Genomic DNA, 72089 nt, shown 5'->3' with positions numbered 1-72089 from the left:
AATCAAACGTACCCTTAGTTTTTACTTTTTAAAAGAAATTTAGAAAGCCATCGTCTAAGCTATTTTGGTTGGCTAAAGAAAATTAATATTTTCATTTATTTCTAAATTTTAAAATAAAAAATATTCCATTATTTTAAAATTTCATATTTATGTTAGAAAATTTTGAAATAATAACAAAACACTTTTCTAAAGAAACTATACAAATGTTAGAAAACTAATACATATGTGGTTCACGTGACTACATTATTGGACTACCACCTCCTTGAGATGCTCCCTTGGACTTTAACAACCTTGTTTTTCTCTATAGTATGACATAATAAAGTCAATCACAACCCTCCCCACCCCAAAAAAACAATAAACCCTAAAATATTTGCATGTGCTTTGTCAAGGTATTATAAACCCTAAATTGTATAGTTTTGTAGATCTACTTAGATCCGGGTTTATCAAGAATCCACCATTTGTTTAAGGGGAAAAAAAGTTTCGTGCTTTTTGTTTTTGTGTTGGGTGCAAAGCTGTCAAATATGGACACATGGCTGTTTAATAGCCCCTAGTTATGGAGAGGATCCACTTGCCCATGACGAGGCGTTGTCGACGCCGTTGGATCTCCTCGACACATACGTGTCAAAAGATAGCTATGGACAAAAACATACAAAAATGAATCTTAAAAGCAAGCATTATCATTTTAGAACTCGAAATGATTATAAAACACGAAAACCTGGAACTAAAACTACAAATGAAGTAATGCTCTTCCTCGAATTCAACCTATTACAAATTCGTAGGTTGTGTTTGGTTTGTTTTGTGCTTATCATGTAATTATTGTAAGCCCAGGATTCAAAGATAACTGCATGCGAAAATCTCAAAATAAAAACAACTACAGATGAAGTAATGCTCATTTTTATATTCATCATTGAGATCGACCTATTGCAAATTCATAGAACGTTTTTCATATGGATTGTTTTGTACCAATTGTCCATAATTATTGGGAACCCAGTGACATCCGAAGAAGTAGAAGAAGACATACTGTACCCGATCAACCCCACGTGCCACCTGTCAAGACAAATGTGATGACATCTCCACAATTACAGGGCAAAAGTCAAGCCAAATTCACGAGAACAATGATTGAATTTTTCTTTTGGGTTTGAAAAGAAAAGTGTGATTAACAAGGAAAGAAAGATAAAAAAGGGAAGCCTGGTTTAAACAAGTATTGTACAACTGTATGAAAGAAAAAATACATAAAAAGTCATACAATAATGTAGAAAAAAGCTTTTGTGAAAGGCAATTCTAAAGGCACTTTTATAATCTACAAACTGTACAGAGAAAGGTAGCTGAAAGTCACGCCTGCCATGAAAACCAGCTGCAGAGAATCAAAGCAAGAGGGGTTTCAGATGCAATTTCAGAGAGAGAGAGAGGAGGAGGAGGAGGAGAAGGGATTGAAACCATGAACTCATCCTGTGATGGATTGATGCTTTTTTCTTTTTTAAATTTCTAACAAAATTACAAGGTTTATAATGAGTCACCTTTCATCATGTCATTCATCAATCTCTACTTTATGACTCACCACTATTTCATCAATTTGTGAAATTCATGCCCTAACTGCACAAGCAAGAACACAAATGTTCAAAACAAAAGGCCAGCTTCAGCAACTTGTTGAGGCCTAAAACAAAACCAACAAAGCATAATTATTTGGCTGCACATGATGAGTCCAATTCCAAACAAATTAAAACAGCAATGAAAAAATAAACACTATAACTCTGTATGAACTAGATATATATCCAAAATAGGTATTGTGTATATCCATATGTAACTATCTGTAAAAAACAAGCCTTTTTTTTTCTAGGTTATTGAGCAGACTTGAAGGACTCCAACATGATGAGATCAGCTTAAGTTTAACCTTAAGCTTTGGTTAAGCTTAAGTTTTTTCATAAAATATCAGTAAAAAGAAAACCACATGGGATTTATAACACACCAATCCCATTCTACTGTGTCAGCATTTTTCCTGCAAGCAGGATCCACTTGCACCAGAATGTGGGTCCATGCAGGTCCAACATGCAGAAAAAAGGCTAGATGCTGTGCAATGAGAACTGCATGACAGTTTTTCTCCATGGCCCAAGCTAGAGCATTCCTCCGTTGAAGGCTCTGCTTTGGAAGGTGAAAGAAGAAGAAATAGGTGACCTATCATTTTATCTTCTTACCCTTTTGAAATAAAACCAACAGCATGCAAGCTAAAAATGCCACCACTTACTTGGGATGTTATAGGATTGGAAAAATTAAGCATTTAAACCTATTAAGACGAGACAAGGAAATTCCCATAGATTGTACTTGGTGAAATTGAGACACTGAATTTGGACAAAATTTCATATAAGATTGTATGGAATTATGCCCAAATTCACCCAATGTCAAGTTCATAGTTGCAAATTTGCTTTCTCAATCACTACAATAATGAATTTTCCAACATACCTCAGTTGCAAGTGAATACAAATGCATTTCTCATGAGATAGTGACGAAGGACCGCTTTTGCCCATTTTAAACTGTTCTGTAAGAGCCTACATTAGGTAGGCTTGAGACAGTTATCACAGGGATTAGAACCATGTTTGCAAGCTTTTTGATCAAAGGACTCTCCAAAGTGTTCAAGTAAGGTCTGTCTCCGACATTTAGCCTGAAGAATTTGCAGAAAATTGGACAATCATGCAAGAATACACTGGACAGGAGTTGGTTCTGCAATAGGACGGCCAGAATTTCTCTTTTATAGTAAATCTGAGAACAGCCAACCAGTGGACGGGAATCAAATTACCTTGAGTTCACAATACTGTTGCATTTTCCGAGCTTGATTCATGGCTGTTTTAAAACTCTCGCTTTTACATCCCTGCCCATTCCGCAACATACATACAACCCGGCTGAAATCCTTCTTCAGATATAGAGCAATGCATACCGCTGGAAGATTATCTCTTCCTGCCCTTCCAGATTCTTGATAATAGCTTTCAATTGACTTGGACAATGTGTTGTGGATAACAAAACGCTGAACACAATATGAAAGGATAATTCTTTTCTAACTCCCAGAAAAAGGGGCAATTGGAAAAGAAAAAGAAAGACGATAACTACAGTTGCAAACATTGAGCACAAAAAATATCTAATGCAGGGCCCTATGGATAAAAATGGAACAAAGACATCCTGTTTCTGTGAATAAGGATTTGATAAATCACCATCCTCTCAACATCCTTATCCCATTGCATAAGTAATCAACAACTTATATGTAATTTTGTCTGTAAGAAACATATATAAGTGAGTTATACTATTACTGTGTAAACACACTACAATTTTATTTCAATGTAAATACGTAAAACTAACATTTTTCAAGAATAAAATATTCTACAAAAATGATGAACATTTCAAGCACTGGAATGGCCAGTTTGACTTAGGTCGTGATTAGGATTCTATTTTTTGAGCTTGGATTTGGATTCATGTGAATTGGATGCAACTCCAAATAATATTAGACTGCATTTTGTTCAAAATTTTCAAATCCAAATCCTGATCTCCATTCTCTCAAAGACATTGTTATATGATAGCAAATTTTGTAATTAACATGGTAACTAACAATTTGCCTGCTGTTGGTATCTAACAATTTGCCTGCAGTTGTGACCATAAGCTTGTTATCTCATCAATCATTAGATAACACATCATTATAATGACAATGTAGAAACAAGCATCATTAAGGAAACTGCAGAAGTTATCTGAACTCACAACATCTGGTTTGTCTATGCCCATCCCAAAAGCAATAGTGGCACACACGACATGGACCTCTCCAGAATACCATTTCTTTTGAACCACAACTCTTTGGCGAGCTGGTAAACCAGCATGGTAATAAACTGTCTTGATCTTACATTTCTCATTTAAAAATTTTGAAACCTCCACACATTCACTTTTAGAAAGGCAGTATACGATCCCACAAGAATTCTTGAACCGATCATCTATTAATTGTCCAAGCTGCTTCAAAGGCTCCCTCGTCTTACTGATCACTTCATACTTTAAATTTGGCCTATCAAAGCTTGCTTCAAGCACGAGAGCATGGGGAATTCTTAAAGCATTTAATATGTCCTGCAGAAGATCTACTCAGATGCTGCTGACACCATTGGTTACACCATAACTGAAAAGAATTGCAAATCTTACTACCTGGCGAACTGACTGGGTTGCTGTCGCAGTCAATGCCATCACTGGGACATCTGGGAAATTCTGCTTGAGGCATCCCAATCCCCTATAATCTGGACGAAAGTCATGTCCCCATTGGCTGGAAAGCATAAACACATTAATTCAAAACAAATCATAGTGGAATTTTCTGACTAGAAATGGTATGACATATACTAAGGAGAAGATGTACCTCACACAGTGTGCTTCATCCACCACAAAACCAGCTAGTTGTCCCTGTGATTTACGAAATTAACCTTCTCTTAATCAGCACTAATTACTACTGAGAATGAAAATTTCAAAACCTTGTCACAGTAAAAGTAATTTTCATTATGATCAGTTAATAACTTCAAATTTTCACCTTCCAATGCAAGCACTTTAAGACATCCAGAAATGATAGGCTTCCACCAATTCTTTCAGGAGTTACATACAACAGTTTGCATGATGGTTTCTCTCTCCTACAAACAAGTATAAAAAATATCAATTGGTGAACCAATAAGGTAGTGAAATAAGTTGAAATGGAGATTTAATATTTCTTTTGAGGCATAAAAGACAACTATCTCGACAATTCGTAGGAAAACAGAACAAATAATAATCCAAAAGCCAAACCTATACAAATAAATAAACAACCCCCAAATAAACAAATGTAAAATAAGTTCTTATAAATCTGTTGCCAAGCAGAAACTCTTGTCGAGAAACCGAAAATAATGAAAACATCTCCAAATATACAGAATAGACCTTGCCTTAGCTCTTGGAGAACAGCAGTTGCTTGAGAAGCAGTTTGTTGAGAATTTAGAAAGGTCGCTGGAATTCCAAATTTAAGGTTCAATGTGATTATCTGATCCTGAATGAGCGAAAGCAGAGGGGATACAACAACTGTCACACCTGGTTGCAGAGTTGCTGGAAGCTGTATAAAGCACGATGCATGAAGCAGTTTTTTTAATAAGCAAGTTATAACAACAAAATAATAAAAAAAACAAATGAAAGAAAACAAAAAATAAAAAAATTGATAGCTCCAAGCATTTGACTTCTTACATAAAGCCAATAATCATTCCCAGTGCCAACCTTGAAAGTCCATTGATTACTGATTCTCAAAAATAAAAGCCTTAAACACATTATTTTACAAGGTTTCACTAGGCCATCTTAGTTGGATTATGAACAACTCAACAAATCTTTAGCCAACTACGAAAGGTTAGGTTTTAACTCAACCATCAACACATTTATAGTTAAAATGTCCAATGAGAAATAAAAATGTCCAATGACAAATAAAAACCATGCATCAGCCTCAATGCAGAACTACTAAATTTTGTATTCGTCCTCCAGCATCACTTACACATGCAAGAATAAGAACCTTAATGGTTATTGAAATCTAAAAGTGTCCCCTTCCCACAAGCCAAAAAGAAAAGAAAAGAAAAGAAAAAAGACAAGTCAAAAAAAAAACCCACACCCTAAGTACATAAGGTACCTAACCTAAAATTGAGTACAGTAAAAGTGATAAATTTATAGCTGAATAGAAAGGAATTGTACTCATCATGCAAAAAAAGTTTATGAAGTTTTTATGCAATCAGTTGATGACCTACTAGTATAGCACTACAAACATGTTTCTTTTAGAGCCAAATTATTTATGTTAATTGCCTAACGACAGCGTATAAAACCTGTAAATTTTGATTTCAAGTTTCTAAGTCGTATTAAAGGTTATTTTTTATAACATTTCTGATCATCCTACCTATTACAATCAAACTCGAAAAACATGCAACTGCAAAGCAGATAAACAAACCGAACAAAAAAATAACACAAAAGTGACAAAATAAACACCAGTATTTATGTGGTTTGTCTTTGAAGCTACATCTATGGGCAAGAGAGGTATGGTGAATATCACAATCCCACAACACTCAAATCCTAACCCTCACACAGATGAAAAAAACCTCCAAACCCTATAAATATTACAAATATATGCAGCCCACAAATACAAGGCAGATGGTCAAGCCAGGACAAGTTTGTAAGGCAGAGGCCTGAGGCATAAAACTACTATATTTAGTGTTGTGCATTCCTCTTTATTTATCACTTCATCACACTAGCCCCAAATGGCATTAGAACATTTTTTCATTTATTTCTATTCGTTTATTTTGCTTTTGCTGTTGGCTGGTTCCAATCAGCTTCAAGCAAGACAGTTGCATATTCACAGATCGAAGGACCATATTCCTAAAAATAATTCCCTTCATGCTTCTTGAGACTGCATAATTTTGAAGAAAGATAGTGGCTTCATTGTCCATTGTATAGTGTTAGTACAATAATGTAATATTGTATGAATGTTTATTATATAAGGCCTCATAAACCCTGTTCGACGAAAACTTCTATTCATTTCAAGTTTCATACAACCCTTTAGCATGTAAAGCTCAGCATTAAACACAGTTTTTCTGGCTGAAAAAAAAAAAAAAAGAAGCCTTGGCTGAGTTGCCAAATGATGGCACACCATGAAAAGGGGATTGCCACCTTCTAGTCCTAAAAGTATTATCAAAACTCAAAAAAAAGAAGGTAAAATGGAGAAATAATTTTCCAGCAAATATTGTTAACTTTAATCGAAATTTACTACATTGAGAAGAAAATGTTGACATCAAATTCTTGCAGCATCAAACACGAGTTTTAGGTTTTCCAAGTCTGCTTGGTACTCATGCTAGCAGAACATTAGATAGATAACAATCAAGTTTAAAAGTAGATTCCATATCACATCAGATGGATAACAAGCAAGTTTAAAAGTGGATTCCATATCATGGGCCATCCAATCACACATGCTTCTAATAAAGCTCATATATCCTTAAGGCATCCTCAATATATACATCTTTAATGGAAAGAGGCATAACCTGGTAACAGAGGCTTTTACCACCACCTGTTGGCATTAGAATAAAGCAATCTTGTTTTGCCATGGATGCTTTACAAGCCTGATGCTGCAATGGTCTAAATGTCTTGTTACCAAAAATGACAACATTGGCCAATTCAATATCATCCATGGCCTGTAAATCTTCATAGCTGAGAGTACCATGTGCATCTTCTGATGTCCATGAGTGTGCCTTCTGATTAGGAATTGATGAAACTGAAGGTTGAACAACACTGCTCTTACAATCCTTCATTAAAAACAAATATCTTTAGTGCATATAATCACATATCATATTAGGCTTGAAGTAGAACCAAGAAAAGTTAAAAAATCTTCTGCTCAGATTCATAAGACTAAATCCTAGTACAGATGCATACATGAGTGCCCTAAAATGAGTCTGAACTAAATATCCCTTCTATTTTGATAAATTTCTACAAGTGATTAATGTTAAGATGTTATTCAAGCTACCAAAATAAAACTGCATGAAACTTGGTCGTGACTGGTGTAAGAGGCACAAGACATAATAGCTTCATGCAAAGAAGATGCACAAACAACAATTTTATAAATGCTTGCAATAAGAATTCTTACTACAGATTTTGAAGGATATTTACTCAGACTTCGAGTAATGGCATGGGTGCTTCTACTTGGACAAGAAGATGGGGTGGATCTGGCATCCTTCTTGTTTACAATTCTGAAGTCTATGTCTTCACTATCACTAGAAGAATCCAACTGCATCCAATTTTGATGTTTTTGAGGTTCTGGTGAATCTTCTATGACATGAATATAGCTTCCTGTGTTGCCATCATTTTCTGCTTCATAATTATTCAGAGCATCATTGTCAAACATGATATTCAGTGTTCCACAAGCTTCAGTTTCCATGGCTTGTAAATCTTCCCAGTCTTCACTATTTTGCATAGATTCAGCCAGTGCAGCAAGAAAATCATCACCACAGTGCTCCACACTGATAAAATCTTGGCCATCTTCACCTACAAAAAAAAAATAGAAAAAGGAAAAAAATAATAATAACTATCATGATACTGACAATGGTAAGTGGGATTTAGACAGCCAAGTAGCCAACTTGATTCATCATAGAAACTGCAATTCATAATTTGGCCACACCACTAACCACAATAAAATAAAATAAAAAGGAAAAGGAAAAAACATTATGTAATTATTGTAGGACTTGACATAGCAGTGCACAAAAGGCACAAGTATGGATATCCATCCATAAATCCAAGGAGAAGAAATTTAAAATAATTGTGGCTACTTAGAAAAAAACCTCACAGTGAAGCCAGAAATATCATATAATGGATCTCACCAGTGAAATATATATATTTATGACATGGTTACCACATGTCTTAGTTCGAAAATGTAGCGGACAATAATTCAACACAACAGTTCTAAAATGATCAGAAATAGTCAAATCACTCATAAATTTTCACATTCTAACTCTTCAACAAGCTCTGGAACCAACCTCAAACCTGTTGATTGCAATTCTACATCAAAGGCAATTTCATTCTGACACAGGTTAAAAGTTTCAAACTGTTATTTCTATCTTCCTTCACTCTGACCAGAAACCCAAAAAGGATACACTTTCTGTTTATTCATTTTAGATAGTATAGGTTTCAGTAAACCACTGAACATCTCGCATAAGTTGGGGTTTTGTCTTTTCTGTTTTTCTTACTCACAGTATAGAAAATAAAAAGAAAAATATACAATTATATTTTGTTAAAATAGTATTTGAGAAGATTGGATGTTGTGCAATATTTATCCCTACTTTGGCACTTAATTCATTTTTTATAACCAAAATAACATAAAATATATGTAAATATTGAATCTTGATTACAAGATTTCACGAAAAGTCCATGAATCTCAATGTTCTGTATTTTTCCCTACTTTTGCACTATTACATATTTCCAACCAAAAACACAAAATATATGTTAAATTGAAAATTCTACAATTTTGATTACAAGATGTCATGAAAATTTCATGAAGCTCAAACACTAAAAGGCAATCACAACAATTCTTCTCCCTACCAACAAAGTCATAAACCGAGACCCTATTACTCTCTGTTTCATATTCTACCACCAGCTCAATAACAGAGAGAATTACAGTACGGAGGAACCTCAGAAAAAGAGGACAATGATGAAGGCCATGCTAAGAACCCATTGAATATTAACACTAATGAAGAGAAAGAGAACAAGTAAGGGGTTGGGTGATGGTCTGATTCCTGTGGTGATGACGAGGCTGAGAATGAGGGTGGTGGCTATGCATGCTTCTGATACGGACACTAACAATTGAATTCCCTCTTGATTTGTTACAATTTAAGGCAGCATGATAACATATTAGTGTGACAGATGACCTCATTTGGTACTGATAAAAAATCAATGATCTTTTGGAGAGAGACAGTGTATCAAGTTAATTTATTGTCAAAGCATTTGTTTCTTGTCTAACTTTGCAATTGTTTTGCATATGACATATATTGGATGCCAAGTAATATCAGGACCCAACAATATGGAGACCATTAATCTATGTAGCACATACCCTTCTATAGAGGAGACACGTCAGTTTTGACATGTTGGACTATTTCTTGATAGCAATGTTTTAAAAGGCGAAGGAGTAAAGGAGGCATTTTAACCCTTGAGAGATGAGGCATAGCCTTTTATGAATTTATTTCTATGTAAACATATGTAAATATAAAGAAAAATAAAATCATAAATAAAATATTTTTTAAAAATCACATGTTTTGTAAACTTCTTGTTGGCCATTCAACTAAAAATACTAACTTAAGTCCATAGGTTGAGGTTCAAGAGTTTTAGAGATTCAATCATGTAATGAAATTACTTTCATAAATACATGCAGTTAAAATTTTCTGGCCAATTCTAACTTTGACTTACACACTCAAAATGCCTAAGCCTCAAGTGAAAAGCCACAAAAGGTGTGCCTGGTGCACAAATGTGTAAGCTTCAATGTGTAATGCATTGAACTTTTAGGAATTAGGTATTTTTGAATGAGCCTCGAGGTGTTTTAGACATGAGTCGTCTTGAGGCAAGCCTCAATCAAGCCTTTTAAAGAATTGTTTGATATAAAAAAATAAACATGTTGGACTGTAGATACCAACATTCTGACACTCCACTGAGTCTCTAACACTTCTCCATGCTTCCTTAATACACATTTAATATTATAATGAACTTGGGTATTTTAAAAATGACGTATAAAGATTTAAGAATTTCTGTGTTTATACCATCATACATAGTGCATTATTTATGACTATGTCAATATAATAGGGTTCTTGCCATGCCATGCCCTACAATTTTAAAATTTGTTGCGTCCCCATATTTGGGTTGTGTCATACTCGTGTTCCCATGTCTATGTCCATGCTTCATAGCCAACAACACCACATAAAATATGAACAGGAAACTACTGATTCTGCCAAAGAATTACTTGAATGCAAACCATCACATGACCACCAAACTCTTAACTCTTAAATCTTCAAATGTAAAGGCAAATATCTTCTGCCTGCATTCTAGAAAATTCTAATGCTGAGTGACTACACTTTGATTCATACACAGATGCACATGCATAAATGCCCTATTTTGGGCATGAATCACCACATGGGAACACAAAAATAGGAAATTCCTATTTGTCAATATGAAATCAAAAGACTACCCAAATTGCATCATTATCATCAAATAAACAAATGCAATTGTGCATATACCTCCAAGTTAAATGCGAACGACCATTTTTGAAAAACCAAGGCAATGTTGTTTAGGCTCTAGAAATTACTCTTCTTGGTTTAAGAAGCTAAGGTTACTGTAGTTTTTTTCCTTCTAAAGCAACGTTACAAATCCGGAAAAAGTTAACCAAACAATGCATTGGCTAGGGACATGGAATCTAATTAGAGTACCAAGAAGACCCTATAAAAATCTATATGGAGAGTAGCAATTTATTTAACCAAAAAAATGGAAACAGACAAGGCTGCAAGGAGCCAGGAGCTAAACAACAAGAAAAAACCACAAAAATAAAAGCATCTAGGCATTATAAAGAATGATTATCTAGAAATCCCCCATCTAGCACATAACAGCCTATTTTCTGTAGAATTTTTTATATAATTCATAAAAGAGATCCTGCAGATAATAGTGGAGTCAAAATCCTAATGACCAATCATTCTTCTAACAAAGAAAACATCCAAAAACCTCTTTCAGAGCCTCTGAGAAACAAAAATCCCAGACTAAATGATTTCTGCTTTTACAGGCAGCATAGCAAAGAGGACAAAAACAGCTGCCTTAGAACCCCAATTGAGCATTTTCCCTTCAGGCAATTTAATGGCGAACCACTCAAAAAAGGGAAAGAACAGGAAAACTCCTGAGTCCTGTTTAGAGCAAAAAGTCAAATAATTTCTCAATTACAGATAATAACAACCGGGAAAAAAAAAAGGTACCAGGCAATGTTGTCAAAATTAAATCAAAATTCGGAGACAAAATTATGTTCAAGAAACGCCGGACTTACGGAAAAATTCAAGTCAATTTGGATCATTTCTTGTCAAAATTTGAAAAGAGAAAAATTTCAGGGTTTCAAAATTCTAGAATTCGAAGTAACTGCAACACTTCAAATCTGGGCAAAGCATTCATTACAGCTCGTGCCACAAAATCGCGACTCACTCACTTCCTCATTTCACTTCAATAACACATTTCAATGGCATTCGCCCCAAAACAACACAAAACACAATAGAGAGAGAGGGAGAGAACATAAACAAATTTCTCAAAGGGGTATTGAGTCAATCTAACTGGGGCAGAAAAAGGAGGGTTTAGCCTCTGGGTTGTCGAGAGTGTAAGTCGAAATGGGGAATTTACCGTAGAGCTGGAGAAGACGATCCAAGCACTTCCTAGATGAGTGTTCGTCGAATCCGAAGTCGAGGGCCAAGCTCAGGAGACGAGCCTTCTCCAACTCCAGATCGTAGCCCTCCATTGCGATGAACCAGTGGCTGAATAAATGGATCGATGGACGAATAGCTGAATGAATGAAGATGACGATAACTCCCGCGCTTAATCTTTCAAAACCTCAACTCATGAGAACAACCAGGAGCCGAAGATTAGGGCTGGGAAGTTAGCGGTAACCCGATTTGAATAGATTGAATTCGGGTCGAGTTTTAGCGGAGTTGAAGTTTTCAAAAAGTATTGAATCCAAACGAGTCGAGTGTAATTTTATAATATTATTAATAAATTTAATGAATTAATTGGTCTTATATTTGATGTTATATATTTTAGATAATTTGCCCATATATTTAAATTTTTTTATTTTTATATATTATATAATTTAATATTATTTTATAATCAAATTAAAATTATTCAAGTCGATCATAAATTTAAGAATTTGCAATTAAATCAAATTCCAGTTTGTGTTCAACAATTTTGAGATCAATCGAGTATAAATCGAGTTTCAAGTTCAAAATTCCCGACTCGATTGAAATTTAAATGGCTCACTCTATTGATTTAAATTAATTTTCTTGTCAACATGACTAAATGATGTCGTGATGTTTTATGTAAATTTAACCTAGTTTTTATCTCTAATTGTTTTATTAAAATTTCTAATTTGAAATCATTTTATGACAAACAATATTAATATCATTTAATTAAATTTTTAGATGCTAACTTTTTTAACATTTAAAAGATGAAAGAAAAATCTTTAACTTTCAAATTTGGGACCTTCCTTGTGTCGCAACCACTCATAGAAGCGAATCCCGCACCTAAATGTGAGTTGTTGGGACAAACCAGAGATCCAAAGCTCGAAAAGTCTACTACCTGTCTTAAAAATATCTAACGCATAAGAAAAATGAGTTAATCCAATAATTATAAATCTGGTAAATCATATTCTACAATGTTGTGTTTTTAGATTTATAAAGAGATTTTTGCTTTTGTAAGACATAATCTCTTCAAATGTGTATCAAAAAGACAAACATTTTTTAAGGTCTTAAAAGTTATTTTCACAAACTTCCTTGACTATAAGATTTTAAGGTCACATACACAGCTTTTATCATTAAACGCGCATTTAATTGGTTCATTCTTCTTATTCTTGCACTCAAATTCTTTTAACTATATGTTCGTCACGAGCCGAACTTGTTCAGGGCATTATGCTTGCCTATGACTGCTTGTCTCGTGCGTTTGGGATGAATTTCCATCATGTAAATACTAGTGTAGGTTTATTTTCTAGTAGTAGTTTCTCCTTATGCCAAGTAAGGCAATATGATTTCTCGGTCACTTTGATGTTTTCTAGTGTCGGAGTGAGAATTGCATAGAAAGCTCTTTAGGGGAGGATGAATGTTTATCAACTTGTAAAACTTATTAGATATTGTCAACGTGTTTTATTATCTACTTGCCTCCCTCCTTAGACACACAATGTTATTGGAAATTGTTGTTAATGAATTGTGTTGTTTCACTTCAACATTTACTGCTTGCTTGCCACTACTTTCATATATAATTGCTTACTGTTTTTGCTGATATTTGATTAAATGATAATGAAAGTGTTTCGTTGATGAATTGTGGCAAACAATAGGTTGACTAGTTAAACAAGAGTGTTTTAGTTAGCACCATACGGTCCTTTTACAAAAGGTGTGAAATTGTCGGCCCGTGACCCCTTGTATTGGTACGATTTTAAATATTCGGCCCCTCTGAATATTGATATGATTTCAAATGTTTGGCATATGTATTATGAACATAAAACTATTTCTTCCTTTTAAGATAAAAGTGAAGAAAGCGAGAACCATGACATTCCAAAAAATAATAATAATAATAATAATAATAATAATAATAATAATAATAATAATAATAATTATATTCCTCCTTATAAGGCCAAAGATATAAAATAACAAACAATTAATATATATATATATATATATATATATATATATATTTGACGACTTCGTGCGTAGTACGGACTAAAAGATGTGGTACGATTAAATGATTCTAAAATCAAATACTAAAAAAATCATTCTGTGAAAATTTTAAAACATCAAGAAGGTCTGTAACAACTCTGCATTTAACTTCTTTTCTTTTTTTCATTTCATTACATACTTGACAGCGAACCAGTAAAAAATATATATGAGCTTATTCTTAATGAATTGAGTTTTGCTTAACACATAGAATGAAATCTTGAACAAGATACCTAAAATTTTTAAGGAGTCATGAATGTAAACACTAATTAATGTTGTGATTTTTTGGGAAAAAACAAAAAATTCTTGCCCAAGTAAACCCGTAATAATTAAAATCAAGAATTGAGAGATCATTAAAAAATAACATACGTAGAGGACAATTAAAAAAAAAAAATTGGAGTATGTATACATCTCATAAACATTTAACAATTAAACCTTTTGATCAGTCTCCGGCCTGAAAGCCAATAATCAAACCTACCAATCATTCTCCTTCGTCTTCTACATGCACGTGCATGCATGCATGCCCTGAATTCTCCTCTCTCTCTCTCTCTCTCTCTCTCTCACCAGAGAGCTTTGTTTCTCTGCGGCCCTCTGTGAACAATTCTAGAGCAGGTGCTCTTGATCCACCGCAGCCCCTTCTTGAAGGACTCCTTCACCTTCCCCTCCACCGCGTAGAACTTGTACTTCGCCACCCTCTTCCTCCTCTTCATCTCCGGGTCGTTGAAGATCGACCACCGCCGCTGCCGCCGCACCGCCAGCGCGTAGCTTCTCTTGACACCACCACCCTGCACCTTCCTCACCCTCGGCGGGAGGTGTGCCGCCAGCGTCGACACCGGGATGTAAGCCTGGCGCATGGAGACCTCCTGGACCACGTACTTCTCCCCATTCACAAGTTGGTATTTCTGGTTGCCGCCACGATTCAACCGAGGCGGCAACTGGTCCTTCATCCCTCTCTCCCTCTCTCTCTCAAATTTTTTGTTGCAATTGAGAGAGAGAGAGAGAGAGAGAGACAGAAGGGGTTGATTGAGAGGACCTAATTTTGCAAACAATTTATTTTCACGGCCTCGTTAGCAGGCCAATTTTTAAAATTTTCTTCCTTCAAAATAATTCATTAATAGCTTATTTATGTGGCGACAAAAATATCCTCCTTAACAAAAAAGGAATTTTTAATAATAGTTAGGCATGTTTTTTGGATGCGACGAACGAGGAAATGAGATAGAGGTGTGAGTTGGTTTTGAGTTGTCCTTGTCCTAACAATTTTCAAATCTAGATTTCATGTTAGTTATGATAATTAGACAACCTAACTTAATAATTTTTATTTTATTTTATTTCGATTCAGGACAAATCTTCAGAGAGAAGATTGAGATCTACATGCATTAGGGGTGGGTTTTTTTTTTTTTTCTTTTGACGGGTAGAAATAGAAATTTTATTTTTTTGGTTTAAACATAAATGTTGTTAAGCTATTTATATATAAGCTTTATAAGGCTCATCACTTATTGAAATGAACCTTTAAGAGATTATATGCATGTAAATGATGATGAAATGAAAATAATAATTATTAGGTTAGAGTGAGTTTGACCCGACTTTCTTTTAAAAGTAAAAGTTGGATATGACGTGTTTGGTAAATAGTTTTTTTAACTTTTAAAAGTTAACTTTTAATTTTTTTTAACGAGCTTTTAAAGTTACAGATTTGAATGTTTTAAAAGCTAAAATCTAACTTTTTTCTAATAAATTATTCAATTGCATTGTTATCCTTAATTTTTTTCAATTATTACAAGACTATCAATATATTAATTAGATTTTCTAAAAATAAGTATTTTATTTTAGTGATTATAAATACTTTTAGATACCTTACAACTTTTTTACGAGATATCCAAAGTTAACTTTTTCTTTCTAACAACATTTTTAAAGTAATATTAAAATGTTTCTTTTCATTAACTCCTTTTTAAAAAGGTCTTTTCAAAAAGTTATGCGAGGGAGTTTTGGTTTTAGATAATAAAATAAATCGTTGAATCTTAGATAGTTTTCAACTCGTAGTTATTTGTTTGAGTCAAATTTTCAATTTAACAACTTAATCGAACTGTGATTAGGGATTTTGCCATGCAACCAATAGGGTTGAGTCCCAAATAGGTCATCATGCATGTCTGGACCCTAATAGTTCTCTACAGATCTAGACTAATTTAAGTTATTCCGTCTTAAGAAATTCTTTTTCCAAATAAACGCGTCCGAATCCAAGATTGCAAATCAGTCAAGTCGTTCATGAATAATTAATAATGGTCTATTTAAAATAATTTACCACGATGATAATCAAGTCATCTAACTCATGACCTACTCATTTGTTTAGCTAATTCATAAGACCAGAAATGCTACACTTATCTTCTAGATATCACCATTTTATTTACCCACTGCTTTGTGAGTATTGTACTATATATATAGTACAATAATTTAAAGCAATGGGTAAGAAAAAATATGATGTTTGGTATGTAAGTGTAGCTTTACGCACAATTCATTTATAAGTGTCGGGTTATGGTGGCATTAAGTTGTCTTTTTCTTTAGTTAGATTTGGAAGATAATTCATTTATTAGCACAAAAATAAACTTATTAAGCTCAGGCATGTTTGGTATCATTTCTGTTTTTTTATTTCTGTTTCTATTTCTCCGCAATGAAGAAACAAATAATGAAAACACAATTGTTAACGTTGTCAGTTTTCTATTTCTATTGTCGGTTTTCAATTGTTTGCTAAAAATTGAAAATTCAATTTTATGGTTTTCAATTGTTTTAGAAACCTATTGCCGAAAATTTTAATATTCTAAAATAAATTTTTTAGATTAAATTAATCATTTTATACACTTTTAAATGAAAATCAAAATTAAATGATTATATGAATTTAAATATAATTAAGAGAAAATTATACATATATTTCAAAAATAATAGTAATAAAACTGATTACAACAATATTTTTACTATTTTCAATTGTTATGTCCGATAAAATTTTTATTATAAGGTAAATTTTGAAAGTAAAACAATTAAGTAAAATAATTATAATAATTTTTATTCTTACTATAGTAATATTTTTATTGTGTATTATTTATAATTTTATTATTTTAATCATATTTTATAATACTATTTGATTTAAAATTAAAAATAAGCATTTTTTAATTAAGTTTTTAATTTATGAGTTTTATAAATATTAACCAAATAGGTCGATAGTTTCAATTTTTTACTCTAATTTTTGAAAGCGATGCCCAACAATTACCGCGGCATTAAATTGATGAACATGTCCTGAAATTTGCCTCTTCAATGGTCCATAGAGATTTATAAACCAAGCTTATGTACGCTCATTTACTAAATAACGAAGCCAAAATATGTTAGGCCTAATCGCAATCCAACCCTCTCCCAACTCAAAACAAACTTCCCTTGCTACTTTCATTTTACATATAAAAATTACATTGTTACCACCTGAATTATATGTGTTACTTCTGAGAGGCAATTCTCATATCTCCTCAATAGTGCACTAGCAAGAAAAAATTAAGGGAAATAAAATCCCTTGAATAGCATTGTCTACAATAACTAGAACAAATTTTGGCACAAAAAAATCACTGTGATTTTAGAATAAAGTGGATCCAAAATGTACAAATAGTGCTGGCTGAAAAGCTTAAGATTGTGCATTTGATAACATGAATTTCAGATCTTAAATAGAACATGTGTAACTTTTGACAAAACTCAAAATAATTTTGCGCTGAATTTAGTTTGAATATTTACAAATCCAAATATAATACCCAAATTCCATACTCCGAAACGCATGGCAAAGAGTATTTGTTTTAGGTGTAAGGTTTCCCTGTGAAAGCCAAGAGGTTCTGACATTTTGTGCTCAGGACCTGAATTAAAATGACCAAGATAAAGATTTTACATTTAGCAGCCAAAAGCACATATAATTCAGAGCAGAATAAAATGCAGTTATATTAGATAATCTAGGGCATTCCATTTTCCAGTGAAGAATTTTTTCCCATAAACAAATTGAAACTCTACAGCAGCAAGTCTACTTCAGCAGCATCTGCATTGGTTGAGCATAAATATTTACTGATGAGAAGGGTAAGGTATAAACTAGCTCAATTGTGAATCCTTGTTAAGTCCACCTTCAGACTTGTCTTTACTTGTAATCTGCTTCTTTGTCATTTTTTGGTTATCCATGCGGGAAACCTGCATATTGTCCAGAAGGGCAAAACTACTTTAGATTAAACAAATAACATGCAATAAAGATTAGATTGTTTTTGAGAGTGTGAATTTTGAAACTAGATTTGAATATTGATTTTGGACCAGACTTGATATGTTCGTATTCCTCAAATCCACAAAACTCCAAGTTCCAAAAAATGCAGTATCAATCCAACTCCAAAGCCAGTACAAGTGTTAAGTATTTTTCCCTACATATCCATAGAACTAAAAGGGAGGGGAGCATAGGTGCAATAGCAAAGTTGTTGCCATGTGACCAATCATGGGCTCGAGGCGTGAAAATAGCTTCTTGCAAAAGTTCAAGGTCTACGTACTATATACCCATTGTCGTCCATCCCTTCCTTAGACCACGCACATGCAGGAGCTTTGTGCACTGTGCTGCCCATATCTATAGAACTAAAAGGGCATACCAGGGCGACAAGGTTCCCCACTTTGCAGGGGTAAGAATAGGGTTGTCGTAATATTTAAGTCTTACCCTGACGGCTAAACTTTTTTATATAGACAACAAACCTAATTTTTATGGCATAACAATATTTCATATCTCCTTTGTAACTATATACAACACCTCCCATGCTATATAAAATTATAAGCATTAAAAATACACACAAAATTTTATACTTCAACAACAATTTCCTATTTTAATAGTACTAAGAAACCATTCTCGTATGCAAGAATTATTAAATGCACTTCACAAAAAAAGGATGAAGGTCATAGGTTATGACCATAGCCGGATCAGCAACCCCCATACCACCCCTACCAATTAGAACCTGCCCTTGTGACATAGTATTTTTGCAATACTCGTATATATAATTTCTTTCATGTTTTTCTCATTTATCTGAACCATATTTTCCTTTAAACGTTCAAGACTTCCTATCAATATGTGTGCATGTATGCATAGGTTTTGCATGAATATAGGATATTGTCTTGATTGATGAAACTGGGTAAAGTAGAATTTAAGTAAGAATTATGTAAATACGCTTTACAATCTAGAAGTTTTGGAATAAATAGAAATAAGATAGAATATATCAAATGTAATTTCGTTCAAAGTAGGGCAAACATAGGAAAGAAGGCTAAACTTGATAGGTCACACCAGTAAATTTTCATATCTTGGATCTATCATGCAAGAAACTGAAGAGGAAGTGATATATGGAACTAAAGCAGACTAATAAAGAAGTGTTTTGGACGTGTCGTATGATAGTAGAATACCCTTGAAACTAAAAGGAAAGTTCTATAATATGGTTGTAAGGTTAGCTACATCATATGGGTTATCTTAAGACAATTAAGAAACAACCTATCCAAAAAGTAAAAGTTGTTGAAATGAGAATGCTAAGGTGGATGAGTGGTATATCGTAACAAGTTAGGCATAGCACGCTAAGATAAGGGAGTGGCTGCAAAGATGATTTGACCACCTACAACGTAAGTCCAATAGTGCACCAGAAAGAGTGATCTAGCTATTGTTGTAGCAACACTAGACAGGGCAGGGATCATCCCAAATAATTTGGAATGAGATAGTAAGGATTTAACAACCCTCAAATTATTGGAAAAAATAATCCAAGATTCTGGACGTTGGCAGAAAAGGAGTCATAATTAATCCCACTTGTAGGACTTAAGGTTTGGTTTTTTGTTGTTGTTGTATATAATAAACTTGTCAAAACTTACAATGGAAAAAAGCAACATGTTTACACTTATCGTAAATTAAAAAAGAAATAAAAAAATGCATTAAGTGTTTTTATATTGAATTTTTTTTAAATATAATATTACATAAATATTAAAAAAATTTCAATCGAAAAAACTTAAAATAATAAATATTGACAACTTAGTATTTTATATGTACTATACTTGAATAATATATTAATTAGCATGTCAATCCCATGTCGTATCCTACATGCCTACGAATTGTTGTATCCCTATATTTGTTTCAAGCCGCACCATGTCCCTAGTCCCGGCTTCATGCTTATCTGTCCTTGGAGAGGAGGAAGTGGCAGGAATATGAATAGAACAGATGCACCCAGAAGAGGAGAAAGAGGAACAGGTTTGTCCACGGAGCAAATTCAATCAAGGAAATTTGAAACTGAAATCAGAACACCAATGGTGCCCTTAAACCGAAACCAAATGGTTTTTTAAATCAAAAACCAAACTACAACAAAAAGCATAAAGCACAGCCGATTACAACAGGATAACATTTTTTTTTTTTTTAAAAAAAACAGTACCATTAACCCAAGGCTTTACTTTGATTTACAAACAACATGAAGGGATGGTATACATATTTTCAGAATTTTGTAATTTTATTTTCAGGTTCAACTTCATGTGGGGAGGCATAAAATTGATCAATTTTAATTTTATACCACCAAAACCATCCTTATTTAGTTTCTGTGAAAACTGCTTGTTTGATTTTGGGCTCAAGGAAATGTGTAGGTATCCATCACCCTTGACTTCCACAGGAAGGGAGAGAGAAAGAGAGGGAGGGGGGGGGGGGGGGAGTCAATTTGCAGAAAAATGAAAAATAAAAAGGAATTATTTACAGTTTTTGTCCATACTTACAATGTGAGACTTCCACTCAATTTTGGCATGGCCTTCTGATAGACTAGCAGGCTGAGAATGACCACGAACATGACGGAATATGTGAACAAGTACAGCAGCATCAAGAGCAGCATATTCTAGCTGCAAACAGTATCTTAAGTCTATAAATTCCCAACCTCAAAATATATAAAGAAAACAAAGAATAAGCCTATTTTAGCATAGAAGTTCTTGCTTTGTCGCACAAATTGCAAATAACAGAAGTGATAAACAAAGCTAATCCCCATTCTCTGCTTCAATAAACTTAGTCAAGCATCTGAACACTTCTATTTCGAGCAGATGCTATAACTATTCAAGTGCAGGAATGAACCTAAATCAAGATAAACAAAGTGGCAGGAGGCCAAGCCAGATGTTGATAAGAGACCACCCACTGGCATACTATGAACACAGAAAGACTAAGCTCAATTGCTGCTTGGGAAATATAGATAGCCAAGCCGTGTAAATAAATGCAAGTAAGCAAAGTACCCTGAATATCCGAATGGGATGGTAACTGAAAGTATACTAACTAAAGAATACCAACCCCCACCCCCCCCCCCCCCCCCAAAGCACCCCTCCAAGGACAAGAAAATAAGTTTTAACTGCAACAAATAAATTTCACAATACAAAATAAAATTACTGCATATTTTTTTAAATCCAAAATTTAGTTCTCGTATTTTTTTTTTCCAGGAAAACCAGATTATTTTAACTTTTCAAGGGTTCATGTAAACACCCTTTAAAAAAAAATGCAAGCATCATAATAGGCATCACAAATATACATTCCCTTCATAATCCAACAAACATGTTTCCTCACATCTCAGAAATTTAGTAAAGCAGCCTGAATTAAACTTGATGACAAGAAATTAATAGAGCTGGTAGCTTTCAATACCTAGGATCTATTATGCAAACTGAGAGAAATTGAAGAATATGTAATACATAAGAGTTAAAGTAGGTTGGCTAAAATGGAGAAGTGCTTCGAGCATGCTGTCTAATCATAGAATGCCCATAAAAAAGGAAATGGGATGGCTATTAGACCGGTTGTGATATATAGTTGAGAATATTGGGCAAGTAAGGAACAACATATCAAAAAAGTAAAAGTTGCCAAAATGACAATGCTTGGATGAGTGATATAACTCTATAAGATAAATAAAGGAATGAACATATTCGTGGAAAGCTACGTACAGCACCTGTAGAAGATAAGACAAGGAAAGTGCAGTTAAGATGGTTTGGCATGTGTGCTGGTGGGCAACATGGGTTGAGCTAGCTAATGTTAGTCGTAGTAGGAAGAGGAAGGGTAAACTTGGAATAACTTCAAGTGAGATGGTAGGTAAGTATTTGTCACCCCACCATTTACCAAGAGGGCATTATCTTGGATCGTGCAGAATGGCAGAAGAGGATTCATGCAGCCAACCCTACCTAATAGGACTTGAGGCTCGTTTGTTGTTGTTGAAGTAGTAAATGAAAAGCTCATATTTTTCCTCCGCCTACAATTACAACCTATAAAGGGTAATAATAGAATATTTTTCAATTTAACAGGTCAATTGCGTTGATACTTGATGCTATGATCTGGTTTAACCAATATATCCATTTATAAATGCAACAAAAGCATAGGTTGCAAAAAACGTCCTAAATGACAATTTGTTTAAATGATGAAATTTTTATAGACCCATTAAAGAATTTAATAATATCAAAACTGCAAAGAAGAAATTAGTGATTATTTATTTTACGTGGGAATTAAATAGCATTTCAAAAATTCACAGGTTTGAAACTTATGGAATAATCTAGAACTTGGATTCAAAGAAGTCGGTGAATGGGGCAGGCAACATTCATAAAGTAGGCAATTTAAAAAGCCATACCCATATTTGACTTACATAACATAAGCATAAGTGCATAACCATCAATATTGTACAGGGGGAAATATAGAACAAGAAAAAGTGAGAGGTTGGAAACCCAAATCCTGCTTCTATATAAGGTGTACAGACATCAGCAAAACATCCAAGGTTCACAAAGCCACTGCAAATTTGCATGCACGCATATTTATATGCACATGATTAAAAGATTGTGATGGAGAATACTTTCGAGATTTTTTTTTTTTTTTTTCGATAATCAAAGAAGGCACATAAAATTCTTAATGTTACTCCCATAGCACTCTCATAAGTTTTTTTTTTTTTTTTTTATATAACAAAAGATATATAGAAAGAAGAGAAGGTACAGTATGTGGGGACAAAGTCACCATATAAAAAGACACCTACCCAAGGGAAATAGTAAAAACACAAGCACTCTCAAAAGTTTTTAATTGTGGAAACATTTTTTTTTTTGGATAGAAATCATGGAAACATCTTAATGAAACAATAGATAACAACACACCTGATTTTGGCTCAAAGGTCGTTGCTCCCAGTTGCTGTTCCGTCTTGTCTTGTTCAAACCAGCACCCAGTATTTTCTGAGTAATAATGGTTTCAGGAAAGTTGTCTAGCGATTATTTGAGTATAACAAGCAGCAGTCCACGCATAATGGATTCATATTGAGATATAGAAGTTGACATATAGAAGTGGGAAATGAGAGGATAGCAGTGAAGGTAATGTTTAAATTACCATTGCAAGCCCAGAGAGACCACCTCGAGGTTCTCTGAACACATTCTGAATGTCCAGTAGCATTTCATAGTGCTTAAAACACTCCAACTCACCATATGAATAAGCTAGTTGCTGTGCATCGCATTGAAAATTATAGCCTACAAGGCACAACCAACAAGGCAAACATCAAATTAAAGTATCGGTAACACGACCTATCATCTGGGTGACACCCAGATTGACCTACTTGGAAAGAAACAAGGACATATATATAGTGGATGATTACAAATCTGTATTGATGACAACCAATCAAGAGTTAAGTTCTATCTATGAGAGGCTAGAGATTGCCAGTGATTGTTGCCTTCCCAGTAACCCAAAAAAAAGTAAACCACAGGCAGGAAAAGGATTTACCTCTACCTAGGAAGTACAGATTACCTTCAAAGCTAACATGACACTATGGTGATATTTGAGGAAGTCTATCCAAGCTAATGGATTCAGATTTCTCATACCTAGTTTCAGAATTCGGGGGGAATGCAAAATGCGTACGAGGCAATTGTCTAAAATCTCAGGCACATCTTCAAACAACTTTATCATGTCAAAGACAAAAACCTTCCTTTCAGAAGCAATTTGCATGATAGACACCTATAACATCAAACGATGAACTTTGTTAATACAATGAACAATTATGCTAAAAAATCATATCAAGCATTAGCAAATAAATTATCATATCATTAATGCCAAGGGATTATACGATGATGATGATGATAAAAAAGAAAAAGAAGAAGCCCTTCCAGAAGATTAATAACTAATCCATCATTTTGACAACATCACCAACTATACTGCATCAGAATAGAAGTGCAATGGAGCATCTCCTAGAACAACAAAGAAATTTAAAATGCTCTCTCCATGCACAAGCTTGAGGATGGACACACAATAGAGATCTGGGGATAATGGACTTATTTTTTTATTATAGAAAATATAATGTCATTTTCCCCCTCACTTGTTATTTTTCCACCATAGGCACATTTCATACTTGAAAGAATGGTTAATGCTTGTCTTAATAAACAACGTAAGAATTAGACAATCTTAACCACTTAAGCTAAGAATGTTCTATCCTTCTTTCATCTTCTTACTCTCGTAAAGATTATACCAAACATATTTCTCATCACTGCTTTAAATTCTTAATCACATGAAGCCATTTTGGGTGGCACTTGCAAGTTGCAACATTGGCCAACTACAGTAAGATGATTGAGTTAGCTGATGTTAGAAGTAGTAGGAGGAATAAGGGTAGACTTAAAATAACTAGGACCAAGGTATAATATATATATATATATATATATATATATTTAAAATACAAAAAAAAAAATAAGAGAGAGAGAGAGAGAGAGAGAGAAACTTGACAACAATCCAACTTCATGAGGTTATTGTCCAAAATCATGCACAATGGTGGAAAATGATTCAGTAGACAGCCCAACCAAGTAGAACTTGAGATTTGGTTGTTGTTATAAAGCCATTTTAGATGCAAGGTTGATGTAGGACGGTTCTAAGTAGCCCTAGTCCTACGGTTGCCCCTCTTTGTAGCACACACACAATACCACAATATTTGGGAAGAATTGAATTAACCAAGCATGAACATCACAAACATATTCTAATGATCACAAGTTGTTGAGATTTTGAAAATATGTATGATTTGGTTTAAAAGCCCTTAGTTGGTTATTTCATTCAAGTAATCAAGTTCACTTTAAAAGATGTTATATTAGAAGTTTTAGATCACAAGTCCTAGCATACAAATCAAATATCCCTAAGCATGGTACTAGCAAGGATGTTCATGTTGAAAATCTAGGAAGATTCAAAGAGAATGAACAATGTTTTTCAATCAAGAATTCGAGTAGAGTTTCAAGGCATACAAGGTACCTTTAGGGGTTGTTTTACATTGTCACAAACAAGGAATTGAAACGAGCTTACCAAAAGGTTTGAAATGACAAACACCAAGACACACGAGTACTCGATCGCACCACGAACAAGCTTGTTGATCCTTAGGAATCTTGTGAGAAGAATGAAGTTTGAAGAAGGTTGTGGTTGTGAGCTATGAAAGAGGAGTGGGCGTGTAGTGTTGATGATGACGTTGATGTTGTCGTGGTCTCTCACCACCCAATCTCCGGGGAGACAGAACGTAGCCTCACACTACTCACTCATAAGGAGAGGAACAAAATTCACAAGTTTAAGCAAAGGCTTCCTTTTTAATTGATTATGCAAAGATCCCTTTTACAATATAAGTGATGGCATATTATAGCCTTACATGAGCATGCACATGACTTGCACATGACTTTTTAAGATATTAAAGAAAATAAAAAAGTAAAATAAAACATTTAAAACATAGGTAATGAGGTTCCCAGGAAATAGTTTGTCACGGGAAATAGGTGCCTAGGAACTAGAATAATTATGATATTGGAGTCTAGGAACTTAAAATGAAATAAATGCTTCTTGAAAAAACAAGACTCTTTGACTTGCAAGTTGTCATGCTTCTTGAAAAACCAAGACTCATTGACTTGCAAGTTGTCATCCACTTTCCAAGCTAGCTTCCAAGAGAAGCTTCAATTGCTGCAAATAAAGTTCACATCCAATGGTGAACTTCAGGTGGTCGTCCACGTAGCACAATATCCACGAAAGATACTCGAGGTGCATGTTGATCCCCATCAAAGGTCTCCCAGATACAAGAATACAATTCCATTTTCACAAAAGAGACTATAATAAAAAAATTCCATGGATTCCATACCATCCTTTTAAAACACATGATTTTATATTCATTTATTTATTTGATTAAAAAAGAAGATGTATTAGATAGAGAAAAAAGATAATGCAACCTAAGCGAGGACAGGAAGTCCTCCAAAAATTAAAAAATCAAAATCAAATAAAAAGATAGAAAACAAAAACAACGAAATAAAAGCTAACAAAATTGATAAAAAAAAATTCCCTCTTAAATCCCTTTCCATTGTAGTTTACCAAGCACTCTGAATTAGCTAGCTCTCCCTAACCTTTCTTTTCTTTACTTTTACCACAAATGCATGAAATAAAAGCTAACAAAATTGACCAAAAAAAACTCCCTCTTAAATCCCTTTCCATTGTAGTTCACCAAGCACTTTGAATTAGCTAGCTCTCTCTAACCTTACTTTTCTTTACTTTTACCACAAATGCACGTCGTTTCCTCCAAGATCAAGCAGCTTTAAACCCATTTTATCCATTAATTGCTGAGATTCTAAATACTTACCAAAAGTCTCTTCCACAGAAGTAGGCAAAATTGTTGAGCTTCTAACCAATCCATCATCCTCAAAAATAGAAACCTCCCCAAACCTTCGACAAAGATGGGCAAACATAAGATAACCCCCCTCCCCAAAAAAGTAAGTTAGTAGAGTCAAAACCATATCCAAATTGTTCCCAAATCTCATCCAAAAGCAACCACCCATCACAATCAAACTCACTACAGTCCACACTATCATTATCCAAGAGGTACCCCCCATTTCTTATTCTCCTCAACTTTGCTAGCCCTTTCACTAGTTACACCCTTCTCAGCATATGCATCATCCACAATACTTAACTCTCCTTTCTTGTCTCTCCTTAATTCACCATAATGCTCTCTCTTCTCTTCAGATCTTTTCCTCATCTCTACAACAATTTGAACCACTTTCCAACGAGCATAAACCCTTCGACCCCTAAAATTATCAGAATTGGTTCCCAAATCAAAAGGTTTCCCCTCTAAGCTGTTCTATTAATCTTGTCCACACCAGCTTCTAAATCCTTTGAATACCCATTTTTCAAGAGTCATCACCAGGGATTCACTTGAAATCCTGTCCTCTGCACAAGATTGCTCTCCCACTAAGGCGCAATAACATAGACCAACCTCCTGGAATTAACAGATTTATGACTAACTTTCACCATCTCTTGTCCTCCAAGGCTGTTTGGACTGAATTCTCTTTCCACAAGGGAGAAGGTAGATGCCTTCTTTTTCTCCATCAGCGAAGCAGACAATGGGACATTGGCCTGCTTTGGAGAATGAACAGAATCCATAGGCTGCCCTTTTAAAATGTATCTTGAACTTTGAGCCTGAATGCTACTGGGTCCAACTCGCTGAGTCTGAGATGAACAATGGGCCTGCTTAAGAGGATCCTTTTTAAGATGAGGTGAAGAACCTAAAAACAGTTCAGATAATTGATCTTGAAATGGAAGCCCATTAACTCCAAATTACCTAGCACATTGGACCTCTATAACTCCTTACTGGGCTGATATTTGAGCCCCATCCAGGCCTAACCTAAAGAAGCCATATTTACCAACAATAACACAATAGAGATATACAGAGTTCCAACCACTTCACCTTCAACCCCTAGGCAACCTCCTGTGACACTCTAGCTGCCTATGTAGAAGGCAAGAAGCCAGCCTCTTATGCTATTCATTCCAACTGTCATACATCAGCTCTGTATGAATTTTGCTGCAGATTCACACCAACTTTACACAAAGATGCTCTTTCCACTGAGAAACAACTTCAAGGATCAAGGCTACAGAGGACCGGTACTGACATGAGACATGGATACGACATGATATTAACACAGCGATACCACAAATTTGAAAAAATAAAATACGACACAATAAGGATATATTTAATATAAAAATTACATGTAGTTAGGCATGTTTCTCCTTTTAAATATGACAAGTATTTGGAAACTTTCATTTAAAATGAAACATAAGCACCATTCATGCAAAAGTATCAATTAACACATTGTACAAACATACACATTTTACAAACTACACATAGACTATCATCAACTACATTGATATTGTAGAATATTGGTCAAATAAACAACTCAAGGACATATCTGATGGTGGACAATGAGCATCGCTCACCAAGAAATTTTTTTTTTTTTTTTTTTAAATTAATAGTGGCAAAATGGCAGTGACTTTACAGAGAGGGGTAATTTGGGGGAGGGCTAGTGTAGTGGCACTAGGGCTCCAAAGCCCCACCACACCAGTGTCAATGGACGCTGACTCTCAATCTCTTGACCTATCCATAATTTTTTTTTTAAAAATTTCGGGCCTTGTTAACAAAACTAAAGGGGCAACAGTAAAGCATTGTTTCAAAGAAAGTGTCATATAGATGTTCTTTCCATCTCAAGATGTGTCAGGAAGTGTCTCAGCCATGTCCAAAAGTAAAAATAAATTAATTACTAATTGGATATTGTTGGGAAGCGTAGGGCAGCTGTCAGCATCTGACACATATCAAATACTGACACTTCAGGCTTCCAGAAGTGTCCATGTTTCCTAGGATCAAGGTGTCACTGCCCATAAGAGCCACCTGCTCTCCATGGCGAACAGGAGCCAGAATCGAACACACACCAGGTGAATACAAGGGCTAAGAGGTTGGAGGGAGAAGAGAGGGAGAGCATGTCGTCCATTTCACTCCTATCATTGAATTAATTGTTAAATTCACTTTATATTTAATTATGATGTTAATATGTTTCTTTCAAGGCCATAAAAAAGTGGAAAGGTGATGTGTGTTTCACTATGATTTAAGCTACACAAATACTAATAGACATTTAAAGATAAGAGATGTAAAAAGACTTCAACTATAATCAATATAATCTTAAAATCCAATCTTAAGTGATGATGTTAAATGTGTTGGTTTTTGCAATATGCAAGTTATTAAAAAAAATCAGCAGGACAATATGCAAGTTGAGAAGAGCAAGCTACTCATAAGCAGCCAAAAATCTACACTTCGAAATTTGAATAAAATGGAATTTGGGAGGATTGGTAAGTACCCTTTTTAGTTTCCTTTATAAATTATCAATTAATTTAACAAGCAGCTCTTCATTTCATGCAAATAGGATAATGAGAATAAATACATTTCTTTTATGTAAACATATTGTAATAAATCTGGTGAAGAACAAGCAACTAAAAGAAAGACAATATTTGTTCTGGAAAAAAAATGATAGCAAAAGATATCTTATAACTACCTTGTTTGGTTTGCTGCCTTTCTCATAATTGGGTTTCCATTCGCAATCAATCCCAACAACTTTACATTCCTCAATGTGGCTTGTTGCACTTTGCAAACCACTAACCTCATCAACCCAAACAACACCTTCTAAATCCAATTCATTAAGATGAAGATAGCGACTTTGCAAGAGACTTGCCTCAGGTTCTGTAAAACATTAAAATGAATTATTCTAGCCTTCGAGCAAGTATGAGTTTCATAAAGAACTAAAGAAATGGAAACGAACAATGAAGTGACCAGGATTGTAACATGCAATTTTATGCAACATTTATGGACAAACAATGGCACCATTCATGCAGGCAATTTTAATACGATGGTCAATTATATTGTGTGAGGAAAAATATGCCATGATCATTAGACTAAACATATCCAAGGTATAGACATAAAGATGAATGAATGCAAAGTAACTAGAAAGCAAGGAGCACTCCAAAATGTTGATCTTATAAAGAGACAGCTGCCAACGTAACAATAGGCCAATGAGAAGGTGCATATCCTGCCAGCAGCTTTCTCTAGCAAATATTTGAAAGAAAGAGAGGATAATTAAAATAAAATTCGAGGATCATGAAAAGATACAAAGGTCATTCAAATAAAGGGAAACAGATGAGAAAAGGTGCTAAGCTATGACAGAGAATTGAACCGACACCACTGTTGTTTGTTCTTTTTAATAATTTGATTTGCAAGTAACTGGCGCCCAGGAGCAAATGTGATGAGTTGACCAAACAAACATAAGATCTAAAAAATCAACACAAGGCCCGTATTAACAGGTTTGAAGTGCAGAGCATGATCTGCAGAATTTACATGCCACAAAGTGAGGAAATGCACCACCATCAACAACATATACAACCAATATGTCAATATTATACTGTTGTCATCATTTCCAGCTTATGTAATAATCAATGGCATAATAATGACTGCATTAATGCCAGGTCCACAATGCAAAAAGAGGAAAGAAAGGGGTGGAAGTGGAACATACTACCTCAGATCTTGAGAGAGAAGAAGCATTACACATGCATCAATTGGATTCATTGCGAGCATGAGAAATTTGATCACATGCCTAGTTACCAAACAGCCACATCAATGACTAGACCACTGCTCATTTCACTCAAGATACTTCAAGGCCTTAGCACAGTAGCTCTGCAAGGATTCCATGGTCTGAGATGAGCCATAAAGAACATGACAAAACATGGCAACGGCTTCACGATTTCAGGTTCTTGTCAGAATCTAAAAGGTCACTGTTTTCACCCCTGGAACCACATATTCACCCATAGATATCACCATATTCACATAAAATCAAGCATTTTCACCCGCGGAAGACATCCATGCCTCTCTTTTAGGGACAGCGTGAGAGCCCCCACAAAGTAGGATACAAGTAAAACATACTCATTTAGATATTTATTTCCAGAGTTAAATAGAAATCTTTCAGGTATTGCTATGAATAGTTTACCACAAAGTACTTTATTGCATCTCAATGCAGCATGTCGATGTATCACCAAATAACTGGAATAACTTATCCAGACCATTACATTTTACTTAGTGTAGGAAAAGTTTAAAGTCTAGATCAAACCTTGCAATCCCAATATGAGGCCTTGGAATTTATTTTATATATATATATATATATATATAACACATTGAATATTATAAAGTTAATATTCCTCAGGATGTGCTCCTCAGTTGCCAAAATGTTCCTGGGAAGTTTAAGGGATTCATCCATCAAGAAAGACACCATTACATGATAAGAAGTTCAGGATGCATTTCTTTTAGTAGCTTCAAAACAAGGTAGAATCGTATATGGAGGTATAATATGGATGAACGGAGGAATAAAATAAAGAAAATTTTCTATTCAAATTGGAACTCGCAACAGATACAGAAAGGAATTGATAAAACAATCCTGGAAACGGAATTGGAATTCTGCCACTCTTATGGAGTTTTGTATAGAATATAAAAAAAAAAAAAAAAAGTGATTCCATTTCTACCATTATTATGATATTCTATATTCCAATCCAATAATCCAATTGGATATTGGATACCAGAAAAAGAAATGGATTCAGGATTTGATCTGTTCACTGAGATAAAGACAGAAGAAAGAGAAACAATACAGATATAGAATAAATTTTTTAGCTACTGATTTCTTATAAAGTGATCATGAAAGGAAAAGTATACAGTAGCACACCTTTAGCTCTCACAAAACCCTCAAGGGAGTAGCGGTCGCAGAGTTCATCAACCTTCTCTGTGTAGCCAGCTTCCATAGCCAAATAAACCTTCATTAAGATCAGAAAACAGCATTATCATTTCACATACATTTTCTTTCGACTTGTCATGGGATACAGACATACAGTTATCTCACTCGCTTCTTTTTTTGGTACATTCTTTAGGCATTTCTGGTGCAAGTGTGTGTGTATGTGTTTGGGTGGGGGGGAAGGATTTTGTTGTCTAATCTTCACAGGGACTGCAGTGCAGCATTACTGTAATTGCTTTTAGTTTATTTCTGGAGGGGTGTCTTGTCCTCCACCTATTGATCTTTGACATGTCTTCTTTAACTCTAATATATACGTGTGTATACACACACACACACCTTACATATTAAAAAGGATTCTCTTTGGTGTGTCCACCTTCTCTTTTCAAAATTATTCTTATAAAAAAATTTAAATTCCAAGTTGTACCCCTACTAGTAACATGATTGGGGGATTAGAAGGTGATTAAAACACTCTATTATTATACATTATATTGTAATATGTATGTGTGTTTGTATGAGTGTGGGGAAGGGGGGTGTAATTTGGTGCCTAAGAACACTGCTCTTACTGGGATGTGGTTTTGGCATTTTTATAAAAGAAATAAAATATATATATTTTCATTGGCATAAAAATTGATTAGGCCCTCAAGAGAATGGAGGGATGCTCATGCTTATGCCACTATTACACAGGGAAGTCCCTCTTGAGTTCAATCTCAAATTTGTTATTTATTCTTTCCCTTTTCTAAATATAAAGCGGATCATGGTTCTTGTGTTCATTCTTGGGAGGCTTTATAAAACGGCAGTGCATCTTTCTCTATTGTTTTCCCTCATTTTTACCACCTTTTTGGTTCACATAAAACTCCTTTTTCCTTTTCTTTTTTATTTTCAGTTTGCTGGGTATTCTATTTCTTGTACCTCAATAGTCATAATTATTAGGAAGTTAAGGATCTTACCTTGTTAGTTCAACTGTTAGTATTTTCAGCCTTCATCTAGGAGGGATTGCAGACTTGTTTTCTATAATTTCAAATTTCTTTATTTCTTGTGGCATCATATTGAATATTTGACAATACATTCCGTATTCTCATTTCACTCATTTTCCTAATCCTTTTTCTCTAAGAATGTTTCAATGTTAATTGGAACCTATGAGGTCATTTAGCATCACTGTAAAAAATTATAAAAACAAAAATTCTAAGCAAATACTTAAACCTATATACAGAAACTAAAAACATAGCACTAGGTAATTAGAAAAACAAAAACATATTAAAAACATAGCTGAACATGTGTTCAGTTTTGCCCTTGGGATCAAATAGTGACTAATCATCACACCATCCTTCAATCACCACAAAATTTTTCATCGTCAAGCACTAAGCAATTTAACAGCACCACTACTAAACCTTAAGAAATCAATTTAAAGCTCTAGTCAACTAAACTATGATTAGAAATGTAAAAGAGTACAAATTAAAAGTTATTATATAAAAATAGAAATTACTTAATAATACTTTAAACTCATTCTCTATACTCCCAAAACAATTGAAAATTGAAGAAAATATTTTTGCATTTTCTTATTTCTTCAAATTTTCAGAAGTTTTAGGAATTCTTATTTAATTTTATTTTAAATTCACATGGTGATTTCATTTTAATTTTCCCTTAATCCACAAAAAGTGAAAAATTTTGAGTATTAAAGAATTGTGGAGCAAGTTGCTACAAGGAAATCTGGTTTTCAGTCGTTGATAAAATAGCTGAAAACCCACGTAAAAAATTTAAAACTATTAAAGCTTTTTCTTGCTGGAAATCCTTGACAAAGTTAATGCCAACAATTTGTTGTACATTAGAAGGCCTTACAAGGTCCTCCCTCCTGGTATTAGCATGACTTAATTCTATAGCAATAAATCTATTATGCAAGCGGAAGGAGAAATTGAAGAGGATATAGTTCATAGGGTTAAAGCAAGGTTGGGCAAAATGAAGAAGTGCTTTAAGTGTATGTGCGATCGTAGAATACCATTAAAACTAAAAGGAAAGTTCTATAGGATGGCCATAACACTAGCCATGCCTATCATGCTATATGGATCAGAATGTTGAGCAACTAAGAAACAAATGTTTCTAAGATGCGAATACTAAGGTGGATGAGTGGTGTGACATTAAAGGATAAATTAAGGAATGATCATATTTGCAATAAATTAGGAATAGCACCGATAGAAGATAAGGAGGGGCGACTTAGATGCTTTTGGCATTTGAAAAGCAAGCCAAGTAGTGCAACCAAAGAGGAAGAGTGAACTACTTATTATTATGGTACTAGAGGAGGTTGGGGTAAACCTAATATTACTTTGAATAAGGTAGTGAAGAGGTATTTAACAGCTCTCAAATTAGCCGAGGAAACAGCCATCAATCATGTGAACTAGTGGAAAAGGATTTATATAGCCAACCCCACTTAGTGGGACTTAAGGCTTGTTGGTTGTTGTTGGATCTTATACTCATCTTCTTTTCTTTTCTTTTCTTTTTTTCTGAATTTTTTTGTTACTTGGAATTTGTGCAACAAAATTAGTTTGGTTACTTTGAGGAGTGTTATGCATACACTGTAGATATGCACATGCATGCACATGGCCAAGCCCCAAGCCAATACTCTCAAAATAGAATAACAGGGCAGGTATTAGGACCAGGGGAGTCCTCATGGGTGGGCTTGATATACATGGATGAGCACAAATTGACCCAAAAGTTTAAGCCATTAGGTCTTGGGCCCAACCATGTATATAAGCACCCTTCCTCTATTCCTCGACTTTATTTTTCCAATGTAAGACAAACTCACAAGTAGAATTCTCAACAACAAGTTCATCCACTAACCCAATTAAATGCTTAGTTGTGAGAATCAAGAATACATATAATAACAACATGAAGAACCAAGCCTTAAGTCACATAGGTGCAATAGCTACATGAATCCTCTTTTCCACCATTCCACATGATCCAAGGAAATATTCTTCGAAAGTTGGAGTGCTATCAAATTCTCACTATCTTAGTCCAAGCTATTACAAGTCTAACCCCACCCCCCTCCTATTGCCCTATACAACAACTTACTCCTAACTTGTGCATTATTTAGCCCGCGTTGCAAGTACCCAAAAGGCAATTAATGATCAGAAAAACGTACTAATGTAAGTAGAAAAGCAAGAGAGGTTAGCCCATAGCCAACCCACTGTTGAAGCTCAAAATGCCCCAATATTTACACCCTCGCTTTTAATTATTGGTTTCAATCATAATAATAGCTTGCCACCATACATTGTGGCTTGCAAAAATAATGTCTAAAAACTCAAAGAAAATATTAAATATTTAAAAATATTTAAAGAAACACACATCAGGACATCAAACATAGTTTATGTGATATAAAGAAATACATGCAAATTTTAACTTCAATTTCAACCATCCAATTTCCCACAGGGATCATCCTCAAAGCTATGATTTTGTTCACAACAAAGGGATTATTTTTATTACAAGAACAACAAATAATTTATAACATCGCTAATGCCCTTTTTCAGAGATTTCAGTGTCTTATAAATAATGGCAGCACATGTCAGAAGGTTGTTACCAGATATTCAATGAGTTCTCTATCATCGTTTATATTTGCCTCTGCAATTTCCCAACATCCTTTTTCTGCAAGTTTCTTTAAAGAGCTGCAGTTTGACAAAACATTTCCATTATTATTTTGAATGGGTAAACATATAGAACATCAAAATCCAAGTACCAGAAATCAAAACATATTATGAAGCCTGTGGGCAACATGACTGATGACAAGTACCTCCCTTTAAATTTGTGATATATATCTGGAAATTCCTGTCGTAGATTATTTTTTTTTACAATCTCGTAAGCATTCTTCAGCATATTCTTATTAATGTATTCCTGGACAAGTACACACAACATCGGCTTCCCCATAAATGTTGCCCATTTCTCAGCTGCTCTGAATTCCTTTTTCAGAATCATTTGAAATAGAAAAGATTGCCCTGACTGACGAATAGAGAAGTGTTCTAGTAGACTGACTGCTGTCATAAATGACTGAGATTCTATCAATTCGAATATATACTGTTCTACAACTTGCTTTGCCTCGTCCAAACTACTGTTACTTTCAACTTCTGAATTGCATAAAGCTTTCTCAATGTTCATCAATGTGACATCAAAAATTTGCAATAACTTCACAAGAATCCTCTCTTCATGAAAGACACAACCCCCAAGAACATCTACGAATAAATGGGCAGCAAGCTGTTTAGCTTCCAAGGAGTCTGCTGGGGTGGTTCCAGCTTTCAGGCGACGGCGAAGGGCAGAAATTATTAAGTGACTGAAGCCTTCACAATATTCTCCAAACCCTGGCAGGATATAAAGACACTGAACGACAAAAGTAGCTGGGCCAGGATGGGGATTATTATATAGTATTTGATGGACTTGATGCTGAAGAGCACGAAATTTTGCTGTTGCTTTACATGTACCTAATGAATACAGAATTAACAACAAACAAAAACATGAAAGTTGAGGAAAATACAACTAAAGAAAACCAGAATGCAATCACAAAGGCCAAAAAAATTGTTGTAGTGAATGTACATTTAGCACACATAGGCTAAAGATATTTGAAGTAGAAGACCTAAAAATTTGAACTACCAGTTTTATCTTCAGCATATAAACAAAATAAAGTTAAAATCATGCAAACCATAACTTTCTCACGACATGATAACAAAACCTAGCAAGCTGTACGCAACAGGGATGCATTTAGTTGCTATGCTTCTGCATTTATCACCAGAACTAATAAACCTTCTCAAGAAAAATAATAAGCTTAAATTATGTTTTCAATTACTAGATCAATCTAAAGAGTCAGATGCTAGAAATATATGAATATTAAGCCAATATGGCAGGCTGCATGAATCCCACTTCTAAAAATTTTTTTTGGCCAAAGGAAATCCAAAAAGACAAAAGCGTTTGCAAGTTTCACAGTTGAGCAGCATAAACCAAAGTTTTCTCCAAGATCTAACTAGAAGTTAGCAAGGGAAAATTACAAAAAATCCCCTTTAAATATAACTCAACTCCAAAAAATGACCCCACACACAAACAGTCTATTTGATCCCTCAGCAGTGACACAGAAACAAGCATGACTGATTACTTACAAAAATATATTATACAATAAAAACCATATAACCCCTCACATAAAGCAACCCTACCCTCTCCCTTCTATGCAGCCTATTCCATTCTCATACCTTTTCTTGTCCTTATTCACTATCTCAATCTAATTCATTCCAAAATAAAAACTAAGAGGAGCGAATATTAGAACAGGCATTTCAAAGAAAGTCAGGAAAATAAAATAAAATAAAGGAGCTGGTGATAACTCAATACATAAATTATCTATGAGTCGGGAAATAAGAAACAAGACATGCAAAACAGCAAATTGTGGGGGCTATTTTATATATATTTCTAGCATTATGCTGTTTAAAAAAAGAATTGGTTTTTCTTTAAAAACTGGAATCCTTTTAAAGAATCTAGACAAAAGTTTCTAATTAGATGGATCAAAATAAAATTATGCCTACTTACCCATAAAAAAACTAAGTATGGCAGTTCATGTGTTAAACTGCTTCTAAACATGTCTAAATGTCTAGTGTGGCTTGCTTAATAATCCATGCCTGATTGACTGGGCTTTGAGGATCAGATGCCATCAAGCAATTAGCCCGCCCAGTCACCCCCCCCCCAACTCAACAAAAGAAAAAAGGAGGGGGAACAAAGAGCAAAAACAGGCTTTTTGAGAGGGATTGAGGGAAGAGGGGCAAAGATGATGAAACTTCAATATTGGACATCCTCTCTGGCCGTCCAAGCAATTGAAAAATGAGACTCTAAGAAACTGATCACGGAAATATCCAACGTTTCCTTGCAAATAAACTAAATGAGAGATTTGTTTATAAAAAGGAAAAAGAAAATAGAAATGACACATTTGACACAGAGACATGAACCCAGAGCCAACCTCAAACTTGCTGACAAGCCGACTGTCCAAAAACCAAAAACCAATAACTTTGCATATGATAATAACAATGTCATCAAATACGAGTTTGAAAGTTTGATTAGCAATTTGATGTATGAAGATAATCTTGTGAGTGTTTAAAGTTGCCTACTGTTTTTTATGACATTAATCACTCAAGGAGGAACTTCTCAACTACAAGTTTACAACAGAATCATGCTCACAAATAATTAAATGAATGATGTTTAGAGGAAAAATCTTACCTGCAAAATAACATTCCTTTAAGAGGTACAAGAACATGACTGGAGAAACACACGAGAGATCACAAAAAACATGTCGGCTAAGCGTCCATGCTTGATGAGTTTTTCCCTCATTGATGTGTAGCTGTGTGTTTCTTTCCTCTATGCCCATCTAGAATCACTGAAAATTCTGGAAAGCAGAGCAGGAATTAGCCAACTGAAGATAGTAAGTAATTCAAAAGACATTCATTCATTTCATTACTCCAGCGTTAGCCTTTCGTTTCACTACTACATATAATAGCAAAACTACAATTCAAAATGGCTTCACCATCAATCAAAATGGAGGTACAACTATCAAATATCAGTCAAATGCTCAGACCCTAACCCCACCTACAACAAACTCATGCAGATGAGATACAGTCATCCAAAGCACGCCTACGGAAAAAAAACGTGTGCGAACCGCAAATACAAAACTGATTGTCAGGTTACTGGGATCTGCATTCAGCTCTGCCAAGCACAGGAAATATAGGTATTCAAGACATAACAAAACCAGTGAAAAGTGTTTACTTGCTAATTTTATGATGACTAAAGCACATGCATGGGCGCCTCCGTCACAGTATAGTTTATAAGCAAACTTTGGAGCAGAAATGAACAATTTCCAATCACAATCAAGTGGATTTGTCCATTATTGAACACCCAATAAAAGAAAAACGTCCCCAGTCAACCAAGCCCTCGCGGTTTTTTTGTACTCCTATTTCCTCATACTTTCGTCTGTTTTCTCAGCCGCCAAGCAGAAGAACAAAAGTGCTCTAACCAAAAATAGCAAAATTAAAATATTACAAGCAACTACTTCATAGTATATTTATAACGAAGAAGTAACCACCCAGATGGAGAAGCTGAGAAAGTGAACCTCATTCATCAGAATTACGAAAAACATAACTCTGAGAATTTCGCCATGGATTTCTGCTTCATTCATCACTCAACAAACCCAATTCAGGAAAACGAAAAAACACACTGAACCCATGAAAAATTTTAACCGAAAATCAATAAACTCGCACTTACCGAATCCAAACAGATGAAAGGGATGTTCTTCAGAGCTCCTCCCTCTCGCTCTCGCCAGAGTATATATAATGCTGAGATGTATCTTAAAATGAACCCCAAAACCCTAATCAAAAGCAATGGCCCACTGAATCTTCAGCAAAAATGGAAAGAAGCCAACGCCCCCCTCTCTCTCAAAGTCACATTTCCCTCTCTCTCTCTCTCTCTCTCTCTAAAAATCTCTGTTGCGCAAGAAACGCCGTGAGCAGTGTTAACTTGCGCCGGGACGCACTGTACTCCCCCCCCCTACCCCCCAACAAAGCTAGGAGAAGAGTAACACTGTGCCCGAGACGATAGCTGCGGGATGATCTGGACCGTTAGATCCATCAACCTCGTAATTCGAGGAAACCGAGGCCAAGGGGACGTTGTACCTGCTCGGATTGGGGCCCACTTGGCGACGTCCGTCCGACCAGCATCGGAGGGTGACAGGGTGAATCAGATCTCCGGATGCCACGCGGCTGCATCGAGGCGCACGTAGGAGCGTGCGGATAGGATCGTGTCTCGCGCCACGGGAAATGCGCACGGGGCGCTCCCCTTTTGTGATAAGGTGGTCTCATTCATAACCATGTTGGGTTATAAAGATTAGTTTAATTAATTTAATTAATTAATTAATTACTAATGGGGTTGGAGTGCGTTCCATGTGGGATTACTTTTAAGATATTATTAATAAATATTTTGATTTGAGTGAGAAAATAAAGGAAATTTTTTAAGTATAAATATAGTTTTTTTAATTAATTTGAAGGGTTAATGGGTTAATTTTTAAACGTAAATATGAGGTTTGTACTAATTTAAAAAGTTGATTAGTGAATTTGGATGTTTGGTCACAAAATCATTAATTAAAGGGACAATTTTTACTAAAAAATAATTCCTAATATCCTTTTTCCTTGAGTGAATTTTTACATCCCTTCATTTATTTATATAGAAATTAAATTTTACAACAAACCTATCATCTAAAAAAAATTATCATGTTTACTTTTTATTAAATTTTTTTTTTTTTTTTTTTTAAAATACATTAAACTTGATTAATTTACAGAATAAAAGTATTTTAATATTAATCATTATTTCCAATAATTGAGTATGAGAGTTAGTAATTGGGTGTGCCTTTGTACATACACTTAGTTATTCTAATAATAAAATGTTATTTTGGTAATGTGTTTAAAGAGTTTTCTAAAAGAAGTGTCAATTTTATTTAGTCAATAGTCACACCTAGCATGTCTCCATCGATAATTATTTATATATTTTAAGTGTATAGGGTTCTATTTATATTGTCTAAATGTAAATTTAAATAATCTATTTGGCTATACATTTTATAGTTCATCAAAAAAATTAAATAATTATGTGACCATTTTTCCCTTTCAATCATATTAGTGCGAAGAACATAATGTGTCTTTCATGAGCATACACATAGCGCACAAATAGGAAAAAGTGAGTTTGTTACTGTAAAGAGGCAGAGGAGACATAAACTAACTTGAAAGAAGATAGTGAGCGACGATTTAATATTTCTGAATCAGTCAAAAGAAATGGTTTTTGATCACATAAATTTACGAAAAATGATTCATATAACCAATCTCACCTAGTGAGACTTAAGGTTTGGTTTTGTTGTTATTATTGTAAGCATACACGAACAATTGTCTAAAATCTCATAAAAGTTAAAATTAGGAATTTAAAATATATTTATTGAATCTTTAATAAGGTTTGTGAAAAGTGAAAATAATATATTTTTATGTGTATTAAGAAAAAAAATATATTTTTTAGTATGAAAAAAAAAAAAGAGGAAAATGACAATTCTGTCCTTTACCCTAAAAAGGTCTCCTTGACTTTTAAAGGAGGTGAGCTAATTGATGTTCACCCCTCACCTTGCTTACGCACACACAATCACACTTTTAACTTTTTCAGTACTTTTGAACTTTAAAAAAAAATAAAATTTTTAAATGACAATATTTTTCAATGGAATTTGAAAAATATTTATAAAAAAGGAAAAATATTAAGAAAATAACATTTTCATTTTTTGATTACCAATAAAAGTAAATAAAAAATAAAAAAAATATTAAATTTATGAATAAAATTTTCACTTTACACATTATTAATTTTTTGTTTTTAAATTTTTAGTTATATAAAAATAATTTTTTATTTTTGATAGTATTTAATAGATAAGAAAATTATAAGGGAAAATAAATTTCTTCCTTATTTTTCTTTCTTTTTATTTTTCAAGTAAAACGAATCCTAAAAGCAGTATATTTCATTTAATCGTGTTTGAAAAAGATACAAACCTCTTTAAAAAATTGTCTGAAATATTTAATTTTCAAAATAATTATATTACTGCATCATCTTCCTTAATCTACTATCAAATTAAGAGGAAAACACATAATTGTCCTAAAATTAAGTGTTCAAGGTGGTTCATGAAAATTTTGAAATCTTAAGGATATGTTTGGATCAAGGATTTTGTTTTGGAAAAAAGAAAGAAAGAGAAAGTAAAAAAGAAAATAATTTTTCATCATATTTTCTCTATATATCACATGCTATTGAAAATTAATTTTTTTTCTAATATAAATAAAAATTAAGAAAATTTAAAAACTAATTATGTGTGAAACTAAATTTTTGTTAATTTATTTTTTATGTATTTCATTTTGTTTCTCACTTTCTTTGATAATCAAAGACCAAAAACAAATTCCTTCGTATTTTACTTTTTTCCTTCTCTAACATTTTTCAAATTCCTAAAAAAAAAAACCCTAAGAAAAGTTTGCATTTTTTTTGCTTATCCTTTTTGATAGACTTTTGAAGAGAGATTTGGTATTTTGTTTTTCTACTTGATCTCAAAAAGTCAATGTCTTTTATTCAATATCTAAAGCGCCTTCACCTTTACAAAGTTAATAACCATTCAAATATTTTTTTTTTTTTTCTACGAAACTCTTCTCCTCTTTAATGTTATCACGTGGGTTTTTGATGTCACAAACTTGTTGTGACGCCTTGACCCTTAATACGGCCCTAGAGTGCTACTATACATACATATCTTGTACAAATCCTACTGTCATACATATCTACCCTCCCTAAACGGGGACATATGGGCATTTCATAATGATCTATACTCACATATATTGCGGAAACATAAACATTCATATGGGTTCTATTAGACATACCAGAGTATCTAACTATTCCTTACATATATTCAACCGTACGTAAAACATAAACTATATTACATTCTCAAAACCAACCAGGCTAACAACCCAGTACTCATACAAAAACTTATGCTAACTAATAGGACCCTACACTCCACAGCCTCTCTAGATGACTAAGACCAATTTCCTGTAACTCCTGAAAGAAATGTTGTAAGATTGGGGTGAGACACTTCTTAGTAAGGAGGAAAATATCACATCAGTGTATGATTGTACAGTTATATTCTTGTTTGAAAACAGTTACATAGATTAAACATTCTCAATACTGTAATGTATATATATAGTATATATATAACTCCCTAATAATATAAAACCTAGCACCGTTACAAGTGAGAGTTCTCGAGGTTAGGGTAAGGTACAGGCTCATACATTGTACGATCCCTCTGTTCGATACTCAGACCTGTGACTTTGCCCAATAAAGCGTTTAAATCATGTATATGCATATTTAGAACACCGTCCAGCTCGAAACTATCATAACTATGTTAGTAACTCCCTATGGCAAGGGTTGTGCGCTAAGAAAACACTGGTCGAGCCCTGTACATATGGGCATCATCAAGCATCATATCATACTGCAGTCTAACTTGGCCATCACCACCCTGGTCCCTTTTGACCAGTGACCCTTCTTACCAAGCCTACTACTAGGTACCCACACTGAACAATAACTACGTGTGATTGCACTGTACCTTTATTTTGGCAACGGTACCGAGCCTATGTAATATAAGCTTTTTAAAGGCTTCATATACTATTAAGACAAGTTGTGGCCCCAATATCATATATACAATTTACATTAAAACATAATACCTGTGCTATTCCTGTATTTTCACAATCTCATTCAAGCATACTTTCATTCATACTGTGGTGGAAACTGTCTCATAACCTCTCGGTTTTACCCTTTTCTCATACTTGACACGATATCTAACTGACACCTGTTTTCTACATTTTCTGATAATCACTTGGGACTTTAGTCCCCATAATTCATATACATACATCACATCAGTATAGATTCAATTCATATCGTATGTCACACTTATTTGATTAAATATACATTTCATATAAGTTGGTTTGTAAAATATCATTTATGCTACTATTTAAGAGTTTCAAGCATCTCCTACTTTAGTTTTAATGCAAATAAAGTAGTATAAGAAATTTGGAGATCATATACCAAAAACCTCATTTTTGTCAAAACCGTAAAATCGTGAAAATGGTAAGAAACGACATTTATACCCGGTAAAACTTTGCAAATAAGCAGTCAATAAGTACATATGAACATAAACTACATATCATGTGGTTTCTTTTTCTAAAAATATTGATGTAAACAAATCCCCTTACCTTTATCCCGAAAACTGAAACACGAGCTTGTTGATCCAAAACTATGACATGGAAACCTCAAAACCTAAAAATCGAAGAACTATACTTTAATATAATCCTATTTACTACAAATCTACCGAATCAAAAATGAATTCATATCCTTACCTCGATTTTAGGGATAATCCTGAAAATCTTCAAAACGACGATCTGATCCACTATAACTGTAGAATTTCCACTTCTAATCAGCGTAGGAACTTCCGATCGTCGAAACAAACGATGAAGGATCATAGAAAGAGAGAGAGAGAGAGAGAGAGCTTTTGGGTTTTCTTAACCCTTAAGCAACCAAAAATGATATTTATAGTCTTTGACCGAGTCAAATTCGTCGACGAGCTAGCCACTCAATTCGTCGACGAAGCTACCCCATCTAGATATTTTCTTTGGTTCGCTTTGTATTTCTTTGTTGACGACGCTCTAAATTTCGGCGATGAAGAACTGAAGGGATTTCGTCGACGAACATACTGCCTTCGTCAACAAACCCTGCTATAATTCCCTTTTTACCCTTTTCTTGTTTATTTTCCTTATTTACGGGTTCGGGTATCTAAAATCTCCCCTCCTTATAAAAATTTTGTCCTCGAAATTTATTAACCAATTCTAAGCATAATCTTATCTTTTAACTTAATTCTACTGAAAAGTCGGCAGCCACCCACATAGCAGTTCAGGTCCAAGTTTATTACATGCCCTCTTATATGGCGGAGGAATACTGTGGTTACAACATAATACTTCGGAAGATCACAATATACATACAAACTCCCCTGAAGACATACATACTTTATTAAACACAGATACATTTACTTACATATTCTTCTGCTTACCTATATAACTCTAACTATCTCTGAATAAGTGAGGGTACTTCTAGCGTATCTCATACTCTAACTCCCATGAAGTTTCCTCCACTGCATGGTTACGCCATAATACCTTCACTAGCGGTATCTCTTTAGTCCGTAACTGCTGAACTTTCGGATCTAATACTTGTATTGGTACCTCCTCATATGATAAAGCATCACTGATCTTTAAAGGTTCGTAACTCAACACGTGCGATGGATCTAACATGTACTTTCTCAGCACTGACACATGGAACACGTCATGGACTCTAGATAATGTCGGGGGTAAAGCCACTCAATAAGCAACCGAACCTATCCTTTCTAGGATCTCGAAAGGGCCAATATACCGAGGACTTAGACTTCGGTGGTGGTTGGATGCAGTTTCTGCCACTAGTAAAGTTTTCTTATAACAATAACTTTCAGGCTAGTATCGGGATGGCACCGTTCGAAGCTTTGTATAGTTGGAGGTGTCAGTCTCCTCTATATTGGGATGAGGTTGGTGAACGTCAGGTTTTAGGACCTGAACTGGTGCAGCAGGCGTCTGAGAAGGTGGATTTGATCCGGGATAAGATTAAATCAGCTCAGAGTCAGCAGATGAGTTACGCGAATGTTCACTGTCGTGAGTTGGAATTCGAGGTGGGGGGTATGATATTCCTAAGAATCGCTTCGATGAAAGGGGTGATGAGATTCGGGAAGAAGGGCAAGTTGAGCCCGAGGTATATTGGACCCTTCGAGGTTCTTGAGTGAGTGAGTTCGGTAGCCTACAAGATTGCACTACCCCCGGTGCTCTCGAGAATCCATGATGTGTTCCACGAATCTATGTTGAGGAGGTACGCGTCGGATCCGTCGTATGTTATTAATTACGAGAACTTAGAAATTGGGGATGTTTTAGCATATGAGGAGGTACCCATTCAGGTTCTGGACCGTAAAGTTCAAAAGTTACGTACCAAGGATATACCGTTAGTGGAGGTATTGTGGCGGAATCATGAGGTTGAGGAAGCTTCTTGGGAATTGGAAGCGGAGATACGCCGAAAGTATCCACAGTTGTTTTGAGAGGTAGTTTGGATAGTAGAGTTCATTGAGTACGTGTGAATAATGTTGCTGTTGTATTGTGATAGGTGGTTGGTCTCTGGGAGTGTGTGTTATTGTGAACTCCAAAGACGGTATGTGTATGTAACCACGATATTCCTCTGCCATAAGCGAGGGTATGTATGTATTGTGACGGGGTTGCGTTGTAAGTGGCCGCCGGCTCTTCTTAGAGTCGGGTATGTATATTCAATTGTGTGGATGAGTTTTTAAATGAGAGATTACAAATTTTGAGGATGAAATTTTTGTAAGGAAGGTAGAATGTAAGAACCCGACTCATGAGATATGGAATAAATAAATAAGAAAAGGGTAAAACAGTAATTTGAGCAGGCTTCGTTGAAAAAGCCAGAATTTCGTCGACAAAGGCCCTTCTATTGCTCGGCGACAAAATACAAAGGTTCGTCGATGAGAAGAAGTCGAGAGATTTTGGGAAATTCGGAAATCTCAGGCTCGTCAACGAGGCCACTGCAATGGCGATGAATTTCCTTCGCTAGCTCGTCGACGAAGACGCCGCCTCGTTGGCAAGGTTGGGCGAGTCAAAGGTGCTATACATATCATTTTGGGTTGCTTAAAAGCTAAGACATCCAAATTTCTCTCTCTCTCTCTCTAGAACTCGAAGCTCCACTCTCTCTTTCTTCTCCATTTGTTGTTAGAATCGACGATCCGAAGTTATTGCAAGGATCAGGTAAGGAATCTCTATGTATTTTGTAGAACGGATCTTCGTTTTGAGGTCTTCGGGTTTTGACCCAAAAATCGAGGTAAGGCTCAGTTTTCATTTCTGTTTTAGTAAATCAGTAGAGAGTAAGATTGTAAGTGATTTTTGTATTGTGATTTATAGGATTTGGGAACTCAGTTCATTGTTTAGGAGCCATAGAGTTCGGGTTTGGATTTTTGGGGAAAGGTAAGGGGATTCTATTTATATTGGTTATTTTTTAAATCGAATTTGGTAGAACTGTGCTTCACGATCCTCTGTGTGTGTTTTGGCTACTTATTTGGGGAAATCTAACGGATAAAAATTACAGGATTTTCATGTTACAGTTTTGGGAAAAATGGGGCATTGTGTTGCATCTCTAATTTCATTGGAAAATCGTGGATATATTGTTGAATATATTGTGTTATGGAGATGGTCATGCTTTGACTTGTTTTAAACTGTATTTTGAAAATCATGATTTTGTGATTACCAAATGAGTGGAATTAACTGTTATATGAATATGCATTGAGTTGTGATTTGCTAAAATGAGATATAAGAACGTGTGTTCCAAATTGTTCTAGGTTGTGAAAGAGTGTCCGACTTTATATCCGAAGGTATGAAATATCACCTGCCAGTGGCAAGAGTGTCCGGCTCTATATCCGAGGGCATGAAATATCGCCTCTTACTGGCGGATCACCAAAGAGTGTGGATCCACTAGATGTACCAGTACGATGCCATGGGAGCTCGGGGCTACGCCATGTGCCGGGGACGCCATGTAATGCGGGTCGGCTTTGTGCCAAAGGGTGTGATGACATCGGCTTGCTTGATCATATGTGTGTGTGTGTTGAGAACTATATTGGAACTGTTTTTTGGAAATACTGAAACTGAATTGTGTATGTTTTATGTCATGATAACACTCATACGCCACACACTGATATAACCTGATTCTGTCTTACTGAGATGTGTCTCACCCCTATCGTACGTACATGTTTTTAGGTCCCTCGAGTAACTGGAACTAACATCCTAGTGTTGAGAGTGTGGTGGTCGATTTAGTGCGTAAAGCACTTGTGTGAGTACTTGGACTGTGACAAGGTTGTCGTTTTGGGTATTGCTAGCACCCTGGGTTATGTTTTGTAATATGGAGTTTAGACTCTATCTGTATAGACTCTAGTATTGTTGGAACTTGTGTATTCCCAAGAGGGAGGGTGAATTGGAATTTTAAAATTTATTCCTAAGTTAGGCTAATCTAACAGCAGTATATTCGCAACCTAGGGTCTGTCTATACAGTTCCAAATGCGCAAATAAATTTAACGTTTGGAAATTAAATCATGCGCGACATTCACAATATAGCATACATGTGCAATAAATAAATTACGAAAAAAATAACATGCACTCATGATATGTTATCAGGGTTTGACCAACTATGCCTACATCCCCGCCTCTAGCTCGCAAGTCCGAGGATTCCACTAATGCTCACTTAACGGGTGGAGCGGATCGGTTACAACCAGGTCAATTCAAGGGGCTGACCTCAACCAACACATCTTACTAAGATGATGCACCTAACTTTCCTAACCATTTCTAAGCCAATCCAGAACTATTTACCAGGGGTAGTCTCCCTCTTTAGGCCCGTGCCTGGAATACTACAAATTTAAAATACAATTTTGTGTACAAGGAAATGCTTCTTACATAAGCTGATATGTATCGATATAATCAACGCACTACCAAATGATAAGATATGATAAGCTCAATGTAGTCTTAGTGTCTACTCTCAAAGATTTATGCAAATATTGCAATCAGTACGTGAGAGTGTAAGTGACAGGATCTTTGTGTCAAAATAATATTCTCAATCACAGTGCACTAGTAAAGATCACAAGTATACTCCAAATATCTCAACAGAAGTTTTTATCAAGGTAAACCACAAGAGATATTCAACAATGGTTTGTAAAGATAGTTATTTGATCTTCGTATTAAAATGATGATCTCAATTAAGGGTATAACAACAAAGATCTTTAGACACTCAAGCAAATATCTCAAAATATATATTTATCAAATATAAGCACAATAGATATTTTGAAAATGATTTGTAAAATATTTTAGCAATCAAAATCCAAAGTGAACTCTTTGAGTATTGCAATGACAATGCAAAACTCAAAAGCTCAATGAAGTATTCTTAGGGAAGACTTATTAACGAAGTCTCCTAGGTAAACTTCAAGTTTAGCTCTCTAATAAAATAATCTCAATCAACAAGAACAAGAGAGAGCTTAAGCCTAATGAAAAGAACACTCAATCACACTTACAAAGTGATTTGATCAATAAAATCTGATAAGAATGAGTGTTGGAGGCTAAAAAATGAGTATAATAGATTTTCGAATTTCAAAAGATTTTTCCTAATTAAGATTGCTAATCTGATGCTAATTATTCCAAATGAGGGAGTATATATAGACTTTCCCAAAAATATAACCATTCGGGACACATATGAAATTATTATAAATATTTTAATATATTTTAATATAATTAATCCCGTTTAAATATTTTAACCATGATAAAAATAATAGGGCAAATCGAGAGCACCAGTCGACCGAAGGAAGTTCAGTTGACCGAGTTTGTGCAAGTTCGGTCGACTAGGTAAGAAATGAACTAGAAGTTCGGTCGACTGAACATGGAGGTTCTAGGGTGATTTTCCTTTTTAGTGCAGTTTAGTCGACCGGGAGGATTTGAACTACGTAGTTCGGTCGACCGAAGCATTGAGTTCTCACACATGGGAACTCGGTCGACCAGGTAGTTGGTTTACAATTTGAGCTCGGTCAACCGGCTGGTCAAAGTGTTGACTTATAGGGAGTTCGGTCGACCAAGAGGAATATACTGGCCATGGCTCAGTCGATTGGGATGTGGTCAAACTGTTGACCCGATCCCGCTTCGGTCGACCGTGTGGTTTTTGTACCTTCAAGTACGGTCAACCGAACATGCATATTTAGTACATTTCGGTCCTTTTTACTTATGTGATCACCCAATCCATTTAATCATACATGTGTGAGTGTTCTAGGGTCATCCTAGGTATTTTTCGTTTAAGCTTACCTATCATACCATGCAAGTGATGCGTAGGATTATTACAAGTCAGACCCTATTTACTATTGCAGGCCCATAATGAGTAAAGCATTTAAATACAACATTAATAGGGTCTTTAGGTGTCTTCCACTTCAACTCCTTGTGCCATCATATTGATATGCCAATTGTATACCTGCACATATCCTCAAACACCCATCAAATACAACAAGTATTTGTCATTATAAAAACCGGGCATGACCTATAAGGTCAACAAGTATGGTACTATGTATGCATGGAATGAACTTTTTCTCTGCATATATGTCATGTATGTGAATGTGTATAGGGTGTACGGGAACCCCACGGGGTCAGACCCTCATTCATTATAATATCATGTGTGTTTTGTATGGTACAAGGACAGGCTAGGTTACTACATCACACCCTGGGTCCCATTGCCGGGTTCGAGGTGTGACGGAACTGGTCAATGGAGCATCCCAACTCAGTAAAGGGACGATCCTGACCCTTATTCGTCTGGACAACCTCAGCCATAAGCTATTGAGCAAAGTCCCGTAGCATACTAGTAGAGTCATTGCCAGTCTCATGGCCAGCACCCTCACTACTACTGCCCCCAACATTGGTAGATATATCCTTGGACTCCATCCTGAAAAGCAATTGAGAAACATCGATTAGAAGCTTAACAACCTACTTATCAGCTACTAACACGAGACTACGAAACTCATTTTTCATAAGAACCTTCCTAGTACTGACGTACTCCGATGACTCACATTCTCATCCTAACTCGAGTTCCGCCTTTCCACTTAGAAACCAAAACTGCCAATAGATTGCCATGATTTTCTGAACCCTTCGAATGATCTAGAAAAACACAAAAGTCTGTCAATGGATTTCTGTCCCTAGGTATACTAAGCTAAACTCGAAAATCATACTCACATCCTAAACTCTGGTATAGTCCAATCTATAGAACCTAACAACCTAAGCTCTGAGCATATCCATAACCAGGCAGTGCAATTCACATTACACTTCTGACTGGCTATGACTCTTATACCAAACTGTAACGCCCCGACCCTTAATACGGCCCTAGGGTGCTACTATACATACATATCTTGTGCAAATCCTGATGTCATACATATCTACCCGCCCTAAATAGGGACATATGGGTATTTCATAATGATCTGTACTCACATATATTGCGGAAAACATAAACATTCATATGGGTTCTATTAGACATACTAGAGTATCTAACTATTCCTTACATATATTCAATCGTACGTAAAACATAAACTATATTACATTGCCAAAACCAACCAGGCTAACAACCCAGTACTTATACAAAAACTTATGCTAACTAACAGGACTCTACGCTCCATAGCCTCTCTAGATGACTAGGACCGATTTCCTATAACTTATAAAAGAAAGGTTGTAAGATTGGGGTGAGACACTTCTCAGTAAGGAGGAAGATATTACATCAGTGTGTGACTGTACAATTAAATTCTTGTTTGAAAACAATTACATAGATTGAACATTCTCAATATTGTAATGTATATATATATATATATATAGTACATATATAATTCCCTGATAATATAAAACCCAGCACCATTACAAGTGAAAGTTCCCAAGGTTAGGGTAAGGTACAGGTCCATACACTGTACGATCCCTTCGCCTGCTACTAAGACTTGTGACATTGCCCAGTAAAGCGTTTAAATCATGTATATGCATATTTAGAACACCGTCTAACTCGAAACTATCAGAACTATGCCAGTAACTCCCCATGGCAAGGGTTGTGCGCTAAGAAAAAACTAATCGTGTCATGCCCCGAACCTGGAAATGGGACCCAGGGGTGAAAATGTAAATCAACCAATTCCTGTATCATACAAAACCTCCAAGATACAGAGCAATGATGAGGGTCCGACCCCGTGGGGTTTCCAGGCACCCTATACACATCCAAACATAACGGAGTACACGCAGCGGAATAAGGTCTTACTATATACATATGCAGTACCATACCAGAGTCTATACAAGAGCAGAAACAAGGCTCTACCAGATATGTACAAACGGGTGCCCAAATACATCTCAAAATGGCAACCCACCAAAATACAGTCCAAGCACTTACCCAAGCGCTAATCGCTTTACACCGGCCACTACGCTCCCTACACTAGGACACTAGTTCCGGTTACTCGAAGGACCTATTAAAATGTACATACAGTAGGGGTGAGACACCTCTTAGTAAGGAAGAACACAAGTTATATCGGTGTGTGGTATTTGAGTGTTATCATGATGCAACATACACGTAGTTAAATGCAGTCTACTACTAATTTTACACAGTACATACACGCACACATACACATGATCAGCAATCCCGGTGTTGTCACACCCTTCGGCCTGAAGTCGGCTCGCGACATATGGTGTTGGCCCATAGCCAACCCGCGTAACACGGCGTCACCGACACATGGCTAGTCCCCGACTTCCTTGGCATCGTACTGGCGCTAACTGGTGGACCCACACCCTTCGGCCTGATCTACCGGAATAGGCTCACGCCCTCGGATATAGAGCCAAACCTCTACCAATCTATGGCCAGCGATTTCATACGCCCTCGGATATAGAGTCGGACACTCTCAGTACCTAGAACAATTTCGGAACCGCATTCCTACTAGTATTTCCAACATATCACACACACAAGTATGCTCATATAATCAAACAAACCACACCCATTTGGTAATCTAAAATCATGATTTTCCAACATATACAATCTAAAACAAGTCAAGGTACGACCATCCCTATAACACAGTATAAATCAACATATACGCTCGGTTTTTAACAAAACTAGGGATGCAGCCCGTTGCCCCCTTTTTCACAAAACTATAATCATGAAAAACCCATAGTTTTCCCTGTTAGATCCCCCCAAATAAGTAGCCAAAACATACATAGGACCGTGAACCACAGTTTCACCAAGTTCGATTTAAAAAATAACCGATATAAACACAATTCCCTTTACCTTTTTCCCAAATAGCAAATCCCGAACTCTAAAGCTCCTAAACAGCGAATCGAGTTCCAAAACTTACAAATCACTGTACAGAATATACTCACAATACTATTCCCTACAAACCTGCCAAATTAGAATTGAAAACCGAGCCTTACCTCGATTTTACGCTAAAACCCGAAAATCTCCGAAATAGGATTCCGATCCGTAGAACTTGTAGAGAATCCTTCCACGATCCTCATGGTAACTTTATATTTATGATTCTCGCGATGAACGATGAAGAAATCTAGAGAGATAGAGAGTAGGGAGAGTTCTAGAGAGAGAGAGAGAGATATTTGAGTTTTCTTAGTTGAGAAGTAAAGAGAATTGATATTTATAGCCCTTTGACTCAGGCGTCCTCGTCAACGAAATGGTGTCCTCGTTGACGAGGTCATATAGAAAACTCGTCGACAAGACGATGGATTCGTCGATGAATCCTGATATCACCGTTTTCCTGAAACCCCTCAGTTTCTCCTCGTCGATGAGCCTCTAAACTTCGTCGACAAGAGATACAAGGCCTTCGTCGACGAACTATGGCTTCGTCGACGAAGCCTGTTCAAATTCCAATTCTACCCCTCTCTTAATTATTTAAACCCATTTATCACGGTTCGGGTTCTTACAAATCGAGCCGTGTATGTACAGGCATCATCAGACATCATATCATATTGCAGTCCAACTTGGCCATCACCACCCTGATCCCTTTTGACCAGTGACCCTTCTTACCAAGCCTACTACTAGGTACTCACACTGAACAATAACTACGTGTGGTTGCACTGTACCTCTATTTTGGCAACGGTACCAAGCCTACATAATATAAGCTTTTTAAGGCTTTATATACTATTGAGACAAGCTGCGGTTCCAATATCATATATACAATTTACATTAAAACATAATACTTGTGCAATTCGAGTATTTTCACAATCTCATTCATGCATACTTTCATTCATACTGTGGTAGAAACTGGCTCGTAACCTCTCGATTTTACCCTTTTCTCATACTTGGCACGGTATCTAACCGGCACCTATTTTCTGCATTTTCTAATAATCACTTGGGACTTTAGTCCCCATAATTCATATACATACATCTCACATCAGTATAGATTCAATTCATATCATATGTCACACTTATTTGATACATTTCATATAAACTGGTTCGTAAAATATCATTTATGTTGCTATTTAAGAGTTTCAAGCATCTCCTACTTTAGTTTTAATGCAAATAAAGTAGTATAAGAAATTTGGAGATCATATGCCAAAAACCTCATTTTTGCCAAAACTGTAAAATTGTGAAAACTGTAAGAATCGACACTTATACCCTGTAAAACTTTGCAAATAAGCAGTCAATAAGTACATATGAACATAAGCTACATATCTTGTGGTTTCTTTTTTTTTTAAAATACTGATGTAAACAAATCCCCTTACCTTTATCTCGAAAACTAAGACACGAGCTTGTTGATCCAAAACTACGACACGAAAACCTCAAAGCCTAAAAATCGAAGAACAATACTTCCATATAATCCTATTTACTACAGATCTATCGAATTGAACACGAATTCAGATCCTTACCTCGATTTTAGGGACAATCTCAAAAAATCTTCAAAACGACGATCTGATCTGCTATAACTGTAGAATTTACTCTTCTAATTCACGCAGGAACCTCCGATCGTCGAAATGGACGATGAATGACGAAGGATCGTAGAGAGAGAGAGAGAGAGCTCGTTGGTTCTAAAGAGAGAGAGAGAGAGAGAGAGCTTTTGGATTTTCCTAACTCTTAAACAATCAAAAATGATATTTATAGAGCCTTTGACCGAGTCAAATTCGTCAACGAGGCAGCGCCTTTGTCGATGAGCCGGCCACTTAGTTCGTGGATCAAGCTATTCCTTCGATGACGAACCCCATCCGAATTTTTTCTTTGGTTTGCTTGGTATTTCTTCATCGACGACGCTCTAAATTTTGACGACGAATAACTGAAGGGACTTCGTTGACGAACGTACTGCCTTCGTCGATGAACCCTGCTGTAATTTCCTTTTTACCCTTTTCTTGTTTATTTTCCTTATTTACGGGTTCGGGTCTCTACACTTGTGATCCCATGTAATTTTTGGGCAAAATATGTTACTAAGGTCTACCTTATTTTTAAAAATATTTTAAATATCTTAACATTAATTTAAACATACTTGTCACGCCCCGAACCCGGCAATGAGACCGAGGGTGTGATATAGTAACCTAACCCGTCCCTGTATCATACAAAACACAAATGATACTATAATGAATGAGGGTCCGACCCCGTGGGGTTCCCGTACACCCTATACACATTCATATACATGACATATACACAGCGGAAAAGTTCATTCTATACATACATAGTATCATACCAGAGTCTATACAAATAGAGTCTAAACTCCAAAATACAAAACATAACCCAGGGTGCTAGCAATACCCAAAACAACAATCCTGTTACAGTCAAAGTACTTACACTAGTACTCTACGCAATAAACTGACCACCACGCTCCCAACACAAGGACACTAGTTCTGGTTACTTGAAGGACCTGAAAACATATATGTACGATATGGGTGAGACACCTCTCAGTAAGGAAGAATCAAGTTATATTAGTGTGTGACACATGAGTGTTATCATGACATATAATAATATACACAGTTCAGTTCCAGTATTTCCACAAAACAGTTCCCAATACATACATGACCAAGTAACCTGGTGTCGTCACACCCTTCGGCACAAAGCCGGCCTGCATTACACGACGTCCTCGACATATGGTGTGATGACCTGCTTAATTTTCACATTTAAAAAAAAATTGATATCACAAATCCTAACTCAGCAGATCATAATACACCTGGACCCATGGGTATCAGGGATAAATCAAAACACAACACGGAAGCCTAAAGCAGCAGGAAACATATAATCACAATATTGTAAATACAAAACATCCATCACATTACTACAAATACCAGAGTCACTATAACACTGTATTTCAGTATATATACACATCTCAAACAAAATGTAAGGACTTTTTCCCCCAAAATCCAACTGTCCCTACCAAAGCTTACCCTTCAAGAAGAGCATACAACAACTCTAATTTAGCAGGGCTTTTCCCGCTCTCCTGTCTGGGACTCCGGAAAAGTTTATAAAATTTAGGGGTGAGACACCTCTCAGTAAGAGAAATAAACTAATACCAGTGTGTGGCAACATGAGTATTCCGTGTTCTACACATACCATACATAACATATTCTGCAACTGTTTTGTCAAATCTGGGAATATATATATATATATATATCAAATCATGGCAGAACATACTGCATTTTCATAAACAAATCTCATCTCATATAATAATAATAACATAAAAACATTCCTGGTAGGTTAGCTGGCTGTTGTCATGTATTACCTCCACATGAATGGGTTGTGTGGCCCGAAGGTGGGACCTAATAATGGTTGGCCGACCACTGCTAGTCAAAAGTACAGTCTGTAAATCTAATGGGTCTGCCTGACCTAGTCTGTACACCAGGGGCGATCACACACTTCTTAAAAACCACATCGACCATCCAATCTCACACCACTGTATACAGCGGCGTTAACACAAATATCATGATCACGAAGACCATGGACACATAACAACGGTAGCATGCAAGTGTTAGGCTAGACTAAGCCAACCAGGTTCTGATACCATATAACATATATTGAAACTATGATACATGGATATTTCATATCATTAATTTTCACATCAATCATATCATTTTGCATATATACGTATATCATGAAAATTATCGGCCCGTACGCTGGTATTACACATTTTATCATAGCTCGGCTCGTACGCCGACAAATCATAGCACAGCCCGTATGCTGGTAAATCGCATCATAGCATGACCCGTACGCCGGCAAACATATCATAGCATAACTCATACGCTGGCAAATCACATTATAGCACGGCCCGTACGCCAGCAAACATATATAAAAATCTCGGCTCGTACGCCAGTTTTCCCATTATAAAAATTCATATCATAATCTCATTCCAGAAAACAGTATTTCTTATACTCATACCACATTGAACAGATTTTCCGCATATTTAACATACCATCATTTTAACCATATTTTCCCAAATATAAATCATATATAAATATAGTCATTTCCCTGAAATCAAATTCTATAATAATATACATACATTTTTCATAAAATACTAGCTTAATTTATCCCCTTACCCAACTACTAAGAAAGCCCCCAAAATAATCTAGTCTAATACCTATAGGATTTCTCGACCAATACCTTGAAAATGAAAACTCTCAGTATTAAACTTCAGTATTTTCATGCGTACATCATTTCCTATAACTATCGTAAGACCAAATTTGGCTTAAAAAACCTTACCTCAACTCAGGGATGATTTCCAACTCGCTTTCACCAACAATCCGCTCCGGCAGATTTGGAGAAAACTTCCCCAAGAGCGTCGTGGTGGCTTCAAACTATCGATTCGGCATAAATTTAGCCCGAAATTGAAGAGAGAGAGAGAGAGAGAGAGAGAGAGAGAGAACCGAAGGGGAGAGAGAGAGAGGAGAGTTAATTTAATAATGAAGATAAAATCCGGATTTTGATATTTATAGAGTAGAGGATTCGTCAACGAGCCACGTCATTCGTCAATGAATCCTTTAATAAATTCGTCGACGAAATTCAGTCGGCTCAAACCTCTCTTGGTATCTCTTCGTCAATGAATCCCCTGTATTCGTCGACAAATTCTCTTATACCCTCGTCGACGAATCCCCTGTATTCGTCGACGAAGCCCTGATGATTCCCCTTGGTTATTAAGTCGACTTCCTCCTTCTGTTATGGTTTCCATTTCCCTTCCTCTTTATTATTTAAATCCCATTTTAATTGGGTTGTCACACATGGCGTAGCCCTAGGCTCCCATGACATCGTAGCGGTACATCTGATGGATCCACACCCTTCGGTAATCAGCTGGTAAGAGGTGATATTTCACGTCCTCGGATATAGAGTTGAACACTCTTGCCACTGGCAGGTGGTATTTCACACCCTCGAATATAGAGCTGGACACTCTTTCACAACCGGGAACAATTCGGAACACACGTTCCTATATCTCATTTCAGCAAATCACAACTCATGCATATTCATATAACAGTTCATTCCACACTTATTTGGTAATCACAAAATCATGATTTTCAAAATACAGTTTAAAATAAGTCAACGCCTGACCATCTCCATAGCATAATATATAACACAATATATCCACGGTTTTCGAACAAAACTAGAGATGCAAGCCGACGCCCCTTTTTCCCCAAAACTATAACATGAAAATCCCGTAATTTTTACCCATTAGATTTCCTCAAATAAGTAGCCAAAACATACATAGGATTGTGAACCACAATTTTCCCGAATTCGATTTTAAAAATAACCGATATAAACATAATCTTTTACCTTTCCCCGAAAATCCAACAAGAACTCTACGGCTCCTAAACAGCGAACCGAGTTCCCAAAACCTATAAACCACAGTACAATAATTACTCACAGTCTTACTCCCTATAGTTCTACTGAAATGGAAATGAAAATCGAACCCTACCTTGATTTTTGGGTCAAACCTCGAAGACCTCAAAACGAAGATCCGTTTCACTGAACATGCAGAGATTTCTTCCCTGATCCTCGCAGTAATATTGGTTTGTCGATTCTAACAACAAACGACGAAAAAATCTAGAGAGAGAGAGTGTGTGGCTTCGAGTTCTAGAAAGAGAGGGAGAGAAAACCTTGATAACTTAGCTTCTAAGCAAATAAATGGATATTTATAGCACCTTTGACTCGGCCAACTTCGTCGACGAGCCAGCGAAGGAAGTTCGTTGACGTAGTGGTGGTCTCGTCGACGAGCCTGAGATTTCCTAAAACCTCTCGGTTTCTCCTCGTTAACAAACCTCTGAATTTCATCACCGAACAATAGAAGTGCCTTCGTCGAGAAAACTCTGGTTTCGTTGACGAAGCTTGCTCAATTTACTGTTTTACCCTTTTCTTATTTATTTATTCCATATCTCACAGATTGGGTTCTTAGATACTAAAATGTAAAAAATATGTAAAATTTTATTCATACATACATACATATACACATACATACATGTAAATTAATATTTTATATAGTAAATTATTCTCTTCTAACAGCTAACTTTGATTTAAATTGATACTATAGCCAAAACCACCCAATCTTCAAGCTCATGCTTCCATGTGAATGCGTGTATAGGTACATTTTTTACATATGAATATGTGATTTTAGCATTAATAAAAAAAGAAAACAAACTATCTAAACAATAAGACATCAAATTTATGTACTACAAGTGAAGAATCCAAGATTTTCAAAGGAATTTTTCGTGTTCACATGAATCACAGGACTATACACAAACAAAAATTATAAAATACAACATTTAATTATAAATTGTTATCAAATTTTAAAAAAAAATTGTAAAATAGAGATTTTAATCCAAACAAGTCTATGAACTTCATTATTAACTAATGACAAAATAAGATTCTATCACTGACTTTATAAACTAAAGGGCCTTTTGAGTATTTTAAAAATACATTAACCAAGTTACGAACTTCTCTGAAATTTCAAAAATTTCAAAGATCTCTCCTGGATTTCAAGAATTCCAAGTATCTCTCCTAAGATTTTCTAAAAAGATATAAATTTCCTTTCAAAAAACTTATTTTTTTATAAAATACAAGTGAAAGTTTTATATCTTTTTGGCAAATTTTAGGAAAAAGTACGTTACATTTTTGAAACCTCCTCAATGAAGGTCAATGAAACTTTTGAAACTTGGGAGAAAGTCCTTATCTTCTTATTAAATTTTCGGAGAAAGTCCTTATCTTCTTATTAAATTTCATGAGAGGTAAGTGTCCTTTACTCTTAATTTAATTTTTCATGGATGCATAAATATTAATTTTCTTAACTTTCTTCTCCCTTTCAACTTTCACTTTTCATATTTTATCAGATGCAGGAGAGTGGACTAGGTTATTTTTGAATAATTTTGAATTCATCTCAAACAAATACATCAACCAAATACAAATAAAAATCGGTCCAATAACTGTACCTACATCAATCCACACCCATTAGGATTTAATTAACGTATCATAAAAATAAAAAAAAATTATGAATTAGTTTTATCTGATATCACTTCTTGAACCCATTTCATGGAAATGCAACCTTAATTGTCTTGTAGCTTTTCATTCAATTCATTTCATCTATTCCCAAGTCCATGCTTTAGCTTTATATATCTGTTACAATTAATTATCATTTCTCACACCTTTTAATAAAAAATATTGCATGTTCACTGTTATTTTTAAGAAGTGAGAAAATAAATAATGTAATTTGTCAACAATGTATTGAAAAAATAAAATACGAATAATGCAAATTCTACGAATATCATGTATATCACTAATAAGGTTAAAAAAATATCCCCATCAAAGATCAACTGAGTTTAAACCATACAATGAAAATTATTACGTGTCTTGTCACATATCTATTTTTACCGGCTCAAAATTAGAACACGAGACCTTGACTATAGAAGTCCCAGTTCGTAATAGAGTGAAAACAATGTCAAATCACGATAATTTTCCCACCCACAATGATTAGTTGAATTTCGAGTAATCACAATAATAGTATAATCGGCACAATATGTAGTTAGAATATTTAGTCTATTTTTTAAGTTATGATACCATAATTTTAAATTGACAAAAAAACGTAATCTCACTTTCCCACGCATAGGTGCTATTTCAGAAAAATTATACTAGTTTTAATGTTTGTGAGCTTCAAATCTTAGATTTAAAGTTTAAAGTTTCACATTTTCAGAAAAGTCTTTCATAAAATTTTGAAGAAAGTTATTCATAAGAAAATTGAGCTATATCTTTAATTTTGAAGGTGGTGAAAAGTTAAAACTTTATAAAGTTAGTGTAACTTAACATTCAAATTTTTTCATCCTAAGGTTTGGTCTATCTTAAATTTGAATTTGAATAAATTTCAATACAATTTTACATTACATCTTATCAAAACAAGTCCGAATCTAAGACCCCTCTAAACATAAACATAAACATAGAATCTATTATTTTCTAGACAAAAAGAAAAAGGTAAGAGGTCAAGACAGATGTCATGATGAATGTTTTTTTTTTTTTCGGTCATAGGAAAAGAATTTCATTAAAATAAAGGGAAATAATTATGAAGTCCTAAAAAAACAAAATATAATTACAATAACAACAACAACTTACTTTCGTAGGCCAAACATCGAGATAAACTCTCGGGAGTAGCCCAAAAGAAAGCAAAGAGAGCAACAAGGAGTTGTTTCGTGATTAAGAACTCTTGCATTCCTTTCGATCCACAAGGTCCAAAAAGGAGCAAAACGGCGCATCTTCCTCAAACCACCCCTTTCTTACTCCTCTCTACCTCAAACAAGAAACTGTCAACAGTCCATGGTAGCAGCAAACCCTCATAAAACCCGAAAACAGATAGACCCAATGCGATATATAAAAGGCCAAACATGGAGATAAACTCTCAGGAGTAAGCCCAAAAGAAAGCAAAGAGAGCAACAAGGAGTTGTTTCGTGATTAAGAACTCTTGCATTCCTTGCGATCCACAAGGTCCAAAAAGGAGCAAAACGGCGCATCTTCCTTAACCATCCCTTTCTTACTCCTCTCTACCTCAAACAAGAAACTGTCAACAGTCCATGGTAGCAGCAAACCCTCAAAAAACCCGAAAACAGATAGACCCAATGCTGCTTAGCCACTGAACAATGGAGAAACAAATGGCTAGTAGTTTCACTCGATTCTAAACATATAATACAAATATCCGAACTGAAAGCCTTATAAAGTCATCTCACCGACACAAATTGTTAGTATTAGACACATGTTGTCATAAACATAATCAAGCACCAATTCCCTCCGCCCTTCCTCCTACCCTCACTGAAATAGAATTTGTCCAATGTCATTTCCCCCTCTCATGTTTCTGCAAAAGGCTCACAAACTGAACATTACTCCTGGAGATTTGATGCAGGATAAACTGATATTTTTTTTTTTCTCTGCCTTGTAAAATGCAGCATGAAATGCATTGTCCATAGTAAAATGTGTATCAAAGACGCAATGCTTTAGCATGGGTCAGCTTGCAACTTTGGGCTCCATCCCAAATTTGAGTGGAATGTTAATGCACTGCATGGCAGGTCAAAATAGGCACTAGAAATTCAGTCTATCAGAATTTTTACCTAGGGCAACAGAAGTTCAGTCTTAGACAAGTGCCTTCTTGAATGGTTCTAACCAGGATGAAGGTGTGCTCAAGCAATGTTTGCACCAAATCTGGTCCAGGGGTAATTTGATGAATGCTTGTAAATCTTCCAAATAATTCACAACCTGAAGATATTCAAAATCAACATTTTAAATGCCATCGTTGGCAGTACCTTCATGCCTTGATTGCTGTGAGAAGAGGAATTAAAGGAGAAAATAAAATAAAATAAACATTATGATTTCTGAATACTTATTGGCCCAACCTCAAATTGTACTGTACTGAGTTCTAGTTCTGGTATTTGCTGAGCGGAACATTTAAGCATTGTATAACACTTTGATTAAGTAAACAACTGTCTACAGCGATACAATCAACTGAGAATTACCTTCAAGGATAAATGCTCAGTCTTCACCCAGGCCCACCTTCAATAGCTCTCTAGCTGAGGGGCCAAAAAAAGTAAAAAAAAAAAAGTGACATCTGTTATAATTCACAATCAATCACAATTTAAGATATTTCAATTTTTAACTTTAAAATGTTAATGCCAACTATACCTTTCATGCTCCAGATAAGTTTTTGAGAGGACTCACAGGAGGAAAACAAGAATTACAAATTAAACACTTCATATTTGAGCCTTGAGAAAGTGAAAAAATAGATATCTGCACTACTTGAGCTTGAGCCCATTACAAAAAATTGGCTGGCTTGGTGGGATTTCTCATCTTCAAACACCAAAACAACACCAATCTTATTTTCTTTCTTTTCCTCAGCTGGCAACAGAGCACCCTCAAAAGTATTGCAACATTTTCATGCAGTGAAATTGGATAATGCGATAAAATACGTACAAGTGATGATGCCTTCTGCTACTCATTTCTGCAGTAAACATACTCATTTAGGAGCCAATGAGGGCAAAAACCTATTCATATGTATTCCTAATGCAAGCATCCCTTCCACAGAAGCAATGCAGATGCATGCCACAACACCGACAATGTGCACACACAAGAAAACACATGCAGAGAGAGAGAGAGAGAGAGTAGTCATTGTTCAAAAATAATCTATAATGTTGGACGATCACAAGGACCTCCATAATCTGGATATAATTATCAAATCACTATCAAATTAGGAAATATGGTACAAGGAAAACTATAAAAGGATAATGGGCCTCAAATACCCACCACAGTCCCTTTTTACAATGATAATATTTACTATAGATTAAAATTAATCAATGTTTCCTTTACAATTATCTGTAGTTCTGTAGTCATTCCGGAGGGCTTGAAGGAACAACAACTAATAATTCCTGCTGGGACACCTGAAGACATGAAATATTGATGGTAATGGAAAGGGGACATTGTAAATTTAATCATATTGATTCACGAGTCAAAAGAATTACCATTTTAAAGTGTTCTAACTCTTGCCTTCTTTCTGCCTCAAAGTCATCAGCCAAAGCTTGCACAAGGCCAGGCATAACAGGTCGATCTTTTACTTTATTGAATACCTGTAAATAACATCATGTCAAACAATGGCATAGACAAAAGAATGCAGCTTCCTTCACAAGTAGAATGAAAACATACTAGGTTTAAGCCATCAGGAGAAATCGAGAATCCCATTTCTTCAAGATTCGCACACTCATACTGCTGCAGTATGACAGATATGCGTATAATTGCACAAAGGATTCTGAATTTCTGCTTCACCTGAAATTATTATAAATACATTAATGACCCTGAATGATTTTGTTTCCTCCATAATACTAAGATTTGCAGAGAAATATGGGGTAAAGTACCTCTTTAGGGAAACCTTTGAGAGACGAATGATCAAATTTTGGGAATTTCTTCCTGTGATGTCTTACAAGTAGTGCAATTAACTGTTAACATATCATGCAATCATCAGCATTGACAGCATAATAATAATGTTCATTGTTCAGATAGAAAAGGTACATTCAAAGGGCAGACAACATACTTTGACCTCGTCGGCACTGTAACCATAAAGATGATCACCATTCTGCACATAAGCATCAAGCTGTGAAGAACCCAACAAAGAAAAAAGAAAAAAACAAGAACATCTAGACAACCAAACAACAGCGAAGCCCACCCCATTTGAACTGAAACTAGGGCAGGTCAATCTTATAGAGGGAGCTAAGTTCCATCGCCCCTAGAGGAGCTGTACACTACCATGAAGGACCAAGTGAAATTGCCACCAAGAGTTGTAACCTTAACCATAGTACATGGTTGATGCTCAATAATTTTCATATGCGTCACAATGCTATAATCTCTACAATTTTTGACTGAACTAAATCAAGGGCTGTATTAAAGGAAAAAAAGCAAAGAAGAAAAAAGAAAGAAGCTAAATGAGAGGACGACATACCATGATAAGATGGTAAGACTGCTTATGATAGCCCTTTCGACCAGCAAATAGACCAATGTTGTGAAGCAAGCATGCAGCTTCAAGATATTCAAGATCCTGATCATCTATGGAAACTGTAAGTTTGTCTTTATTTTCCACGACCACATAATGTGTTCTTAAGCCTTCAAAAATTTCCTGCGAAATAATTTAGTGAGATTCTGATGATCCATAAACACTGGCCCTAACCCTCCACCATGCAGTAATCATCTAAAATTCATTCAATCAAAGGTAATCCCTACTGGATCCAGGAATCAATATGACCTAAATGCCCTTTCCAAAGCAAGCATTACCCTACATAGTCTTGGGTAATGATGATTGAGACAAGTCCTAACATTTTCCAAACATGAAATGCTTGGTTCACTACTCTAGGTGTATCCAAAATGCAATTAAGGATATAGCAGAACAAAGTAATAGGAGGAAGACAATCATATATCACAAACCAATCCTTTGAAATAATGCAAACTACAGGAAGAAAACAAATGGACGTGTTTTCTTCACTTTGTTTCCAATGGGCTTCATCTTTTGTGAATTCCCAGGGTATAGACTAGAACATGAAACAACAGTAGCTTTACAATAATAGTAAAAATTGAAACTTGTGCTACTCTCTGCATTAGAGAAAAGTAATGCAGACAGCTTCCATGCAACCACAGACAAAAATTTCCCTAATGACGTAAAGAGAATCCATAACAAGATTCAGCCACATGGAAATCAGGCCGAAATAGTTGGGATAAGGGAGCAAGCACATGTCCATAGAAATTCAGCCGAATAAATTGCCATCTAAACGCCTAGAATCAAGAAAAATTTTGGAAATTAACACTTGTAGGAAAATAGTATAAATAAGGGATGAGGGGGTCTCATCTTAGCATCTTCCACAAGCTCAAACACATGTCATTTCAGTTAATCATTTTCTGCAATGTTAGTCAGTTTCATCACTCTCTCTCTCTCTCTCTCTCTCTCTCTCACACACACACACACACATTCATTTTTTCAACATTTTTGTCCCATTTTTACGAGGTTGCAACCTGGACCTGCTTACCTGAATCCTATTTTCATAAAAACTTCCCAATTCTCATGTTAGGAAGTAATTGTTGGAAACAGACTAAACCACATCATTAGGTTGAAAAGATTTCCTGCACAATAATTTTTAGTTGCCGCTATCAAGTAACTATGCCATCGTCTTGTTTTAAAATAAACTCCTGTAAATACATATATCTTGGAATGCTTCACTGAAACCAATCAGGAGCGGCTCTTCACAATATGGGGCCCTAGGCGAATAATTTAATTAGGGGTCCTTAATATTTTATTTAATTTTTATTTTTATTTAAAATTAATTTTTCTAAGTATATCAAATAATTTTAACTGCACTGCATCTGCACTCCACCCACCAAACACATGAATTCCATAAATAATGTTAATATTATTATATTAAAAAAATATTTAGGGGCCCCAAAAATTTTTTGGGGCCCTAGGCAAGTACCTCAGTGGCCTAATGGAAGAGCCGGCCCTGAAACCAATATAATATTCGGAGTGCTCTAGGCTTAAAGCAAGTATCCTCAAGTCTAACATGTTTGCTGCAGGTGTTAATGGGTCAGACCTAGAGGCCATTAAAGAACTAACAGGTTATTCAGAAGGGGAGTTTCCTTTCAGGTACTTGGGCATCCCTTTGGCTTCCACTCATTTGAACACAATGCATTACTCTCCTCTGATTAGCAAGATCTCCAGTCTTATAGGTTCCTGGTCAGGGCACTCCCTATCTTATGCTGGTAAATTGGAGTTGCTGAACTCTGTTGTTCAAGGAGTGGATTGTTTTTGACTTGCCAAATTTCCAATTCCAAAGACTCTGTTGGCTCATGTGGTCAAGTTATGTAGATCCTTCAGAAGAAGACATCTTGTGACTTGGAGTGAGGTTTGTCTGCCAAAGGATGAAGGGGGTCTTGGGGTTTTCGATCTAAAAATCTGGAACAAAGCTTTGCTTAGTAAGGCCTTGTGGAACATCTATATAAAAAAAGACTCACTGTAGTCCAAGTGGATTAGCCATGTCTATTTGAAAAGAGGCAGCTTATGGGGGGTGCTTCTGCAAGAAATGAAGATTCACTCCTCTTCAAGAGAATAATTGAGATTAAAAAATGAGATTATGCAGCAATGTGGAAATTCAAATGGGGATGAGAAGCAAGTGAGACAATGGGCTGAAGATGAGCAGTTTAACTGCTCTAAAGCCTATCACTTCTGGAGAAACAGAGGTAACAAAGTCCCTTGGCATGCTACAGTATGGAAGAATTGTTGCCTTCCGAAGCATTCCTTTATATTGTGGCTTGGTGCAAAAGGGAAGCTGCTGACTTGTGATAGATTTTGGGTGGATGGTGTGGACCAATCATGTGTTTTTTGCAACTCTGAAAATGAAACCATTGACCATCTATTTTTCAAATGCAGGTTTTCCTTCTGTGTGTGGAGTTTCATTAGGGGTTGGATAGGCATTTCAAGAGGCATGGCTACAATTAAAGCTGCTCTCAAGTGGATGCACAAAAAGGCCAGGGGTACAGGAGTTCAGGCTGTTGCTAAGAAGGCCTGCCTTGCCATTACGGTTTACAGCCTTTGGCATGCTAGGAACAAGAGGAAGTTGGGGGAGTTGCAACCCTTCTAGAGACTTTCATCAATTCTTTCCAATCCCACGTTTACAGAATTGTTTATGATAAATTTCTCTATCTGGTAGGTTGAGCTCTGATGTTTGAGCAGTAGTTATTCTAGCCTTGTATGGCTTGCTGATTGCTTTGAGGGAGTGCTCCCCCTTTGGTAGACTGAGTTTGTTTGATTGTTTTGTCATCCTGGCTTTTGCCCCTAGGAATGCCTAGGTTTTGATGTATTGAGTTGTAGTAATTCTCAGCCGTGTAAGGCTTTCTAATTGTCTGCTTAGCAGATCCTTGTTTGGGAGGTAATTCTCCCTTTCCTGGGTATGCCCAGTGATACTGTACATATCCATTTGGTCTATAGTTATAATTTTCAGATATAAAAAAAAGAAAAAGAAAATGTGATAAGTTTAATTCAGAATTTAATAACACCTTTGCAATCCCAGCACAGGATGCAGCAACCTTCATCCTCTTCTTGCCATTGAATCTTGTCGCAAGGCTCACAACCGAATGCCACCTTGCATTTGCATTCAAGTCATAGTTATCACAGACCAAAGCTAGACTCTCAGCAATAATCCCTTCTCCCAATGCATACCCAGAAACCTCCATTTCCTCAATGTCAAGCATTTCAAATATCTCTTCCAACAAAACTGCACCTGCAACAATAAACTCGGACCGCCTCTTGAAAAACCCCTCTCTCCTTACCTTCTCTTCCCCTCCCCCATTGCACAACCTCTGAACAAGACTCTCCAATTCTCCTCTTGTGAATTTCCAATCCCTCTTAAACTCCCCAAACAGCAGAAAATCATCTGCCATCCCCCGTGCATAACCTGAAAAACTCGCCTTCTCGATCGCTCTAACTGTCCCAGATGATCCAATAGCCATTTCAAATCCTACCTCCTTAACCTTCTCAATCAACCCAGACTCTTGAATCACCATCCTAATATGCCGGCGCATTCTTGAAATCCCATCAATCTCTGCATCCCCTGATTTTGAAATCCCATCATTCTCTAAAACCCCTTTGCTCAAAGACCCAGGTTCAGATTCACTTAAATATACACGCCCAAGCTCTGAAATTTCATGATTCCCTAAACCCCTTCTGCTTTCAAACTCTAAAATTCCATCTTTTTTCAAAAACCCTTCGGTTAAACAAACATGCCCCAACTTCAGGGACTTGACATAGACAACTTTTCCTTCCTTCCCGATCACAAATTCAGTAGACCCACCTCCGATATCGACGATTAAGACCGATTTGTGGAAAACAGGGAGGAATTGGAGAACCCCAAGATACACGAGCCTTCCTTCTTCTTCCCCAGACAGAATATCAACTTCAAACCCAAGTTCGTCTCTGATTCTGCGCAAAAACTCAGCTCTGTTCCCGGCGTCTCGGACGGCGGAGGTGGCGACGAGGCGGGTATGGTCGACTTTGTGGGCGTTTAAGATTTGCTGGAATTCGCTGAGAGCTTGGAGAGCTCGGGATTGAGAGGAGCTGGAGATGGCGGCGGGGGCGGCGGGGGCGCCGGTGAAGGTGGGCATGTCGCGGCCAAGGACGACGGGTTCTTTAAGGCGGTCGACGACGAGGAATTTACCGGTCGGGTGGGCGCGGACGATGACCATCTTGAAGGAGTTGGTGCCCATGTCGATGGTAGCCAAAAGGGTCGGTGGGTTCGAAGGGGTGGTGACGTTTTGGGTCGCCATTGATGAGAAGCCTGTGATCCAGTAAAGGTCAAGACTTCATATTCCTCGTTACCGATTTGGATTGCTTCTCGACGAGAAGCGTTGGGTGCTTTTTCAAAATTATCCGGATTGAGTTTTACCAAATTGCGTTACCTTTTTCTGTAAAAAAAAAAAATCAAATTATCTTCCTTTTCAAAACAAAACATTTAGATTAATTTAATTATTAAATGTGTTTGATGAAATTAAATGAAACACGTATAATATCTTGAAATCATTAATACTAAAGGTTCATTAAAGTTAAATAAATATTAATTTTTTAATTTAAAAATGATATTATCAACTAATATGTGTACACCATTTATATTGGATTTAGGTTGATTGGCAGGTTAACATTGTATTTGAAATTTAATTTATATTATACATATAGGATAAATGTAAATTGAATTTACTGTCTAACTCATATCTTGTTTTAATTAATTATTTTTGAGTTGGGCCAATTTGATTTAGATGGAGAAAAAATTGATGCTCAACTAGCTAAAAAATATATTTTAGGATTACTTAAATATCATTTAAGTAATAGCTTCATTTGTCTCAACGGGTACGACGTGATGAAAAGACATCATCACGTAAGGAGTATCGGAGGTTCAATTCCAGGTAGATATACTCACGGAGTCAGTAGTATCTGTGGATGGTGAGAATTTACTCTGTGAGTCAGCGGGGACCGTGAATGGTAAGAGTTCGCTCTGTGAGTCAGTGGGGATCGTGGATGGTAAGAGTTTTCTGTAAACCAACAAGGACCGTGGATGGTAATGGAGATGTGTTCCGGGGGTCGGGTTGGCCGAACGTCCAACTGATGCATGAAAGCTGTGTCCGCGTTCCGAACTTTACCTGATCAGCGAGACCAAGGGGGAGGACACTGATTCGTAGGTTTGGTGCCGCACTAGGGCTTCTGAAGGGCTTGTTAGTGGTTGGAGTTCTCATGTAATAAAAAAAAAAGAAGTAATAGCACAATTTAACTAATAGCAAGATGAATGAAATTAAACATGATGATTGAGTAATACTTGAACGATAATCAATACTTTTCGAATGTCAATACTATTAAATAAAATTACCCTATTTAGGAAAATAATTGAAATACGAAATTGAAGTGATCACAATTTAGGATTTTTATATTAAAGGTTTAAAATCTTAACATCGAAACTGGTTTCACATTTCTCCTCTTGAGTGAACTTTAACTTCTTTAAAGAGATATTAAAACCTAAATCTCAAATTTAAATTTGTAAGAATTTGAATAAAATTTTAATAAAAAAATATTTTTGAATAGAAAACACGTTTTTGAAAGAAGGGACAATTTCTCGAGAGTTCAAAATTTTTCGGAGAAGAAAAAATGTCTCCCGAATTGAACATAAAAACTTGCAAGCAAATTGTCAACTATTAAAGTTCTAAAAATGTAACTTATAAATTGTCCAATATGGAAAAAAATATTTAAATTTGATATGCACGGGTCAAAGACTAAAATAGTTGACTTTTCCGCGACTGGTCGGTGGAGATTTCAGATTTGGGGCATGCATTGCACCTTCCCAGCTCCAGCCAGAGGAGGACGACGGAGAAAACCTCCACAGAATGCTGGTGCCAAATCGCAATAAACAAGAACTTTTGTCCTTGCAGTTGCAAATTTTGAATAGTGCTTTTTGGGAAGAGGGAAAATGAGAAGGTCACAGGAAAGGCAGAGAACGCACGCCGGAAAATGAACAATTTTTCCCCCAACCAAACAGCGAAAAAAAAAAAAAAAGGGAGGGGGGGGGGGGGGGGGAGGATAAGAAGGTGATGAAGAAGAAATTGGAACTTCTCGAGCACCCCTTTTCCTCTCACCTTCTTCGTGAGCAGAGCGAAACCCCATTCCTTCACTCCATGGGAGACACGGACAGGCAGACAGCGACCCTTCAAAATCGACTGATTTCAAAATCTTTTTCTCCCACTCCTAGTCCGACTACACTGAAATTGAAATCATTCAATATCATTCAATTCCAGATCTCTGCTTGAATGAAATTCTCGTATTTTGTTGCATTTGCTTTTGCTGTCGCCTCTGTTTTCTCGGACATTTACTTCGAAGAATTCAAAGCCCATGGGGTTTCAGAGTCCACTGCATGCCGTCACCTCCCCACACCTAAACGCGTCTCGAAAGCTTCTCGTTACCTTCTTCCCAACCTCTCTCTCTCTCTCTCTCTCTCTCTCTCTGCCGGGTTTTGTTTAATTCTCTTTATCATTCTTCCACACTGTTTCTTGATCAGGCGAACTACGCTTTATCAGTTCCTTTCCACCATTACGCGGTTGGTGTTTGGAAAATTGGAATGAATGTTGGGGTTTAAGGGCTTCAAATTTTTTAACCCAATTTATCAACAAATCCTGCACAGTGATGACCGACCTTTTGTTTTGGCGATTCCGATAAAATGATATTGTAAGCATTATTGGTTATTACCATATCGAATCTGCGCTTGACTTTTTTATTAGCGCGTTTATATATATATATTTCAACTGAAGGTTCCATGTATCTTCGTCCGTGGATGCATCTTCTTCCTTCTTAAGATTGGAAGTTGAGCACGTTGGTTGCTACGTGCCCGGGGCTAGGGTTTTTGCTGTTTCCATTGTTGTCTATTTTCGGCGGGAGGTGAGAACTGGATTTATTTTTGTTTTCAATTCTTTAATTTTTACTTCTGCAGCTGTTGAACTGGGTTTTTGAACTTGGGCCACTTTTTTTTTTTGGGTGCAGGGCTTACAGACGTGGTATGTCAGGAATTTCAGTGAATGAAATTCTGTCCAAGTTGGAACCGTTGATCCGAAATGCGGTAAGTCAAGTTGAACTCACATGTGGTGTCATTTAAGCAAATTCTCCATTTGTGTACGTCTGCTTTTTTTTTTTTCAAATCATGCTACTAAGTTTAGTTAATTTGTAGTTTTTGTTTGAACACAAAAGGAATCGACATTTATTTTTTCTTTTGAAAAAAGTAGGAAGAATCAGTGGTTTGTTGCTCTGCCCTAAGCACTATGGTAAATTGGTAATTGCAATTCCACAAGTTCCAAAACTGGGATTTGAACTTCAGTAGTTTTCTTCTGGTATTTTTGCTATTTGTGTTTTTCCCATTTTCACGTTCGATAGGGTTGTTATGTTTTGACCTCAAAACTTTTGTCACAACCCATCTTGGATGTCTCTAACATTTGGCTGTGAAGAAGAGATAGAAAAGGCTTTTGTATCCTCATCTGCACACATGAATGTATTGTTGTTGATCAATAAAATATTGATGAATGTTCAAAATTTTCCACTACTTGTTCAATAAGTTCATCTACTATGCTGTAATTTTAGAATAAAAAGTTCAATAATTAGCCATTCGTATTGGAATTTTTTGATAATCATGGTCATTCAATTTAGGTGTTAATATGTCAATGTAATGATTGGCTTTGTAAATATTTCTACCTTTAACTTTCAAGTCTGTGTTCATCGTTCTCCATATCTTTGTCAAATAGGTGAGGGAGGAGGTGGAACATGCAATTGAACCCTATCTTCAGTCATCTCGAAGGTCAGCTCCTTGTTTTGATTTTTCTTTCTACCATTTTTCCTGCAAAGTATTTTTGATACTTTGAAGTGACAGCTTTGAGGTTCAATGAAGTTTGACTTTGCTAGTCCTTGTGGGATCTGTAAGACCAGACAAAACCCTGCTGAAATATTGTCAATATGATTAAAGGTTCTCTGGCTCAATTCTAATTTAACTTTGTGGGATCTGGTTCCATCTTGAACTTCTGATAAACGAAGTGGTTTGAATCTTAAAACACAAGTTGTGTTCATACTACTTTTTTGTTCCAACGGCCTGAAATTTAAGACAAAATGAGCTTCCGTGCATGTTTGTGGCCATTCATGTGCATACTAGCATTTATGTTTGCCTTTTTTTTCCTTCCTATCAGAAACGTGCATTTCTGATATTTTTTCATCCACAATCTGATACTGGCTATCAT

The 72089-nt window shown here is 35.8% G+C and overlaps 4 protein-coding genes across 11 annotated transcripts in view; 1 reads left to right on the top strand and 3 right to left on the bottom strand.

Annotated features, from left to right (window-relative positions):
- Positions 1-1108: 1108 nt before the first annotated feature.
- Positions 1109-12209, bottom strand: LOC131154533 (ATP-dependent DNA helicase Q-like 1). 5 transcript variants are annotated; one of them, XR_009136507.1, is made up of 12 exons: positions 11905-12209; positions 7640-8037; positions 7041-7301; positions 4918-5086; positions 4541-4632; positions 4373-4416; positions 4168-4282; positions 3739-4092; positions 2792-3016; positions 2458-2656; positions 1518-1593; positions 1109-1354 (listed from the first exon to the last, which is right to left on the bottom strand). XR_009136507.1 is itself a non-coding variant. In XM_058107358.1 (10 exons), the coding sequence occupies exons 1-10, from the start codon at positions 12017-12019 to the stop codon at positions 2549-2551; spliced, it is 1881 nt and encodes a 626-aa protein (XP_057963341.1). In that variant the 5' UTR covers positions 12020-12158; the 3' UTR covers positions 1109-2548. The 5 variants fall into 5 exon arrangements, 1 of the variants encoding a protein (XP_057963341.1); XR_009136506.1 differs by having other exon boundaries at positions 1518-1654; positions 11905-12158; XR_009136504.1 differs by having other exon boundaries at positions 1559-1654; positions 11905-12158.
- A 5705-nt stretch (positions 12210-17914) lies between these two features.
- LOC131154532 (uncharacterized) lies at positions 17915-39461 on the bottom strand. Its single transcript, XM_058107357.1, has 11 exons — positions 38877-39461; positions 37839-38004; positions 35386-36067; positions 35176-35260; positions 31542-31629; positions 29334-29518; positions 23841-23973; positions 23356-23492; positions 23130-23204; positions 20751-20870; positions 17915-18179 (listed from the first exon to the last, which is right to left on the bottom strand). The coding sequence occupies exons 2-11, from the start codon at positions 37984-37986 to the stop codon at positions 18084-18086; spliced, it is 1749 nt and encodes a 582-aa protein (XP_057963340.1). The 5' UTR covers positions 37987-38004; positions 38877-39461; the 3' UTR covers positions 17915-18083.
- Positions 39462-60265: 20804 nt separating this feature from the next.
- Positions 60266-68212, bottom strand: LOC131153227 (uncharacterized). Of its 2 annotated transcripts, XR_009136191.1 has the most exons (9): positions 66837-68183; positions 63742-63915; positions 63337-63378; positions 63161-63241; positions 62952-63071; positions 62771-62875; positions 61938-62253; positions 61772-61825; positions 60266-61514 (listed from the first exon to the last, which is right to left on the bottom strand). XR_009136191.1 is itself a non-coding variant. In XM_058105399.1 (7 exons), the coding sequence occupies exons 1-7, from the start codon at positions 68100-68102 to the stop codon at positions 62639-62641; spliced, it is 1839 nt and encodes a 612-aa protein (XP_057961382.1). In that variant the 5' UTR covers positions 68103-68212; the 3' UTR covers positions 62421-62638. The 2 variants fall into 2 exon arrangements, 1 of the variants encoding a protein (XP_057961382.1); XM_058105399.1 differs by lacking the exons at positions 60266-61514; positions 61772-61825; positions 61938-62253 and adding an exon at positions 62421-62689 and having other exon boundaries at positions 66837-68212.
- A 1677-nt stretch (positions 68213-69889) lies between these two features.
- Positions 69890-72089, top strand: part of LOC131153226 (calmodulin-binding protein 60 B-like) — a 5308-nt gene continuing 3108 nt past the window's right edge. The window contains exons 1-4 of one of the 3 annotated variants that reach the window (XM_058105396.1): positions 69890-70539; positions 70623-70749; positions 70852-70927; positions 71604-71656. In XM_058105396.1, coding sequence (XP_057961379.1) covers positions 70868-70927; positions 71604-71656 — 113 coding nt within the window. In that variant the 5' untranslated portion in view covers positions 69890-70539; positions 70623-70749; positions 70852-70867. Of the gene's footprint in view, positions 70750-70851; positions 70928-71603; positions 71657-72089 lie in introns of all 3 variants that reach the window. The other 2 variants (XM_058105398.1, XM_058105397.1) reach the window with 2 other exon arrangements.

Source organism: Malania oleifera, chromosome 4 (assembly GCF_029873635.1).
Source record: "Malania oleifera isolate guangnan ecotype guangnan chromosome 4, ASM2987363v1, whole genome shotgun sequence".
Classification (NCBI taxonomy): Eukaryota; Viridiplantae; Streptophyta; class Magnoliopsida; order Santalales; family Ximeniaceae; genus Malania; species Malania oleifera.
The sequence above is the reverse complement of the archived record's forward strand: the minus strand, read 5'-3'. Positions and strand labels throughout refer to the sequence as shown.

Coding starts and splice junctions, on each gene's coding strand:
- LOC131154533 (XM_058107358.1), bottom strand. CDS start 12,019: ATGGAGGGCTACGATCTGGAGTTGGAGAAGGCTCGTCTCCTGAGCTTG. Junction 4,417..4,540: donor TAAAGTGCTTGCATTGGAAG/GTGAAAATTTGA, acceptor CGTAAATCACAG/GGACAACTAGCTGGTTTTGT. Junction 4,283..4,372: donor GATGAAGCACACTGTGTGAG/GTACATCTTCTC, acceptor TATGCTTTCCAG/CCAATGGGGACATGACTTTC.
- LOC131154532 (XM_058107357.1), bottom strand. CDS start 37,986: ATGGGCATAGAGGAAAGAAACACACAGCTACACATCAATGAGGGAAAA. Junction 36,068..37,838: donor AAAGGAATGTTATTTTGCAG/GTAAGATTTTTC, acceptor TGTATTCATTAG/GTACATGTAAAGCAACAGCA. Junction 20,871..23,129: donor GACCTTTGAGCCAAAATCAG/GTGTGTTGTTAT, acceptor TACTGTTTGCAG/CTAGAATATGCTGCTCTTGA.
- LOC131153227 (XM_058105399.1), bottom strand. CDS start 68,102: ATGGCGACCCAAAACGTCACCACCCCTTCGAACCCACCGACCCTTTTG. Junction 63,242..63,336: donor ACAGTGCCGACGAGGTCAAA/GTATGTTGTCTG, acceptor ATATGTTAACAG/TTAATTGCACTACTTGTAAG. Junction 62,876..62,951: donor CTCCTGATGGCTTAAACCTA/GTATGTTTTCAT, acceptor TGTTATTTACAG/GTATTCAATAAAGTAAAAGA.